This window comes from Myiozetetes cayanensis, unplaced genomic scaffold (assembly GCF_022539395.1).
Source record: "Myiozetetes cayanensis isolate MyiCay16 unplaced genomic scaffold, myiCay2020 scf3, whole genome shotgun sequence".
Classification (NCBI taxonomy): domain Eukaryota; kingdom Metazoa; phylum Chordata; class Aves; order Passeriformes; family Tyrannidae; genus Myiozetetes; species Myiozetetes cayanensis.
The window spans coordinates 29,706,873-29,767,820 of NW_026087521.1; the positions used below are offsets into that span (position 1 = coordinate 29,706,873).

At 38.1% G+C, this 60,948-nt stretch overlaps 3 protein-coding genes across 7 annotated transcripts; 1 reads left to right on the forward strand and 2 right to left on the reverse strand.

Annotated features, from left to right (window-relative positions):
• Window positions 1-12,030: 12,030 nt before the first annotated feature.
• PUS7L (pseudouridine synthase 7 like) lies at window positions 12,031-24,037 on the reverse strand. 2 transcript variants are annotated; one of them, XM_050324486.1, is made up of 8 exons: window positions 22,911-24,037; window positions 22,082-22,241; window positions 20,327-20,522; window positions 17,510-17,608; window positions 15,902-15,983; window positions 14,320-14,597; window positions 13,755-13,808; window positions 12,031-13,163 (listed from the first exon to the last, which is right to left on the reverse strand). In XM_050324486.1, the coding sequence occupies exons 1-8, from the start codon at window positions 23,803-23,805 to the stop codon at window positions 12,840-12,842; spliced, it is 2,088 nt and encodes a 695-aa protein (XP_050180443.1). In that variant the 5' UTR covers window positions 23,806-24,037; the 3' UTR covers window positions 12,031-12,839. The 2 variants fall into 2 exon arrangements, with proteins under 2 accessions (XP_050180443.1, XP_050180444.1); XM_050324487.1 differs by having other exon boundaries at window positions 22,082-22,227; window positions 22,911-23,063.
• Window positions 24,038-24,256: 219 nt separating this feature from the next.
• IRAK4 (interleukin 1 receptor associated kinase 4) lies at window positions 24,257-38,180 on the forward strand. 3 transcript variants are annotated; one of them, XM_050324488.1, is made up of 12 exons: window positions 24,257-24,269; window positions 24,726-24,895; window positions 25,976-26,121; window positions 26,444-26,641; window positions 27,393-27,553; window positions 28,186-28,250; window positions 28,486-28,600; window positions 30,649-30,758; window positions 33,747-33,930; window positions 34,795-34,857; window positions 36,397-36,555; window positions 36,666-38,180. In XM_050324488.1, the coding sequence occupies exons 1-12, from the start codon at window positions 24,267-24,269 to the stop codon at window positions 36,696-36,698; spliced, it is 1,407 nt and encodes a 468-aa protein (XP_050180445.1). In that variant the 5' UTR covers window positions 24,257-24,266; the 3' UTR covers window positions 36,699-38,180. The 3 variants fall into 3 exon arrangements, with proteins under 3 accessions (XP_050180445.1, XP_050180447.1, XP_050180446.1); XM_050324489.1 differs by lacking the exon at window positions 24,257-24,269 and adding an exon at window positions 24,445-24,459; XM_050324490.1 differs by lacking the exons at window positions 30,649-30,758; window positions 33,747-33,930.
• Window positions 38,181-40,450: 2,270 nt separating this feature from the next.
• TWF1 (twinfilin actin binding protein 1) lies at window positions 40,451-60,314 on the reverse strand. Of its 2 annotated transcripts, none has more exons than XM_050324670.1 (9): window positions 60,226-60,314; window positions 56,957-57,034; window positions 54,605-54,783; window positions 53,292-53,387; window positions 50,703-50,811; window positions 46,106-46,227; window positions 45,724-45,874; window positions 45,197-45,318; window positions 40,451-43,622 (listed from the first exon to the last, which is right to left on the reverse strand). In XM_050324670.1, exons 1-9 carry the CDS (start codon window positions 60,248-60,250, stop codon window positions 43,452-43,454), a joined length of 1,053 nt encoding a protein of 350 aa, XP_050180627.1. In that variant the 5' UTR covers window positions 60,251-60,314; the 3' UTR covers window positions 40,451-43,451. The 2 variants fall into 2 exon arrangements, with proteins under 2 accessions (XP_050180627.1, XP_050180626.1); XM_050324669.1 differs by lacking the exon at window positions 60,226-60,314 and adding an exon at window positions 59,777-59,943.
• Window positions 60,315-60,948: the final 634 nt, after the last annotated feature.

The following is a 60,948-nucleotide window of genomic DNA, read 5'->3' on the forward strand; positions in this document are numbered from 1 at the left end:
TACTAATCTTTAACCTATGCCTACTCCCTCCACTAAATAATGGGTTCACATAAAGTAAATGCCAAAGAAAAGTCACTTCTAAGGTCCTTCTGACCAGATAATGATTTTTTTTTTTATTCCTATGTGTACATTATAAGTTTTCTTTTGCATTACTTTTTCTCTTTTTAATCATCTTGGATGATAAAACACTCCATTCCCATCATTGCTGCTAACCAAGTCATCAAGTCCTAGATTAGTCACATAGATATATTTTTTATTGAAACACATTCAAATGTCAGAATAGTCATATTGTGCAGTCTGACACATCTCATTATCATCTCTATTACTCTTAATAATTAAAAAATAAAAAATAGGATCAATTTATTATCAAACGAATGCAAGGCTATTCATCACATAAGAAATACTTTGCATTAACAAACTAATTTGTCAAGCACCAGTCAATTCTGATCCTTATCTTCTGAAGCATGTATATTAAAATATGCAGCTTACAGTACCATTCACTTTTGAACCAGTTGGCCACAAGTTCCTCCTCCTTCAAAAAGCTGCAGTGTTATCTTGCAGATCTAACTGCACATGAACTAGAGAACTGACTAAACTAATCATTGACCATCAGGCTAGTAGTCAGTATTTTGTCTCTTTTCTCTCCTTTTTCTTTCTTTTTACTGGAGACTACTGTTAGTTTGACTTTCCTCTTCAAAATGATCACCTCATGCAAATCAGGGAGTTTGTGGTTTGAGCACTTCTTAATGCTAAATGGATTGAAGTTTTGTGTTGATTCTATATCCCATTTTTTCCTCATTGTGAAGAGAACAGGCTGTCTATTACCTCCAAAACACAGAATAAGAGAAGGAAACACAGGTGATAAAAGACTAGATGCTGGGCACTGAGAGATATTTAGGAGAGCTGCCAAAGGCCGCAGCAGTAATGCTTGGGAACCTGCATCTGCTAAGTCCCAGTCCAAAGCCTTCACTGCAGGATGGGCTTCAAAAAGGCTACATCAGGGCAACCTGACATTCTGCTGCAGGCTGCATTATTAACCTAATGTCAGACTTCCAGTGGTTCAACCACTTGAAATGATTCCTTTCTGGATATTTCAAAAGTCCTTTTGAATGAAGTGTGCTATATCCCCCAGAAACAGGATGCCAGTGCTATGGCTGATGTAAATGAAAAGCTGTCAATGAATATAGTTACCTGGTTTATTACTTTGAGTTTTAGCCTTTCCTTTCCATTTGTGTGAATATCTTTGATCTCAGTTAATACCTTCATTTGGAGATTTAGACAGCTGTAGTGTACATACAAGGGATGGCATTGTTTTCATAATGATGGAGGTTTCCTCACCTGCTCTTTCGTTTTATCTTACATTCAGTTAAATCAGGTGTTCTTATTTTCTTGAATCACTTTCTGCTTGACAAAACCACAATTTGGATCAAAAGGGCAAGGGCAGTGTTTTTATCTTCAGAATTCTGCATTTAGACCCCATTGCTCTTGTCACTTTAATTCAGTTATCTCTCATAATTTAAAGGACATCTAAACAGATACTGCAGGTGGCTACAAAATTACAGAACAATGGAAAAATACATAAATTCCAGAGTATTTGTTGGATTTTGTACTCAATTTGGCAGCAAATGAATGTCGCTATCATATGACTGCTTGTTTCTTTGTCTGAGATAATTACTATATACATTTAGAAAAATTAAACTGTGAACTCAGGGCCACATCATAGCAGTCAGCTCCCTCACCTTTAGAGAACAAATGTGATATGTAACACTGACACTAGTGATGATCAGATCAGGTTCTCAGACTATCTCTGAATATCAAATGCTTGTTCAATAAAAAGAAATTACTCCTTTGGGGCTACTTCTGAAAAGAGATCACATAAGCAAAAGAGTTGCACTGTTCAGATGCCTCAGGATCTGTTTCATTTTTATGTTAAGACAGTGAGGATATCAATGCTTATACAAAAGTGGATGCATCAGAAAACTCAAGGTCAAGCATTTAGTATTAGAAAATGTCACTAAATGCCATTGTGACAATTTGTCAAGAAATAACTTTAATACTATTGTTATACACTGTGTTTCCATGAGTCTGTAGTCTCATCCAAGGCACAGAGCAGCAATTAACACCAGACAAGCAGCAACACCAGAAAGTGTCTTTTGACATTCAGCACTCAGTGCCCAGCTCTAGGCTTCATGCAAGAATTCAAACCCTGCCCTGAAAAGATGTATTGATTTCCTCGTGTGCATTTCGTTATGTTATAGTACCAGCCATGCCTCACAAACAGTAAAAAATTTTTCTCAAATACTTTTGAAAATGAAAGAATCGTTTATCTCCAAATGGATGAGCAGAAATTAAAGGACACATTCTCTATTCAATTTAGGTGACAAATCTGTCCCTTACAGTTGAATTTTTAAAAAAAGGAAAGTCAAGGTATTGTTACTTCCAAATTCAGTTCATGGCTCACTACTTTGCAGATCAGAACCCATGATCTCAAAAATGCTTTCCTCTAAAATTGAGGACAAGTTTGTAAAAAGTCTGAAAGTCTGTGGCTAAATGCCTTGATAAATACTATACAGGAATTTTGTACTGGAGGCAAGGACAGAATCCAGTTCCACAGCACTCAGCTGCTGTAATTCCACATTTTACAATTCTGTATTCAATTGCCTGAAACAAAAGACCATTTTTTCTTTCTCTATGGACCCCTCCATCAAAAGTACAGATCACAAGACAAAGCCTCTTTCACTACACAATTATTAGTCTTCCTCAGAACTCTATCCATCCTTCACATTTTCCTGTGGGAAAAATAATTAATATGGGGCTGTATAGTAACAGTGACACAGAAGAAGATTGAATTGAGATTGCACAGGGAATCTGAGTTTCAATATTTTTCTTTTTACTACCGTAATATTCTTTTATTCTTATTACTACTGTAATATTCTTTTATCCAGTAATTTCCTAGGGTTTTAAGGAAAGCAGGCACAGAGCTCAAAAATTCTTTAATGTGGAATTGCAAATTATGTCCACACGTAACCTCCTTACATACATGGCAAGATTAAGAGCAGGATGAAGGCTGGGAAAGCCACGCCCGGTCTGACTACATTATTGACTGTTGTAGTTTGTCTGAGAACATCAAAACTGCTTAGAAAAAGGCAGCCTCAGGGTATCTGCTAGTAGATAGGGTTGTAAGTGTGCTTGGCTCAGAATATTCCTGACCCATATGAACTGGGTAAAAGAGAGCTTGGCTCCACTCTAAAGCATCTAGAACATCCAAACTTTCTCATCTTTCAGGCAGGCCTGATTTCTGAAATATCAGTAATGCCTCAGTTTTTAAAGGGAAGTATTCACTTTTTTTTTTTTTTGTCTTGAATTTATCTCTATTCCTCACAGGTTTCTGCCCTGGAAACTCACCCTTTATCCTGTAAATTATATCATATATAAGACCCCATAAAATAGACTTTTGCACATTTCCTGCCAACCTCAATACTAATACGTACTATAATAAACTAGTAAATTCTAGTAAATTCTGTTTAATCTATTGTGCATACTGACAGATACAAAAGAAACATCTACAGAATGGAGATATGTGATGTACTAATTGTGAACCCCACAAAGAAGCATATTAATCTCAGAGTCTGCTAATACAGATTTGATTTTATTTCAACTCTATATAACTCTGTTTTAAAATAGATAATTAAGCCATTAAAAGGGAAAAACTGCAGTAAATTGTGCTCACATTCTGATTCCTATTAGTAGTGTGATGCAAATTGCTATACCCCAGTAAAATAACCTGTCTGTAGTTGAGATAACCAGAACTCATAAATGTGGGGATCCAACGCAGAGATCTTGCCAAGAAGAGCCAACAAAGGGCAACAAAGAACCCTGGAAAAGCTCTTCTGCCTCAGATGTTCCAAGGAACCAGAGATGGATCAGAAAGATTTTCTCACATTGTGCATATGTGTCTCTATGTGTAGTCCCAACTGGAATCTGATTCATATGAATTCTATCAATCTGATCTTCTAGGAATAAGAAATGCATATCAAATTATTTTATAGTAAGCATGTGTCAATGTGCTTAGAACACAGAACACCAGGAATGTGTCACTTCACTGTTTTCACAGTTTCTCCTCCATACACATCTCTGGAAAGCAGCAATTTTTTTGACTGAACACCTTGTTTCAGAACACTTTGTGCCTACATGGGTCTCTCCGATAACCTTTGTGGTTAGACTCCATGGCATGTAAAATCAAATGCCCTTCCCACACACATATTTTTTGTGAATTTGTCTGTCTGGCTCTGATTTTACCTCAACATTCTTTCACAGACATATAATGGTCTTTCAACAAAAACCTCAGCACAATATGTTATTTTATTCTTTACTCACTTGCCACAAATATGACAGGCTGGAAATCTCCTGTTTAATGCCTAAAAGCAGTTTAAATCATAGAATCAAATTTCTTGTGATGTTTTTACCTCAGATGGACAATTATGCTAATAATAAACTGAATTATGAATTGTTCTACCTGCACAAAGTTCTGTCTGAAACCAGGAATGTTATAAGGATCAGAAAATTGCTCATATAGTACAACGGAGAACATAAAAGGGGCTAGTAAATAGCAGTGACAGCTGAAGTTCTGACAGCATAAATGCTAATCAGTTCTTTCCATGTATCCTTTCTCAGATTTATAACATTGGAAGAAAATTATGTTAAAAAGTAAACACTGTATGTGACAAAGAAAAGACCTTTGATATATATTTTTCCAATTATTTCCTGATGTTAGCTTAAGAGACTACAGCATAAAACACAGTTGTCCTACACAGTAAAGTATTTACCTTCTACATCCACATTGCTTTAATATATGAGGTAGGAGGGAGAAGTTTCCAAGGATGAAAAGTTTTCTCATTCACCTGATTCTCATTTTTCAATTCATTATAATTTTTTATATTCTGAACAGAGTGCCATTTTTTTACTGCGCTGTAGAAATAGCACTTCATCTGTTTGCTCAACTAAGCCTTAAAAGCACTAAAGACAAACCTGTTCTTTGAAGATAACAAATCACTTCACAGTTCCTGAATAGATTCAGCATCAAAAAGGCCCTCAGTGAAAAAGTATCAGCTGTAGGCCAGCTGCTTTGCCAAAGACAATATACCAGCCTTCTGCAAGCTTATTTCTCTTATCCTTCCTAAGGTCTTTGTTGTGTAAATTCAAGTATGACAAGCTCTGGACTCTGCTGGGTCTCCCCTTGCTATGTGTGACACCCTTGAGCCCATACTGGAGAGCTCTGAAAAGCTGAAGGGCTGAGCTCATCAGTAAGAAAATGAGGCAGTGACTTTCTGAATCTAAGGTCCTACTGACTGTCTGTCCTGAAGTTTGACTTTACACAGCTCTTTCCATACCAGCAAAATGGGGAAGAAATGCCAATACAGCTATGCAAGGTTGAATGGTAGTCCCCAGGGTAGGCAAGGATGGACACTGTAGGAGCATGGCAGGTCCTCTGACTGGAATGGTTAGCATTGAAAAGTCACAATTCTGGTTTAGCAGGGTACAAGTTATTTGGTGGTCCTATGATGAAGATGCTTCTCAGAATCAGAGGGAGGAACAGCTTCAAAGAGAAGGTGAAATGAAGAAGTCAGTGTTAAATAAAAGAGTAAACTACCACAAAAATGCATTATGTGGGGAGGAGAGAAGGGTATATGTTGTGATATAATGTTCTTCTCCTATTTACTGATTTAAAAGTACTAAAAACCAGCTATAAATTAACAGTAGAACACAACCTTTGGCTTTTTTTGAAAACAAGGGGCATAAAATAAAACCTTAGACCCAATTATCACACTGAGTCTGCATGGGCTGTGAGGTAGACCAAAATCATGTTTTTTCTCCATTAGATTCTCTTTTATTTTAAACTGCCCTTTAATCAGTGTGTTCCTTGGCAGCCCTACTGTACTATCTATTCCCTGAAGTATCTCAGCTGGCTCCTGCCAGTCAAGCTGACAAGGATCTCTACTCCAGCTTTTAACAGAACTGCTATTTTAGAAATTGGCTGGTTTCCTTCTCTCAAGTAAATGCAATAGTGGGTGAGTACAAGTCACACTCCAAATGGATACACTGAGCCCACACTAAGAAATATTGAGTTAAATGGGGCTATGGCAATTTACACAAACAGATACAATTGCTAATCTCTTACTATCTCCTCCCATATTATTCATTTCCCAATATAATTCTTTTTACAAGCACTGTTACCTTCTCAAACCATCTCTCTCTCTCCATTCCTGCCTTTCTCAACACCATTCCACAGAGTACCAATCTTAACAATAATCCCTTTTCATGTAGCAGTCATCCCAGCCTCCAAAATCATCTCTTCATCACACTTCTCTTAAACCAGTAGTTGAAAGCATTCACCCCAAAAGTTTCTTCTTATCTAGAAAAGGATCTTTTGCTTTTTACACACCCCAACATGTACTTCCCTAGCTTTGCTGTGAGAGGCTGAGTAAAAGGGAGGTAGAGGACTCTCAGCCTTTAAGAGAGCTTTATAATTTGATGGAGTGTATTTTTTTTTCCTCTTGGGAAAAAAAAAATAGACAAGAGTTTGATCACAGTAACATTATATCATATTTTATTCAGGGACAATAAGCATCTGATGGGCTGCTTGAGGCATTGCTATAATGTCTGAGTCTGTGTTTATGTGAAAATGTTGTGAAACAGAGAACTCCTCTTTACCTTGGACTTGCTGGTAGGACCTAAGTACTTTTACTATCTGTATCAGATGTCTAGCTGAGATTTAGGGCTTATGGGCAGCGTGAGATGGTGAACTCTGCCCTGCAGTTTTCCAGGATTTTTTAAGTAATCCAGTTTAATAATTTATCAACCATTTAGGTAACAAGCATTATTTGCAAAGTGTAAAAGAAGGTGACTTTACAAAGGAAGTGTTGGGATTAATTATATGGTCTGGTTATAGCATGTATCTAAATGTTCCTTGCAGAATGCCATGGGCAAGACCGGGCAGAGTCTGGCACAGAAAGTGTCAGGGCTGGTCAGGGCTGTAGGTGCCTGCAGGACCCAGAGAAATTCAGTGCTGAATCTGAAGCACTGTGACTCCTAGCAAAAAGACTCCATTACTCCTGCCTGAAACTCCTTTCACACAAGAAAAAACCCATGCGTTTTTAGCTGCCTCCGTGGGATAGTTGTCAGCTGGACTGTGTGTCCCAGTCAAGATGATATATGACTTGATCAAAATGCCAGGCTTTACACAGCATCTGTATCCACTAGCAGGTTAGGGCAAAGGTAGGTATTGCCTTCGCCAGCCATTTTAACCTGTTGAGGGAGGGTGGAGGGTGTGAACATTGCTACAAGGAGCAATTCCACGTGTTTGGGCATGTTTTATCAGGTCTTTAGGTGCAAACTTAAGATTAAAAAAATGCATAGCTTAACTGATATAGTTAAACCCAAACTTCTCTATTTGGATATTAGTATGCTTGGCCTGAAGCTGGAGCTCACCCTCTCACCTCTTGGTTTCATTTCCTCCTGGAGGAATCTAGATCTGACCCAATGGGCTGCAAGGCATGACCTGGGACTGAAAGAAAGGAAAGTGTTAATAGTTTCTCAGCTTGTTACCTTAAGCATCTATTATGGACAGAAGTTCTGCAAGAGAAAGGAAAGGAGGTTTATCCTCATCAGCAGGGTGTAAGAGGTCAAATCACCAGCCGACAGGCACTGGCACTGAGAGAGGAGTTAATGGAACTTTAATGAGTGAGCTGGGCTAATAATCACACATCTACCTGGCTTCTGAACTGCCTTTATGATAGGTATGTAATTTTAAGCCATCTCATTCTGAAAGATCTGAAAATTTGTACATTCTCATTGAGGATAATACTAGTTGTCAAATCTGTAGTGAATTAAAAGTAACAGGATTTTAAAGATTAGGAACATTTGTGTTTCTCCCATTCAAATGCCCAATTATCTATCATCTGTGCTGAAAAAAATCAACCAGCCATTGAACTTTAAACCCTTTTGTTAGGAATAGAATCAGAGACCTGTCTTTATTAGTATTAGCAAAGTGCTTTAAGGCTTATCAGAAAAGGATGGTAGCAATAGAAGTCCTTAGTAAAATGAGAGATGACTAACACATGAATCTTTTCCTTAAACTCAGATCAGTGCACAATGATAATCTTCTCTTCTAAATGCAGATGTACAGATATTTTGTTTATATGGATTATACCTAGGGAGCTCATACAGAACTCTCCGAATTCAGCTACTCATGTGCACAGTTCTGCAAAATAGCTGCTAGGGCTAAGAGAATGAATTACCAATAAATGCCCACTGAAATAAAAAGGATGTTTACCATACAAGCACTCTAACAGCTAACCTGACTTTTCCCTGGAAGAACATTTCTGTTATAGGAATTTAACCCATGGGCACACATAATTAGCTCTTCCACCTTAAAGTTGCTGAAAGAATTATTTGCTTAAGAAGATTAGTTAGTCCTTTTAGTGTTTGATAGAAGTACTGACAAATGAGCCTAAAATGATTATAGGTGAACTCTTTTAACACCATCTTCTGATCTTTTATTTTAAAAGAGCGTACCTTTCAATCAAAAAACCTTTTAGTCTAACCTTTTGTGTTTTTCCACATCAAGGCTCAACTTCCAATACTTCCTGTATTCAAATCTTGTATGTGATGAGGCAGTTTTCAAGACTCTTTTGAGCCACATGGAAGATGACCAGAATAGTCTCTTTAAATAGAACTTCAGTGCTACCTTATTTCTTCTGGTCATTGTAACTGCATGCAGCTTTCTGTCTGCACTGGAGCACTTTACCATGTCAGTGCTGACAGGACAACTCTTTTTGAGCTCTGCTGTACCAACTTTACTTGAGTTAAAAATAATTTTCGAGAAGGGGGGCAGGGTTTAAGGGCAGGTGGAAGATAGAAGAGGTGATACTGAAAAGCAAAGACAGGAACAAAGCTGTCTCAGATGGGTTATGGCAGGGAAATGGATTTTTTCATCAGTTTGCCTGCATACCATAAACTTGAGGTAGACTAAGCACTGTAATAGAGCAAGCATTGCACTTCACCTACAGTGACTCTGCAGCTGTTGTTCGCATGGCAGTCTATTTCCCCATATAAAAGCTAAGGATCAAATTTTGAATTACTGATACAGACTTACAGAGTAATCCCCTTTTTCAAGGTATGGAATTATCTGGATCCTTCATTGCTACAGTTTTATACAAGCATTGAAATTATGTGAATTATATTTCTATATTTCTATTTTTACTATTAATATAATTCTCAAGCTTGAGAAATTTATCATACTCAGCTGTTGGCATTAATTGAAAAATGGGTGCCATAAACAGAAATCAATTTATATTATTAATTTCTGCTCAGTAAAAATGAGTAGACCTTCCCATTCTAGTTTTAAGTCATGCTGCCATCTACAGGTTGAATAAGCACTTGCAATACTGTGCTTAGGATAACAGGGCAATCCAGGTTGGAAGGTCTCTGGTCCCTAGTTCAACTGCCTCCACAAAACAGGGTTGTCTCTGAGATCAGCCCTGGTTGCTGTTATGGTTTAAGCCCAGCTAGAAATTCAGCAGTGGAAACTGCTAGCTCACCTTCCTCTTTCTCCCCCCCACTCCAGCGGAATGGAGACGAGAATCAAAGTAAAACTTGCAGGTTGAGATAAGAACAGTTTAATAATTGAAAATAAAGTAAAAGACAGTAATAATAGTAAATTATAACAATAATGATAATAAAAAGGGAAAACCCAAGTGATGCAAAATGCAATTGCTTATCACTTGCTGTCCAATGCCAAACACCCCTTCCCAAGCCCAGATCAGTTTCCCTTCCAGGTAACTCCCACCAATTTGTATACTGGGCATGACTTTCTATGGTGTGGAACATCCCTTCAGTCAGTTTGGGTCACCTGTCTTAGCTATGTTCCCCCCTAAATTCTTTTGCATATGTCCTCACAGGCAGAGGAAGTATAAGACAAGAAAAAAGTTCTTAAGATAAACACAACTTAGAAAAAAAGCCCCAAACATCAATATGTTATCAATTCCATTCTCATTCTGAATCCAAAACACAGCACTGAACAGCTAATGAGAAGAAATTAATCCCACCCTAGCTGAAACCAGGACAGTTGCTCAGAGATTTGTCCCATTTGGTCTTAAAAACCTCCTCAGATGGAATCTGCACAGCCTCTGGGCAACCTGTTCCACTGCCTGACTGTCCTCACAGGGAAAAAGACTTTCCTTTTACCCAAACTGAATCTCATTTCAACTTTATGCTCATTGTCTCTTGTTCTCCTGTGAGGAACTGGATTTTTTAATTGCCTTAAAACATCGCTGCTGTAGCAAGCTGTGCAAAGAAGCCTCCTGCCAGGAGATTGAAGATAAAGGCTGAGGGCAGGAGAGACCATAGACTACAAACTGGTAATTTTGTGGAGGCCTGGGGGCAAGTCGTCAGGTGTGTCTCTGGGCATGTGATGCATATATAATGGAGGCCAGTGGCGAGTCTCTGGTTGTGTGATGCTCATCTCCTACAAGCCAGGCTATGTCAAAAAAGGCCCTCAGTGCACACACCCACCACTACCCCAGAGAAGGCCCCACTTTTACCAGGGGATGCGTCCAAATCACACACACCACCCTCCTCCAGCCTAAATGACTGTGCAAAACTCCAGCCTCTGACTCGTTCCTGCAAAGCCAGCATGATTGTGCAAAAACAGCACACCCCCTCACACACAGGGAACGTACCAGGAGGGTTTCTGAGGGTATATAAACCCACCAGACTTCATGTTTTGCAGGCTTCTTCCACCATCACTCCCTGATGGACCAAGACACCAGCAACAACCACCAAGTTCATAAGAGGCCTCTGGGTGGTGAACAGGAACTTTATTCTTTCCCTCTCTTTCTCTCTTTTTCTTTACACATTTTTTGGGTGATATCTTTATGCCTTTATATTGCCACATTACTATAGATAATAACTACCAAAACACCTATATACCTGTTTTCCTTTGCAAATTGTTCTAAAATAAACCCTATATCTATATATCTATATGTATCTGTAAACACCAATTATCTGGTTTAGATTTACTTTAATTCACCCCAAGGGATTTATTGGTAGAAAAACGAAAGCTACTTCTTTCTTGCAGAGTGGAACATAACACCTCCTGCCACACTATGAAGAGCCTGGTTCCATCTTCTTGCTAACCTCCTCATAGATACTGGAGAGCTGTTGTTGGTTCCCCCCCAAAACATATCTTCTCCAGGCTGAAGAAGCCCAGTTCCTTCCGCACGTCCTCAGCGGCAAGGGCTCCAGTCCTGTAATAGCTGAGAGGCCCCGTGCTGAACTTGGTCCAGTTTATTTATTTTTTTCTTGTGCTAGGAACCAAAACTGAATGTAGAGGTTAAATGTGATCCAACAAGCACTGAAAAATGAGATGTAATATCTTCCCTTGACCTACTGGTTGTGCCCCTGCTAACACATTCCAGGAGGCTCTTGGTCATTTGTGCTGCCAAGGCACAGTTGGCTCATGTTGGGCTGCCCACCAGGTTCCTGGAGCCATTCCTGCAGAGCTGCTCCCCAGCCTGGGCTGCTGCATGGGTGCTTCCTTCCCTCAGGCAGCACTTTGCATTTGTTCTTCCTGAATGTCATATGGTTCCTGCTGGCCTGTTCCTGAACAGCAGCCTGATCCTCCATAATATCCATTTGATCCCTTAATCTGGTGTCACCTGCAGAGTCGATGAAGGTGAACCCATTCCCTTGTCCAGGCTACTGCCAAAGACATTAAAGAGGATAGGGCCCAGAAGATATCCCAGTGATACTCTAGGTAGAAGATGACCTGTTAATCACTACTCCCTGAGCCTCATCATCCACTTTTTTACCCATCTGGTTGTCCACCCATCCAAACCAAAATGTCCTAACTCGGTTTCACAAATATTGTGGGACAGTGCCAAACACCTCGCTAAAGTCAAGGTAAATGACATTTTTTTTGTTCTCCCCCTTTTCACAAATCCACTCATTTTTATCACAGTTAACGGCCTCTTTTTTTATTTTTAATCAAGAAAAAAATATAAAAGTTTTTTTTCCAGAGTTGGTTCCATTAATAATTTTCATGCTAGCATAAGGCTTCACAGTAACAGGAACAGACTCTTTATCCTGTAAACAACATAACATAGTTTTGGTTTTATTATAAATGGTTTTTCAGTGATGTTAAGTACCCGCCTCATCTTGGGGAGCTTACTGGAAAAGGCACTAACTTAATACTGGAATCCTTAGCATTGATTTAAGTTGGGGCATTCATCAAATGTCTGATAAAGTAAACAGATGATTTGTCACTGTTGACTAAGGACTTTTACCTTTTAACATTAAGTGCCTACATAAAAAGAAAATACAGTATGTTTAGCGAACCTCAGTACAGCAACTTTTCAGTTTGATACCTGTAGGCTGCAAACTTCTAACATTATTGCTTGAACAGGATTTAGTATAAAACATTAAAAAACCCACTATGAAACACAAGATACATTTCTTTGCTGTGAATACTTTTCCAGGATTTAACTTTGCAAGTCAGATATCTACGCAAAGAGAAAATTCATGTTAGCTGCCCATGGTTTCTTTAAGTTCTGTTAGACTTGCCTGGTATAACATATAGCTTTACCCCAATGCTTCGCATGTATAGTTTTTTGAGTATTCCAAAGGATTTTCATGAGTTATTTTCCTAATCTGTATGAATCTGAGTCTACAAATTTTTCCTGTTCATGATTTGAACCGGTTATTCTCCCTTATGTTCTTGGCATTACACATAAAATATCAACATTGTACAATATTCCTGTAATCTTTCACGAAGTGGAATCTTAAAAGTCACATTTCATTATTTCTCTCAGACAGACCGTTGCATAACATGAAGGATCAAGGTCAAATGATATATGAAGAGAGACTTTTAAATCATTCAGATGGTTGTCCTCAATTTTGATCCCTTTTTCATCCCCTTCCAAAAAATACGACAGATTCTGAACATTCTTCAAAATGAGTCTGTAGCATCCAGGTATATTCAGCTGTAATGGAGACACTCTGAATTTGCACATTTCCAGCTCATCCTTAGAAAGTCTTTCACGGTACCACTGTCCAACTTTATTACTGGGATACTTGATACTATGTCCCACCATTGGAAGAACTACCTTCAAAGAAAAAAAACAAAACAACAAATATATCTGAAGTAACTTAACACCCATTCTCCTTTAAATACATGTAATAACAATGTTTTTAATCCTTGTGTTTTTTGGGGCCTGAACCAGTAAACCAAAGCACTGCAGGTATGTCAAACGCAATTAATGCAGAAAACATAATCAATGTATCAGGATTCCTACAACAAACAAGGAATATATTAAAATGAATTGCCTTGCTTGTTGGCAAAGATACAGCAATAAAGACATTCAGTTGCCATGTAAGACTACACAACTACACAATCTGAAACCTTAAAAAATTAGAATGCCTACTATTTTTGAAATTTTTTTAGGTCAGTAGACTGAAAACTTTTCAAAGTATTCAGCTTCATGATAAATATTGCCATACTGCAAATGACACTGTACTTATTTCCATTACAAAGTAAATTTGTTATGAGAGCGGAGTTTGTTTACATGTGTTTTCTTTATTATGTATTCTGGCAGGGAAGAAGACTACATCAGTTAAATTAATCACATTTTATTTAAAACAAAACATTTTAATGAAATAAAGAGATCAACAACTCAGAATTTTTCATACAGACTTACTTGGTATATAGAATACTTTTTAGCTGACTCTTCTGAAGCAGTGACTACATGAACCTGACAAAACATTTAAGAAGTTAATGAAAAAGCACCAACTTTTAAAAAAGTAAAAACATATACTTTGTTTTAGGAATTAAGCATTGTACTCCCAAACTTGTAAAGGACTCTAACGTTAATTGACTGCTACAAGGACAATAAACTCAGGGATGGAAAAAATCTTAAGATATGCTTAATATAAAGTAATTAGTTTACTGATACATGGCATTGCAATAGATATTTACTGATGCTAGCTACCACTAATATTCTTTGAGTCTGAAGTTAACTAAGTCAATGCAACCTTCTTTTGCATCAGCTAGATCATATTTTTCAACTTTGTCACTAATATTAAATATTTTAATGAATGAACCAAAATAAAGGCTTTAGTGTATGTCTGAGTATGCATTCAAGGGTATTAAGTTGTTTGGGGTTTTTTGGTTTTGTTTCGTTTGTGAGGGTTTTTTTGTTGTTTTGTTGGGTTTTTTGGTTTTTGGGTTTTTTTTTTACAAGAAACTACTTTGGGAAGACTCACCTTGTCATTCAGGGAAATGCTTTTATCATTTTCTTCTGAGAGGACAAGATCACCCTCAACCACCTTTAAGCCATAAATCTTCAGCCTATATGATGCTGCTTCGTTCCAAATTTTACTGCAATAAGCATGGACATAGAATATGCGCAAGGAATGAGGAATGTTGAGCCATCCTTTGGTGCAACCTTCATGATTTACACCATAGCGATTTAAAGCTCGTAGCAACATCTTCTCTCTTACTTTAAATTCTGGCAGCATCACAAGAGTGCCCTTTGCATCTTCTGGTATAAACAAAAATAACCATGTAAGTAATCCTTGATTTTGCAAATATTACCTGAGAGGAAAAAAATACACTTAAGCCTTTAGGTTATTATTTCCTTTCCTTCCACACACTATGTTAGATGAACTTCATCTAATATGCCTACCAACAGTCCTGTGAATTTTATTACTTCATGCATTGTAAATTAAAATATCAGTCATTCAGTTATTCAGTCTAGTTTGTAATTTGCCTTTTTTTTTTTAGAAACTTATTTCATCATTCCTAAGGTTTTTTTTAGATCAGGTAACAAAGTAAAAACCAAGCTATAAAGGAACGTTAAACCACTACCTTGCATCATTTGAGAACATGTATTTCACAGTGGGTAAAAACATGTCTTTATTTTAAAGGTACAAATTACATTGGCCACTGGGAAGTCTGAGCCTCAACCAAGACGAAAATATATTTAATCAGATTTGTACTACACTATAACAATGTTGTATATTTAAAATTTTATGGTTTACATATTTTCTCATTACCAGTGATTACCTGATGGAGCCTTTTGCATAGCCTTTTACCTTTTGCTTTCAGGAAAAGGCAAGCAGCTTCTTTCAGAGTCCACATCAATGTCTTTCCATGCATCATACAGCAATGTACAGAACAGAATGATCCACCTTCTATTTTCTTGTGAAATGAAACGTATCTGTGTCATTTGAAGCTATATATCATAACTGTTCTATCAATCTACAGATAGATGGGTAAGTAGGCTAATAGATGTGGGATATTTGAAAAGCAAAAATATATTTGAAGTTGAGAGCAACCCCAAATTTTTAGTTTTGGACAGAAAGTTCAGTTGAATGACAAAAGTAATAAATATGGCAAACAGAGCACTTAGCATACTTCTTTTGACATATTTTACTGATTTTAGTCCAAGACAGAAAGAAAGGAGATGTGTTAAGTGCTGAGTATTAGCTGGGTGCCACATTCCTGTATACTTCTCTTATTAGGGAGGATAAGTTTATAGTCCCAAAGCAGACAGATGGAAAGCGGCCAAAAATCCTATGATAAAATGATCTTAGTCTTTTCCAGCACTGTGATATACAGGGTTTGCTTCTATACTGTCTGGCACCTGAAGTACATTAATTTTCCACTATTTTGCACATTTAGGGCCTCATTCTCATCTAATTTTCAAGTATTATGGAGTTCCACAGAATAAAGTATAAGTGGCATAAAGCAGTGGAAAAATAAGAAGTATCTCCCTGTGCAATAAGACGTTACTCTCACAGTACTGACCCTCAATAAATATATAGACAAACAACCTGGACATACCAGTTTGAAGAAAGTATCTTTTTGCATTGTTTACAGGATCATCAGTATCTTCAGGCGTGAAGAACAACTTCACAGCTTCCACCTTTAAAGAAGAATATTAATAATTTATATTTTTTTGCAGTTAAATATAACTATTTGTCAACTATACAGACAATCATGCATCCAATTCTGTCTTAATATATTCTGCAAGGTCTCAAAATTGTATCAGTTCTTTAAGGGCAAAGTCAAATTCTCCCTTTTACAGAAAATGCCATGAGCTGCAGAACAATGTGTTGTGTTCCTTCTCAAATTAAAGGCAAGATTTAGTAATTGAGAAGACACAAGACAGTTTTTAAAGCTCTGTGAAAAATAAGTCACTATTCTTGATCATCCAGTTAAAACTTCTCCACTTTAAATTGTCATCTTTCTATCCTGAACAGGAAGGGTCCTTCTTTTCCTACTGCATGCTTCATGCATAATTTAGACTGAACATTTTCTACAGTCTCATACAGAGGGACAACAATCTTTCGGTTTTTTAACTTTTTTCTTAAAAATACCAATCCATATTAGGTTAGATGACACTGTGACAAGGAAAACACTACAGTAATCTCTGCTACTTGCAACATCAGTGGAGCCACTCAATTTGCTTGCACTTAGACCCATTTGTGACATCTGGCTCTTGTCCTCCTCCGCACTGGACTGTGAAAGAACACACTGGTACATTTTTAATATAGGTACTAGTTCCTACCTGTTTTAAATTAAAGTAACTGAGTTAAGAGTAGAGATTTAAATCATTATTACCCACGGACTGGCACCTGGCACCAACTGCCAGCATACCAGAATTCTAAATGTCAGATACCTCAACACTAACTTTCATGGACTGCCCTCTTATATTTGGAAGATAAGTTTTCCTGACTTTTCTTAGAATCAAAACAAGATTAGAAGAATAGGATACTCAGGTATCCTTTTGACTTTGTAGTGTGTGATTCGTCTTTAGACTTGTGCCAAGTACCGTATCATATACATTGAAAAGTATATTTCTCTTATCTTATGAATTATTAGGAAATAAGCTCTCCTTAGGTTACAAAGGGGTAATCACTCAGAACTGAGTTTGGGAAAGTAGCCAAGGAATAATGGAAAGCAGCAACCTCTTCTATACAGCAGCTAAATCACCATTGCATTGAAAAAGCAAATCGTATCTTAGGAACCTATGTGACTTTTTTAAGAAGTAAACAGACCCCAAACAGGATAAAGAGGTCCAGCTCAAAGTTAGGAGGCAATCAGAACCATGAATAAATTCAGTACTGAAACCCTGTATGGAACGCAACCACTTTCGTGCCAAGTGGCATGAAGACAATCGCAATCACATTCCAATCACAGACAGAAAAATCACTTCCTGAACTATTTAAATCTGCACCTGCTGTTTAAAAAAAGATTATTTGTTAAAGTATGAAGATCTTCATGCTTATGTTGTTGTCAAAACTGATCTGACAATTGCTTCCAGCACACAGATGGGTTTCTCTTACAAAAGAAATTGTTCACTGGGAAGCACAACTCCAGCCCTAGACATTGCAACAGTAATGTGAAATTGTCTTGACAATAGCTATTTAAATTACAAAACAGAAATACCATTTTTTCACTCAGTAAAGCCAATCCAATTTGATCTGTCTGAACAATTTGTCCTTGTCCAAATCGCTGAGGTCCGTAGTAATTTACAAAACCTTTTGTCTAGAATGGTAAAGAATAAATACGTTAAAAGCATGAAAATATCAGGTACCATAGTAAGACTAACACACACATCTATATTTACATCCCAAATGCATACAAACAGGGTTTTTTAATCAGAAATAATACATAACAAAAGCATTACTCATGATTCATTACAATATTTTGGTACTTAATTTAGAAACATCTAAAAAGACAATCAAGTTCTACTGTTGTCTTCACATCATTAAAACAAACTCAGGTAAGTGAAACAAAATTATTTCTATATAGTTAGTTATTATAAATAGAACTACAGGTCAAGTCTAAGTAATCGAGCTTCTTATATGCATCGTATTACGAAATTGTTACTCAGGAAAATGCAGCATAGCACGGGCAATGAACAATAAACACTGCTGGACATTTTTTCTGAAAAATACAAATTTTTTTCCATGTTATATAATTCTACTACTATTGTAATATAAAGGTCAAGCGTGAATACTTCTGCTAATTGGGACTTTAAATCTCCTGGTGAGTTCTAGGTCACACGTGAGAAGTAAATTCAGTCATGTGACACAATGAGAACACCTTTTTCTGGAAAATAGTAAGTATATATAGAGTAGACAAGAAAAAACATATGGTAATTGTTTTGGAAATGGTTATTCAGTTCAAACTATATAACCTCACTTTGGACATTCATAGGTCCCATATGCAATTTTGCTTTCATGGAAGGTGAAAAATCCATAGTTTGGATTAATACACATCCTGTTTTGTCATTCATCACCTGACCAGTAAGGCAAATCTAATAAAGCAAGACACACAATTGTAGGAATTTGTTTTCATTTTCCAAACAGTAAAACAAAACAAGTCAGATGGAGCAGAGAGAGAGAAAAGCATTATACTACTGGCTAAATGTTTTTTTCAATAATAAAATTAATTTCCAAAATACATGTAATGTATTTTGCTTACGCACACTGGGTAGTTTTCATTCACGACCTCATTCCTGGATTAATCTTCTTAAAGTAATTTGTACTATAGTTATTACTTAGAAAGATAACGCAAGAAAATTAATGCTGTAAAAAACACCTACAGTTTTTTCTTTCCATTATTTGCTTTTATTTTTCTTAGTGGCTTAAGAATGTCTGATGATGGAGTTTTCTTCAGGGACTAAGGATAACAGAATCAAAATTCACTGAATTTCAGGGGACCTTCTTTCTCTGATATGGGCATTTTATGTGTGTTCATGCCATGGAAGTTTTTCACCTAAGCCAACCGTGCATGTTCCTCACACAAACAGAGAAGGCAACCAGTTGACATATGTATTATGTATATATAAATATATATATACACACACACACATACATATGAGTAACTATATTCTTTCCCCCTTCAAATCCTGCAGTGAAACCCACCACTTTGGCTTAAGGTCTGTGCAGCAATGGCTCATATACCCATACTCATTTGCTATTGAATTTCCCATGTCTTTTGCTGCACCACTGTCGTGGTTTTAGCTAGCTCTCATAAGGCAAGTGAAGAATTTTCTCCCTTCGCCCCTGGTTATCAAGATAAGCACTTCAGAGTACAAAAGACCTAGCCCCCATGGCTGATGGCCGGACATTAGTCTCCTAGGAGACAAGGCAGATAAGGACTTGCACTCTACTTTTTTCTCTTGTCTCCTGGGCAATGAAGTGGGAGGAGTTGGGGGGGGGCTACGGTGTGGTTGGGGCTGGGGTGTGTGTGTGCCGGTGTGTGGCTGGGGCTGGGGACACAGGACAGGTCGTCATCTGAGAAGCTCGCTGCTTTCTTTTTTTGCCCTGAGCCATTCCCAGCTGCAGTTTTTGCCTGAGGTGGATTCTAACTAGTTGAAGATCATGAGTTTTCTTCCATTGGGAGAACTTTCTGTTTTATTGCTGGGTTTTTTTTATTTTATTTCTCCGCCCCCCTCCTTTCCCAGTGTGGGAAGGGAAGGGGAATCGAGGTGGTTTTTTTTTGGTTTTGGTTTTTCTCCGATATACGCTGGGGGGTGTTGTATTTTCCCCTTGCCCCAACCCACGTGGTGGCAACCAGGGATCTCACAGTGCCACCTGGTGATGGGCACTGGACATTACAAGTTCTGCTCCTCCAGTGATCCAACAGCGCCACCTGGTGACTACTATAGGACATTACAAGTTTTGCATCTCCAGTGACCCGACAGCGCCCTCTGCTGACTGTGGTTGGAACTGCACCAAAGGGTGCAAAAAATTGAACTGTTTCATTTTCCTTTTGCCGGTTTATCAGTTTTGTTCTTGAAGGTGATTATTGGTGGGTATAGGAGTATTGTTTGGTAGTTTCTGTTAACACACACATACCTTTTAATAAAGGGCTGTTATTTTCCCTTTTCCATAATTTGTTTTCCTTCAATCAGAGCCTCTTAATTTTGGATTTATAATTGCTTAGAAAGAGAAGTTTGGGTCTTTTCTCCTAACCTATCGTCAGCAAAAGACCCTTGTCTCATTTAAACTGGGACAACCACTTTGGGGTCTGCAGTCCATAACACACAATGAATTCACTTGTGGTCTCTCCTTGGAAGGTAGTTTTACTTCTGATTCCATAAGTAATGCAGGAAAGACATAAAACCACAAGAAGCATCAAAATCATGAAATATTGCCATTACTGTGCTATTACAAACATTCTTCTTAAAAGTATTCTTTTTAACACCAAAGAATTAAAACTGTTCATTATTGGCAACCATGAGGCTTTTCTTACCTGAACATTTTCCATTGCTTCAGATATTCTTTTTTTTAAATCTGCAGAAGAGTCATGACTGTGCTGTTGTAGATCTCTCACAACTATGTCAAAGTGATTGCCTTTCAGCTGACCAAGCCTGAGGTGCTGGCATGTTGAACGTATGTTGTATATTCTCATGCCCTTTTTTTCGATTTTGTTTCCAATTTCTTTCAACCTACATAAATAAGTGGGAGAAATTACAAATCCTCCTCTATAAAAGCTATCCAACTTCTAATAAATGTCTTCTTCACCTTTGTATTAGAATTAAAAAGCTCTTAAAAATAAAGTGGGATGTAAAACAGACTATCATGAGAAAACCAAAACAAATACTTTTTAAATATTTGCGTCATTTGCACTTATAGGATATTGACAGATATTGGAACGAAGCAATTCATTGAACTTTCTCAAGGTAACTATCCTGAATTTTGAATTCTTTTTAAACTGAAAACCAAGTAATTTATTTACTTTTCAGTTCTAAAATCCTTATTTTCATTAAAAAAACCAAACAACAACAAACAAAAACCCCTCCAAAACATAATCTCCCTGCACACTGATTGCCTGGATGTGCTTGTACATGCTTGTAATTGGAAACACAGCTGACAGTTCAAGTATTTGTCCTTTAAAATATGCAATCAATCCCTTTATTCTTATGTGTAAATAACAGTCATCCAAATTAAAGGAAACTTTCAGCATAAAATCTTACATTCTAAGCAGTATTTCAATAACTTCATAAATTGTTTATTTATAAAATTTATTTATTTCTTCTTTTGCAGTAGTGGTTTGAATGCATTTACCTATTTTGCTTCATCATTTAAGCACTAATGCAAAGTTTTGCTAATTATCTCTTGGACAACTGGCCCTACAGCCCAGTTTGCAGTGGAATTTTACCACTGATATACACTTATTTTAGTAATAAATCCTGAAACCATAAATTCTATTTTTCTTCTTTCCTAAAGGGTACTTTGTTGCTATGACCAAAGCCCACTAGAAAGTTAAAGCTGAGGAAAAAATAAATTATGGTTTTGACTCAGGAAATTTTTTTCTGTTACTGTGGGAAACTTAATATATGTATTTTTTTTTTAATCATTCACTTGGCTACAAAAAGTAACAAAAACGAGGAATGGAAAGGCACATCTTGTATTACTAACACATTGTTCAGAATGTATTTCCTTCCCTCAGGTTTGGTGATATCTTCTTTATTTAGCCCTGTGTTTCTTAACTGGACAACATGACAGAAGTTGATACTTAACACTCAAAGACAGCATCTGTCCAAAGTACATTTGTAATGATTTACTTTAGTTTTGTAGCACTGTAATGCATTTAAGTTGTTGTCTGGGGATCACAAGACAATACTTTGACAGTATATGGAAACCTGTTGCATCCTGTAGCATAGGCTTCTTCTCAGTTCCAGATAGTGGGTGGATCCCCTGAGCATGAATTGCAAGACTGCTGTTCAAGACAATACAGTATATTTGCTTTATGAAAAATACAGAGAAAGGCAACACTTTTCTTTGAATTTCCCACTGAGGAACTTCACTGCTAAGCTGCATATTCTGCTAAGCTGCATATAAGGCACAAAAAGCTATTTCCACTGTCCTCCAATACAGGCAAAGGGAAGACACATCAGTAAAAACATTTCAAAAGACTGCACCAGATTATTAACATATTAATTTAATAACACTTATTAACATATAAAATTATGTGCCAAACTGAATGCACCCAGATTCTAAGTACCTCTCAGGAGTCACCTTCTTCACAACCATAGGTTGGAAAGTGATAGCCTTCTTATCTTTGATGCCAGTGTAACTGAAGTCTGAAGGAAGAACATCAAGTTCTGCCGCCAACAAGCCGATTGCTTCTAGTGTTTCTAGATTTGCTTTCTGAAGGGTGAAAGCTGAAACAATCATCTCAGAATTACTGGGAATTTGCACTTCTAAATAGTACAGGCGTTCTGCCATGACAGATGGGCATGTTCTTCCCCTCAAACTGTAACAGCATGGAAACTGTAAAGAAACAGTCCTCCCACCCCACAAAAAGAAAGGAAATGGGACTTTTTCAGCACAGAGAAAAAGTAAAGACACAGTACACAAAACATAGAACAACCAGAAAACCCTTTCAAAACAGTACCCAAGTAAATGAAACACAATTCAAAAGACATGCATTGATGTATTCTAGAAACATTCTCTAAATCAGAAACCAACTGCTTGTAGGAATGAGATCATATATCAAATTTGACCTAACTTGTTCAACATCTAGATACACCTCCTAACATCACCCAGTTACTTTTAAGGGAAAGTTAACACACTAAGAACACCACAGTTAGTGCTACAACCAAAAGAACTGTCACCTTTATCACAGAACAGGTAATTTAAAATCACTCCAGTAACTTGATTCATCCATGTCATTCTCCAGTAATGTAACTACACTTACATTGATAATGATTTATTTCAGCCTAAAAAATGAGTTAATCGGGCCTATGTGTCATAGAAGAATGTTTCAGAGTTTCAGTCTTACTACAGAACACAGTAATACCTCACACCTTCACTAAAAATGTAGTATTTACCTGTATAAACATCTTGTTTTTCCTGGGAACCACCAGCAGACCTTTTTCTGGACCCACATTTTTCTCGAAACCGTACCGTTATTGACATATTAGGCTGATCATTGACATCTGTCACAGTAAAAGACTTTGTTTCTAAAAGTTTTCCGAATTTTCTATTGAGAAAGTGGTGAACTAGTTTTCTGTGCTCTTTGTTTCCATCAGGCTCAAAAGAAAACGTCGAATTTTCCAGCTTTGCATCTAAAAATTTAAAAAAGTCACTTGCTTCCTTTTCAGTCACTAACTGACAAAGTTCTCTGTAATCAGCATTTCCTTTTACAATCATTTCATTGTCTTTTGTAACAGTGACTAAAAAGGGGAATTTCTGCCTAACAGCACTGTGTAAATCAGCCCGACTTTTCTTGTCCAGCCTGGTTCCTAGCGAGAGCTCCCTAGTGCCAGCATTCGGAATTTTTTCGAAGCCCCACGCTTGCTTCAGATCGCAAGCAAACTTATCGAGCAGTTCGCTCATGGGTTTGCCGAGTAAGGACTCCAGTCTGGCTTCCTCGAGGCCGGATTTCGGCTCAGGTGATCCCTCACGCTGTTTTCTGCCGGGGGATGCAGCACAGCCGCCGCCCGCCCGACCCGGGGCGCGCTCCGGGGTGCCGAGAGCAGCTCCCCGGGGACACGGGGGAGCACCCGGGCCGGGGGCCTCCGCTCTTCGCTGCTTGGGCTGCCGCGGGCACGGCCCGCTCCGCTCCGGCGGCGCCTCGCTCGTTTCCTGAGGCAGGACAGCCCTGCTGTCCCCAGGGAAGCCCTCGGGCACCTCGATTTCTGTCACCACGAAGTCGGCGGGGGAGTTTTTGATGGTGCCGCGGAAGCCCGTGTGTTCGGTCAGGTAACTGAAGGAGGGCAGCATGGCCGGGCCTGCCCTGCCCGAGGCGGGGCCCGCCGCGCCTGCAACGGGAGCGGGTGGGAAACGGGGAGGGACGGGGCGGATAGGAACAGCTGCTACAGGAAAGGATGCTGAAAGGCTGGGAGGGAGCGAGGACAGCAGGCAGGCAGGGAGGAAGGGCGGGAGGCAGGGATGGAGGCCGGGAGGCGGGGATGGGAGCAGCGATGGTGTCAGGGATGGAGGCCGGGAGGCGGGGATGGGAGCAGCGATGGTGTCAGGGATGGAGGCCGGGAGGCGGGGATGGAGGCGGGGATGGGGGCCGGGATGGGGGCCGGGCGGGCCGCGGCTCCGCGAGCCTCCTGCAGGGCCGCCAGGAGGCGCCACGACACCCCCCGACGGGAAAAGGGGCCCAAGGCCGGTACCAACTCACGCAGGTCCGGGGGAAAAGGGAAGAAAGGAGCGAACCCCCCTCCCCGTTGCCGGACATGGTGCGCGCCAAGGGGCGGGGCATCCCGAACAACCTATGGGGAGGCGGCATGGGAGCAGAGCGCTTCCGCGTTCCCCTTCCGCGCCGGTGACGTCAGCGCCGCCGGGGCTGGCCCCGCCCTCTTAAAGGGGAAGCGGTGCCGGGCGGTCCCGGGCGGGGTGTGGGTGCCGCTGGGGGAAGCGGCGCGGGCGGTGAGGGGGCTCCAGGGGCTCCTGCTGCCGATTGCGGGGCCGAGGGGGATCCTGCCTACGGGGAATGGTGGACGGGAGCCGCGCCGCGGGGAGTGATCGCGGGCGGGCGGGAGGCGGCTGTGAAGCCGTGAGGCTGGGCCGGGCTGGGGCCGTGGCCGTGGCCGTGGCCGTGGCCGGGGCCGGGGCCGGGCGCTGCCGGGCGGGCGCGGGTGTGGGTGTGGGTGTGTCGCCCCGAGCGAGAAGTGACGGCGCCCTTGTGTCCCCAGGAGCTGAGGATGGGCGAGCCCGTGACGGCTTCCACGCTCGTCCGCTGCCTGAGCTACGGGCTCATAAGGCGGCTGGCGGACCACATCGACCCGCAGGAGGGCTGGAGGAGGCTCGCCATGGATATAACAAACCCGTCCGGTGAAGGCAGATACAGCCAGATGCACATAAGGTCTTACATAAAAGTCTTGTAACCTCGTGTGTTACCGTTTAATATAAATGCCTTGTCCATCCCGTACCGGCGTCCCCCGCGTTTTCCATCCCATTACTGTAACTTGCTGCAATTTGTGTGCTGTACAAGTAGGTACTTATATCTTACAGTGCCGTGTCCTGCGGGAACTCAAGGTAATTACTCCTAATTGTTCTGCAGCTCAGTTTTTAGACAAGGCCAAGAAAAATTGACTAAGGAAATTAACCTTAATTAGAGCCACAGACGTGTAATTTTAGCAATACAGCATTGGCTGTGTAACTGTATCCTACTAGTAAAGATTGACCTCATTGTGCCCAAGAGACTACTAGTCTGTAACTCCCAATTCACAGTTCCCAAGAAAATGTCCAACAAATGTTAGGTTTAGGCCTTGGGCTCTCCACAAGTTTAATTAAAAAGTAATGCCTGCAGTATTTTATGAACACCTTGTTGCTTGAAGGGCTTGTGGAATCCCGAAGCTGTTTCAAAGATTGTGAGGTTTTAAATCCTGTATGTATCATTTTGGGTTTCCAGTCTTTTCTAATGATGTTAGCATTAAATCTTTGTTTGTCTTTCTATAATAGTAATAAATCAGTCAGAATACTAGATCTCAATTTCTGCTTAATGCCCATCTCAAAACATTCAAAATGGAGGGCGGATGCCAAATGGACAGAAAACACTTAATTATTTCTCCACGTGATCTGGCTCTGAGTTACCCTCTGTCTCTTGCTGACATTCTCTTGTCTGTTAGTCCCATGTGCCAAAATATTATGGGACATGGGCAAAAATCCTTAAGCCATGTATACATGCTTTTACCTTAGTTTTCCCCATATTTTGCAATATTTTCCCCTGATTTTGAATGTTTTTATAGATTTAGCTGCATTTTCAGAAGATTAGTGAATTTGTACAGTACATCCAGAATTTTTTTTGATGTGGGGTTTGGTTTGGGTTTTTTGGGCGGTTTTTGGGGGATTTTTTGGGGGTAATTTGCCTTTAATCTCTTTCTCTTCTTCAGGTCACTTTTTTTTTTTTTTTTTAAATGTTGGTCTTAACTTATCTTTTAAGGAGATTTGAGGCATTTGTACAAATGGGAAAGAGTCCCACGTGTGAGTTGCTTTTTGACTGGGGAACAACAAACTGCACAGTTGCTGATCTTGTAGATCTGCTGATTAGAAATCAATTCCTAGCACCGGCAAGTCTGTTGCTTCCAGGTAACTATTACTCTTGTACATTTTTGTACTGTGTTCTCAGTTTTCTAAGGTGCTAAAGAGCTTCACAGAAACTAGAAAATCAGAAAGGATTTGGTGAAAATAACCCAAAGTGGCTATATTTTCCACTTTCTATTACTTGTAATAACAGTTAAAATAAGAATTCCAGGTTTCAGTAGGAGTACTGGACTTGACACAGGATGTCAGAATATAACCACATGATGTTTACGTGACTTCTAATTTTAAAAAATACTGGCATTAATATTACGTGGGTTTTTTTCTGGTTCCTAATGTAGTTAACACTCTTTCTAAATTCCATTTTCAGAACCTGTAAGGATGCCACAAGAAGTTACATTACCTCTTTCTTCACAGGAAACCTTCCCTATACATGAGAAACAACTACCTGTACAGGAAAAAGAAGCAGCATCTGTCAAGCCTGTTTTAGCTCAGAGTACTGAAAAGCAACATTCAGATCCTTCCTGCTTAAGTCAAAAAAACAGCAGTTCACAGTCCAGTAACACAGGTAGGCAGTTACTTTGCTAGAATTAAGTACTGTGTTTTTTTGTGATCTGTCCTTCACCCTGTGTGAAATAAATCATAGCAATGCATGAGAGTGATGACTCCATTCTATCACTGTGCATTTTTGGGAAACAGCATCTTTCACATTTCCAACAAGCCACCTAACATGATGGAAGACTTGACTGTTAGTTACATTGCAATTTATTTTGTGCCACACATAATCCTGTTGCCCTATTCCAATACTTCTTTTATAGACTGTTCAGCATCCTGTGTTTTAAAACTGGATTTTATATGTCAGAAACGACTAAGAATGCTGGAGAGAAGATGACTAAAGTAGGCATTTTAGGAGAGCATATGGTTGATCTATTCCTTCCTAAAGGTCCACTTTTGTGTTACTGCCAGAAACATGATGTAATCTAGGTATACTTTTTACATCTAAGGCAGCGTGGCTCTCTCTGTGATCTGCAGCATGTTTAATTTCTATTACCTGTATTATGACTATGAACAAAAAATAGAATCAGAAGGCTGCTACAGTGCTAGTTGTGGAGAAAATTATGCACAGCTAGTTATTTATCTGCTTTCCTTTTATTTTTCTGGTATCTTCTTCATGAATCTGGAAGTAGAGCTCCACTGTGTCAGCATTTGTGTGGTATCAAGTTTTTATTTTAATAGAACTGAAGCAGGAGACCTGTTCAGTACTCTTGTTCCTTAAGTGAAATCAGAGCTTTCTGCTAAATGTCAAATATGTCTTTCAGATTTCCATAATTTTTTGTTCCATGATTTGGAAAGCATTACAAATAATTTTGATGCCCGACCAGAATCGTCTGGAGGTAATAAACTGGGAGAAGGCGGCTTTGGCATTGTATTCAAAGGCTACATCAATGGCAGAAATGTGGCAGTCAAGAAGCTCGTTGCTGTGAGTTTCCTGGTTTTTTCGTTTTAATGAAGGTTTACTTTATAGTATAGACTTGTTTATCTTGCTTATTGTGAAAAGTGTAGAATGATATAATTCAAAAAATGTCACCATGTTAAACATTAGTTGGGTTGAGAACCTTATCCTGTAGTCCCATGAATGAGCTGACACAGTCACGTGAAACAATTCTTGCCTTCTCTGTAGCTCCCTTTGAGTGGTTCAGGCAAGTTGTCAGGAAGAGCAGAGTGCTCTCCCAGTTGTTCCTCTGCTGAAAAGGGGCACAAGGGAAGGGTTGCTAAGGAGGTTTCCATTTCAGATTCATATAGGTATTCACAAGCTAACCATTGGTTTGTGCGAGTAATTTAATTTTGTAATGAGTAAGTGCTGTTAGGGGGTAGCTACAGTGAATGGAGTTGGTGACTGTGCTGAAATTGGATCCATTTGTCCAATAATACTGTGTTCCAAGGAATTAAAAGTCATGTTGTGATACTTCATCTTTGAGCTGAGTAAGCAGGTAACTAGTTGTTACATGTAACTAATCTAAAGAAAGGTTTACAATTCCATTTTTTAAAAAATTATTAACTGTGCATTTCAATATATCCAGTAACGTTAACATCAAAAACTTCCTTTTGTAGATGGTTGATGTTAGTGTTCAGGACTTGAAGCAGCAATTTGAACAGGAAATAAACTTGATGGCAAAGTGAGTACAGTCTTATACAATCTTTATAACTTAGTGATTTTCATGGTGAGAATGTTTCTTATACAGCATGACTATGTTTGTTTTCAAGCATCACCACAGAAACTTGGCTGTGTGCAGTAGAGCTGAAACAAGTAATTGGGAGTCATGTTCCCTTCTGCTTTGTATTTTTCGTCAAATGTTCAGAGTCTTTTAGAGCATCTACAAACAGATTTTTTTTTTTTATCCTTTGCTCTAGGTGTCAGCATGAAAATCTAGTAGAATTACTTGGTTTCTCAAGTGATGGTGCTCAACCATGTCTGGTGTATGAATACATGCCCAACGGTTCATTGCTTGACAGACTTGCTTGTCTGGTAAGTATAATCATTTCTAGCCTCCAATTGTCTTACTTTGCTAAAGTGTAAGTATCTGTGGAATGTCTCTGAAACAACACTGAACTGTAATGGCCAAATGATGTTTTGCTACTTGCTTCTTGTGTTTAAGAAGAAAATATGAGAACAAGTGTTCTTCCAATAACATTTTATTAAAATGTTTTAGATAGATAAAGTCAGATCAGTATGATGATACAATGTCATGTACCAGTACCTGAAGCGGCACAGGAGCTTGGACTTGCTGTGCCTGTGTGAAGCTGAGCAAAGGGTGCTGCAATATTGTTCACAGTTCTAACATTGGCATGTTCTCTGCTAGTTCTTGAGATTCTGGATTGTGAAATTGCCCTTTGTTCATTGTCCTAGTGACAGTGGTTATAACACAATGCTCATAGTTTACTTACCTCTTTCTAAATAAATGGGAATTACATTTTTTTAAATTATTATTTTGTGTAAATGCAATGCTTTATTCTGTTTTAATCAAATGGTGTATCTTCTAGCCTTGGATTTTAATAAATAATAAGTTGCTTTTGTTAGATAAGGCAACTCTGTCTATGAAGGACAGACAGAGTGATACCAGTAGTAAGTCAGACTTAAGCTAAGTAGATCAGTGCCCGTGTTATTTTGTTGAAGGAGTTCAGAAACTCTACTTTATACTAAACAAATCATCTGCTGAACATTTTAAATTGGTGCTCCTTCAACCCCTCATGGCCCCAGATCTAAAAAATGTTGGTTTGGTGTTTTTTTTTCTGCACTGATCCCCTGGTTGTTCTGGCGTGAGCAGTTGGAAATTGGAGAAGAGCTGGATTAGGAACCTGATCAGACTAAAACAAATCCTCAGTGAAAAAAATTTTTAGTTTTCACTTTGAGACATTTCCTCTGCAGGGTTGCACAAATAGCAGGAAAGAAGTGGTGTTAGGATGAGAATGATTAGCGCTGCCTGGGGAGAGGATTTGATGTGTTTGGTATCACTGCTGCCTCAGTTTAGTTTGATTGAGTTGCACACACTGCTACATATGCAATTATTTTATTTTTTTTGAGTCAGTGCAGAAGAGACACTAAGTCTTACTTAAGGACAGTGCAAATTTATCTGTAGAAATGGACACTGCTTGACAAGGATGCATATGAAAATGTTCATCCATGTAACTTTGGCCATTATCATCCAGTGAGATTAAAAGATTGGTGATAATTGAAAGCTACAGTAGAAATAATTGAGTCCTTTACAAGGAAGAACCAGATTTATGGTGTAAATAAAAAAATCTAAATCAGAATCTATACATCAGAAAGAATCTTTTTCTGATAAGGTCAAATAGGTGAGGAATGTACTTACTGAATGTTCTTGCTGATAACTTCATTTTGTGACTTCACTGGGTGTGTTTTGAGGCACGGACTCTTGCTTATGTCATCTAGTCTGGATTTTGAGCAGGTGGGGAGGTGGTGGAATGGTGAGATATTGTAATCCTCTTCTCTTGGCCACTGACAAGATTAAGAAGTGGTTTTGAAATGTAGGTATCCTCACTTCTAAGGTCTAGTTAGTAACACAAATAAAACTTAAACTCCTGAGAAGTGGTAAATCCAAAAACACTGGAAGATTGACTTCTCATTGTTAGTAAAAGCTGCAGATTGCTTTGAACTATTTGTTTTGGGTTAAAGGTTCTGGTATCAGTGCCAGTGTGGAGTAGAAGGTGTGGTAGATACAGATTCTTTGCAGGGCAGCTGGTCTTGTAGGGTCAGAGTCGAATATTAACCAAGAACATTTTTTGCAACTGGTGAATTAATCTACGGCAAAATGCAGGGAAAGAACAGGATGTGACAAATGCATGTATATCTGCCCAAGTCAATTAAGAAAGGTATGTAGTAGTATTTTTAATGATTTACTTGAAAACAACAAATCATAGCAAGAAGTCCGTTTTGGATTGTGGGGGTTTTGTAAGTTTTGTTTTGGTTTATGTGACCACAAACACACACACATATATATACATACATATAGCATTTTCACCTTTTTTACTTGCCTTTCTCTCTTCTTAATCAAGAATGACACTCCACCAATTTCGTGGAATACAAGATGTAAAATTGTTCAAGGTACAGCAAATGGCATCAACTTTTTGCATGAAAATAATCATATTCACAGAGATATTAAAAGGTAAAAAGCTGCATACTATTGCTGGCTGCATTTTTACTTTTTTTTTTCTTCTTTTCTTTTCTTTTCTTTTCTTTTTCTTCCCTGTTAATGTAACTTCTAGAGAGAACAAACTTCAAAAAACATTGCTTCAGTCAAGGGTACAATCTTTTCTGCAAGTGACATCCATCATCATAATCTTGTCTGTGCCTCAAGGACATGACCAGTACAGACTTCTAAAGATAATTATGAGGTCATTAGAACCATAGAGTTGTTTAGGGTGGAAAAGACCTTGAAGATCATGAGTTCAGCCATTAACACAGCACTGATATGTTCACCACTACACAAAGTCCCTAAGTGCCACATCTACATGTCTTTTAAATACCTCCAGGGATGGTGATTCAACCACTTTCCTGGGCAGCCTGTCCCAATGCTTGACTGCCCTTTTGTTGAAGAAATTTTTCCTAATATCCAGTGTAAATCTCCCATGGCACAACTTGAGGCCATTTCCTCTTGTCCAAATACTTGTTGCTTGGCAGAAGAGAACGACCCCCACTGCGCTCAACTTCCTGTCAGGTAGCTGTAGAGTGATAAGGTCTTCCCTGAGCCTCCTTTTCTCCAGGTTAAACAACCCCATCTCCCTTAGCCACTGGACAGCTTTCCAGCCATGAGATTTTGTACTGTAGTTATAATTTGTGTTATAAATGTAATTTGTATAATGTAATGTAAATTGTAGTTCATATCGTAATCTGTCACTATCAGATGGTTATTCGAGCGCTGCAGGAACATGCAGAAAGTTCTGCTCGTTCACAGCTGCTGCTAATGAAAAAGCTGCTATTAGGAAACAATGAATTTTTAAACAGGGAATTTTTCAGATGAAAACCCACCCTTTTTTTTTTTTCTTTTCCTATAATATTTTTTCAGTATCTCCTTTGATTTAATCCTTTTTTTAATGAAGATAGTAAAATTACTTCAGTCAGGTTTATGAAATTCAGGGTTCTTCGACAATAATGTTAACTGTTTGTTATGCTAGAATTTTTTTCTAGGGGTATCAGAGCTCAGAAAAGGGAGGGTTTTGTTGTAGGGTTTGGTTGTGTTTTCTGGTGGTTTTTTTTGGTTGGGTTTTTTGGGGAGTTTTTTTGGGGGTGAGGGGGTTATTGTCTACTTGTTTGTTTCCCCTTTCTTGCTACAGTTTACAGTACTGTTTTTGGTTTTTTTTTTTAAAGTAGTCCAAGTCTTTGAAGAAAAGCCCCAATGCCTTACTCCTTTTGAGGGTTAAGAAGCAGTAGTTGACTGATTGGTTGTGTTTCAATAGCTTTTTGGCTTCTGGCACCTCTGCTAAATATAGGCAACTTCAATTCTGTGACCTTTCAGCTTGTAAGGAACAAGCCTTTTCTTCAGCTGCTTCATGTATGTGCTTGCTGCTTTGACAGTTTACGTTTCTTCTTTCTTCCCTGCTTAAGCCTTTGGAGAAGTGTAATGACTGGAAGGGGTGCTCTTTTTTACCCTACGTTACTTCTGCCCTTCTAACTGCTGTGAGTTAATCTTATTACAGAATTGGGGTTTGTTTTGTTTTTTGTTTGGATTCCATTTTGCAACTTGTAGTGTGAATAGTTCAATAACTTTGATTGGTGTTATTAGTAGTGCTGCCACTTCCAGGTAAAACTTAGATGAAGAGACATCTAAGAAGATTAACTTCAGTCTTTATTTTGCTGTGACATGTGGAGACTATTCATAACCACACAGGCACTAGAACAGCTTCTCTAGCCTAGTGTTCTCACAGCTGTTCATAGGTTTTTTTGTCTTGGTTATGCCAAAGGAATAGTTCATTTCTCTTTTGAAGCTTGACAGTTGCAGTAGAACTTGCTTCTGTTGTGCTCTTTGTGATGTATCCAAAAAATGACCACTCTCTGGACTTGACTCAAGTTGAAAAGAAGCTCAGATTTCTTCCTTTTAGAAGCTGAGCTTTAAATATGAAACCAATTGGTAGATGATGCCTTGACTAGAGTTTGGCCTTTTGTAGTGATCTTATATTATTTACAGCAGTTCTAACAAGTGCTAGAACTAACTAACCAACGAACTAACACTGTTCTGACTTACAGCTGTGTTGATTTTGTTAAGGTTTGGTGAGCAAGGGGAAGTTAGAAATATAAGTTTCTAGTAAGTGTTATTTGTTGAATGTAAGTACATACAACAGCTTACTCTACTAAGTTGTTATATGTGTATATAAGTGGTTTTCTTACAGTTCCATTAAGGGAATCAGAAGGGGATCAGAAAATGAGGATTACAGAAATATTAAGTGACTTTAAAATGGTTCCAAGTGCTAGAGTAGATTTATGCTGTAATTCATCCTACTGGGTATTTTATGAAAGCGTTAAGGTCTCTGAGGTGAGCCTCGTTTGTCAGGGTTGGTTTTTTTTTACGGAAAGTAAAAGCTGGAGATCAAGTGGAAACACAACACATATATTATTCTAGCAGTAATAAGTGTTCTGGTTTTCTTCCAAGACAAGAATAAGAGTATTAGTATTCCTCTGGCACATGAATTTGTAATGGTTGACATAGTATTAGATAATAGGTATAAAAAACTGCTTTTGTTAGTTCTGCAGAGATTTAGACTGTAAGAATCATGCTGTGATCCAGTACAAGTTGATCAGAGCTAAGTATTCTCTACTGTCCTTCTTAAAGCCAAAATATAAGTGCAACTTAATTGGTCTCTTACAAGAAAGTGGGTTTTTTATGTGTGAATGCATGCTCACACAATAAAAAACACAGATGGATCTTGGCCGTCAGTTCTTGCTTTATTTAGAGCAATCCATTTTGAAATCGAGCAATTTCTAACAAAACTAACTCATACATTATTTGTTATATGAATAATGTATAAATAGCTTTCAAGGCAGTCAAAATAGCAGTTTTCATTTGGTTACTAAAAAGATACTAGTCTGTTACAAAACCTAATTATTATTCTAGTTTGAAAAATTATTTTTTCTTTTTTAACCCTCCCTTCTCCCCCAGTGCAAATATCTTATTAACTGATACATACATACCCAAAATTTCTGACTTTGGCCTTGCAAGAGCATCTGTAACATTCACACAGACAATCATGACTGAAAGAATTGTTGGAACAGCAGCCTATATGGCACCTGAAGCTCTGAGAGGAGAGATAACGCCTAAATCTGATATCTTCAGTTTTGGAGTAGTAAGTAGAATGTGGAAAGCAGTATATGAATTTTTTTGTAAATTATAATAAATACGTTTTGTAAAAAGCATATAAAATCAAGAATATCCAAAATTAAATAATCTACTCTGGGCTATACTTTTGCTTTTTCCCAGTAGATGTTTTCTTAAGATAGTGTTTCTAAACTTTGATTGTTTTAAAATCATTTGAATATGTTGATTTTTCTTTGTGAAAGACCAGAGTAAAATAATATTCTAAGTTCTAGCTAAATGTAGTTTGAAGTGATGTGGAACATGTTTCTGCTTGTGTAGTATTGCACGGAAGTGTAACCCAGGCTGAAAAAGAAAATCAAGAAAATGGTTCAAAATTAATGTATTTCACTGTATTTCAGCACCAAAAGTACAATGTCCATGTGGGATTTGCCTTAGACTTTAATACAAAAAAGACATGAGCTTAATATTTGGAAGAATAATGAATCCATTACATGAGTTAACGAATATCCATAAGATAATGAATCCAATAGATTCAAGACCCTAATGAGTCTTGACCACTTCCTTCATGGCATTTAGTTTCATGGGAGGATAGGCCAGACAGTGTGTCTGAATATTTTGTAAATCCTTTCACCTTGCTTTGAAGGAACACCATATAGGGTGAGAAAAAATTTGTTAAAATTCGTAAGCCATACTGCTAATAACAGTTTTTGAAAATAAAGGGAGGAACAACAGCAACATCAATCAGTTATATAGGTGATTATATCTTTGGACAAACACAGATCCTGGGTGTGTTTGTTTGAAAGTCTGGGGGTCATGATACTTCTTGCAAATGGTGCACGTATTAAGGATTATTCTGTGCTTCATTTTCTCTTTGGCTTTTCTTTCCTCCTAGGTCTTACTGGAAATAATAACGGGTCTTCCTCCAGTAGATGAAAACCGAGAGCCACAGTTACTGGTATGTTCTTTTTGCCTTCTCCTCCCCTCCCCCTGCTCCAGAATCACTTTATGTTCTGAGACAATCAAATTAGTCATCAAAATATATAGTTGTGAAAACAGCACTTATGTCAATAAACTGTTTGTCTTAGAGGTGAGTCTGAAACTTTTATCTCTTGGCTGGTAGATTGTTCACCCCTCAAGGTTGTCATCTTCCAATCTGATACTGGAATTCTTTGGTTTGGTACTGGTTCTTGTTGTAATACCATTGTGCTTTATCAGCATACTCCTAGATACCCTGATAATTCCTCATTCCCTGGAACATTTTGAACTATTCATCTCAGTTGTTTCTTTACGCTTTACTAATAATTTACAGATACCTTGTGTTTTTAACCCTATTTAGTGACGTTTGAAATGTAAGGGCTTTTTTGCAGAATGTGGGTGGATTGAATTTCCTCTTCTTTTTTACTACTTAGGAAATTAATGTCTCAGCTTACTCTTTTGAATTAAAAATCTTACAAAGCTCTTCATAATTTAGTTATTCATATAGTTTAAAATCAAGTTCTGAACTCTTTAATCCAAGGCTTTCCTAAAATACTTTTTACTAATTTATTTACTAAGAATGAAATAGCATCAAGGTCTGGATTCGTTTTGTTCCATACTGTTTGATAGCAGATCACTTTCTTCCACAGCTTTAGGAATACCTGTGTATTTTTAATAGATTTTTTTTTTTTTCCCTTCTAAGCTATATCTTTTGGAGTAGCATAATAGTTATCCTGTTGAGCATGTAAAGACCTTGGAGAACTCTGGTTTTTTTGAAGCAGGCTTTTTCAGAGATAGGATCTAAAAAGGAATATGAAGTATGATTTGACTTGTACAGTTTATTTTTGTAATGTACTTTTGGCAGCATAATGAGAATGGCCAATGTAAGATCATATGGCATCCGTGGCTTTGAAAATTTTGAGGTAGTTGAATGTTGGTTAGCAATTTCAGACTGACCCTTAGAGGAAGGCAGAAGACCGCCCTCTACTCATTGCCTCTTATTTCTCACTGTTCAAGGAAGCGTAAATGAAGTATCTGTTACTACAGATACCACCTTTCAAGTGTGTTGGAACTGGAGACTTCTGGACTAAACCTGTGAGATTTAAAATTTGATTTCAGTATAGAAGTTTTCTTTTAGCCACTGAGACTAGAAGAAGAAGGCACTTATAAAATGAGGCTTTATTAAAAAAAAAAAGCTTTTTTTTTTAAAAGGGGGCTTTATAAAAGGGACAAAAAAAGAGAAATTATACCAACTTAAGCTTGTATATTTTGTGAGTAAACATAAATACTCTATGTTGATCATGCTTCGCTTAAAAAGGAGCCAGCACTAGGAAACAACTTTGAAGTGGGAGAAAATTAAAGCTGTATAATGCAGCTCAAAGAAAATTACTTTATGATGTTGTGTTAATGAAAATAATGTATAATAAAATAATTGATAAATAAAAAATTATAGTTCATTTTTATAGGCTGTTCAGATCCTTACAATGTTATCTGCTCTTGGTTCAAACTCTCTTTTTAGTTAAGTATAAAAGATGAAATTGAGGATGAGGAAGCAACTATTGAGGATTATGTTGATGAAAAGATGAGTGACTGGGATGTACCTTCAGTTCATAAAATGTATTCAATTGCTGATCGGTGTCTGAATGACAAAAAAAACAGAAGGCCAGACATTAAGATGGTATGTAGTCTTTCAGATAAATAAAGATTTTTGAGTGTGTGTGTGTGTGTGTGTGTCCTCACCTGTGGTTATAGTATCAGTTGTTTATATTTCTGTCTGTTCTCTTGCAGGTCCAACAGCATCTCCAAGAGATTAAAACTTGATACATGTTTCTTCTGATACACAAATGTTTTTGTAATGGAATAGACACCAGTAGCAAATATTTAATTAGCAATTAATGTGGCCTTATCAGCTTTTCTGCTTTCCAGAACATTCTGGACGTATGTAATGTGCTGTTGGCCTGTCCTGTTAACTGAGCAGCCCTTTCACATATCCTTAGCCACTGGGCCCTTAACATGAGAACTTCTGTGTTAACAAATTGCATCATCTTCTCCACAGCTTTTTAAATGCGCTTCCATATTGGAATCTATTTGATTCTTTTTATTTCCAAGTTGCAAGTATGTCTGCTGCAAAGGCATATGACCATAACAGGGCAGAATATTTTTTTTTTCTGCAAACTGCTTTCTTGATCAGGTGTACTAGACATTCTTCTATTGAAGAAAAAGCCATATAATAGCTCTAAAGGGGACTTAATGTTGTCTGTTTGGAAAAAGACAATAGCATTTAGAACAAACTTCTATTTAGGATTTTAATTTGAGAGTTCAGATTAGCGTGAATGGTCTGGTAGTGTTAGTGAATGTGGCTGTATTTCAAAAAGTCTTCTTGGCATTAGTATTTAGTCAAATAAATGCTGCAAGACATTTTCTAGGTTGTTTTTTGATTTCATGGATTCCTGAGCAAAATAATTATCTTGCTGTATTTGCACTTGCAAATGCTTTCTTACAGTGAACTCTGTGATGACAAACCATTCCATTTTTATTCATAGGAAGACTCTTAGCTACTTTGACTATTTTCAGAGAGGATTGAGTATTTTAGTACTTTATGAGAGGATTCCCTATGGATTATAAAAATATATAAATTATTTTTATTTTTATATATATAAAAATTATATTATTTCTTTTGTTAAAGTGGTTGGAATTATGCTGTTAAGACCAACTCTGCATTTTCCTTTGTCAAATAATTAAGCTATTTTTAATATACAAATGTATGTATATTATTAAATATTAAAATACACTTCTAAAAATATAACATGGAATGCTTTTTAAAATAGGAACATGGATAGATCAAAGCAGACTAAAAATGGAATGAAAGTGACTAGTAAGATTCCAGATACTTTGGACCAACTATGAAAATGCTACCATTGAAATGAAATATATTATTTTATATAAACCCATTTTGCACCTCATGAACTTTCTCGACAGCTGTGGGATATGAAAATAGTCTGGCCTACAATTAAATTTCAAATTTCATGATTATCAAAGATGTGACTGTATTCAGGGATATATATCTCTTTGTAGAAAGCATTTGATTTCTAATGTATTTATATAATGAGATTTTCTGGCTATTAACTCATTTTGTATTGCCTTTTCAAACTGATAGTTTAATGTAGAGAAAGGGATCCACCTAAACTGCTTCTAGCATTATTGAGTATAAATTGTAAAAAGCTGTTAACATAAATAAAAACTCTGCATTATCACTGGAGATGATTCTTTCTGCTGTATTAAAACTTTGAGCCTTGGAAATAATCATCATGTTCTGTTGCTTGCATTTCTGTTAATAACATTATGCTAACCTCACTGAATGGAATAAAGCTGTACAGCTCTGAACCAGGGCTTGTGGAGAAAAAAGCTGCTATAAAGCTAAATCACTATGAAATCTGCTGAAGACATCTCCAGCTGTTATGTGAAGGTTTCTTATTAGATCACATCTGCTTTTACTATTGCCTGGAGCTCAAATACCTCTGTAATGTTGTCCTGAGGTGTGTTTGCTGTAGTAACTCCCCAGTCAGCTCTGTTCACCTCTGGTGTGGTAGAACATTTTTGTTCATGCACCAACTATGATTCTTAAATATTAGGGAAATCTCAGCTACAAGCACGTGAGTTCCTGTTCTGTCATACTAGACAATGACTATTTGCAGTGCTGCTCTCAGCAGCAAGGTTTTGGCAGTAGTTTTCCGTCCTTCACTGAAAATAAAGCATGTTAGCTACCATTTCATACAATTAAAAAAAAAAAAGTTTTGAACTTGTTTAATATTCTAGTGAGGAATGAAAATGTGAGGTGTTAATTAGGTAAAACTAGTTAATTTATATGGCAACATTTTTTTTTTTTAATACTCATAGGGCAAGGAGAAGGAACTTCCTTTTCCCACCCCAGTTGTTTGTTTTTTTTTTTTTTTGGTCTTCATACAGTAAAGTCAGCACCTATAGACACTTACAGGAGTGGTTGACTTTTGTTTCCTTTTTATCCCCTACAAAAACATTAAATTATCCTAGAATTCATAACTCTTTGTGTTTACTGTAGTGAAGCTTTCTAGGACACAGATCAGTAACTTGACTCATTCGAGCTCTTTGTGAGTAATGGGATGATCTGGTTTCATAGAACTGGAGGTGAGAGAAGTTGGGTACAGTTCCTGGTGGGTGAAGACAGCTCCACGTGGGAGGTGTTCTTGGGAGAGAGAGAGGGCTAATACAGCTGGCCTATATCCTTTCTCAGTGGGGAAAGTGCCATGGAGGACATTGGAGGATCACTGTCCTCGGTGAAAGAGTCAACCTTTTGCACGTTAAGGATCTGGAGAACAGTAACACAAAAAGAGTCACCCCTAGAAGAACATAAAAATGAATGACAAAAAGCAAGAGTGATTTCTTGGAATTCCAGGTAAGACTTTAGAAAACAGTAGCAAGATGAAAGCAAATGCTAAGGATCCAAAGAAAGTTGCCTTTTTTAAGTAGAACCTAGTAGGAAGGGCAACAGTTCTCCCCTTAGTTACAGTAGGAGGTAACAATGGCTGTTGTGAGCCAGACCAGAGTTGTCTGCACAGCCCTGGGGCCAGACCGTGAGCCTTTAGTGGCTGCTGAGGAACGAAAGCAAGAACAGGATAGGTGGGTAAAGGTACTGCATTGGAATGTGATGGCTTTATACGATTTGCAGCTCATTAACTTTGAAAAGGAGGCAAGGTCTTTGTTAGTTATTAAGACTATTACATTTTCTTTGATCAGTTTGTCCAGTTACCTTTTGAGCCAACACACCTTTTACCATTCACAGTGCTTCATATTTGGCTGGGCCAGCTGGGAGTTTCTTTTACCACCCACTGACCAAAAGGCAAATAAAGCTGCTTCTGTTTCTCCTGGTCACATAGAGGTCTAGCCTATTCCTTCATCTTGCCTTGTACCTGCTCCTCTTACAGCTCTGGTTCTATGTAGGATTTTGCATTAAAATTATTCTCTGAAATCCTAGTTCAGCACTTCTTTAAATGTTCTTCTTTCAATTGCAAAATTGCTGTATCACAGATTTCCCCATGGAGATGTGTTGGCAGGATAGTTAAAAGTCAAACCACTAGATGTTCTTTTCAGCTTGAACTTTCAGGACAATAGGAGGTCTTCAAATTATTTTCAGTTTAGACAAAAAAAAAATTAATGGAACAACGTAATTTGAGCAGTTTCATTACAGTAGCTCATGCTGAGCAAGTAACAACAGATAGAACCGTTAAATCACCACTAAACTACTTCAGCATTTTAAAAAGAACTTCTTGAAGGGGCTTATTGAAAGCATGAAAACCTCAAATGATGAAGACACTTAAATACTGCTGTGGAGCCCTCTGTGCTGCTTCCATAAGGCAACAGGAAAGTAGCTGTTTCTAATATGGTGATTTTTCTCCAACAGCAGGAATTCTTTCTCACCTCCTTTCTTACACCTTGCAATCACTTTCTAGTCACATGGGAACTGCCTTTGCACATTCCAATGTTAGAATACAGATCTTTGTTAAAGACAGCCTGAAATGATTCAGACAACACCAAGATAAAGCATCAATCTTTATTTATAAAGCAAATTACAAAATAGATACGGTAAACTTAGTTAATTTTAGCATCTGAAGGTGGTTCTCAATACACAGACACTGTAAATCAAGAATTTCCTTTATCACTGTTTAGCTGAGCAATAGAGCAATTATGACCTTGATTAGTTTAACCTTTGATAGGAGTGTTTTAAAAGATCAAAATCTCATGACCTTGCAACATAAACATTTTAAAAATAATTGCCTGTTGTATTAATTAACTGTTTAACAGCTTGTGAGTTAACTGCAAGCAGCGGCATTGCTTTTGGGGTTTCTGAAGGCCAACAACAATTTGAACAGACACTTTCAATTATTTAATGACCAGAGACACTTGAAGGAATAACACTGGTTAATGCCCACATTTTATGCTGGCTCTGAACATTCATTAAAAGTAATGGAGGCAACTATGCAGGAGTAAACTTGATAGATCTTAGGAAAAGATCAGGTGCTTCTTATTGCTCTGTCAGGAAAATAGGCCTGGAGAGGAAGCCAGCAGTGCAAGAATTCATACAATTCTCTTTTCGGGGAGGGGGAAACATGCTCAGGACATGACTGTGCTGGTTGGTTAGGGGTTTGTACACCCACATAGAACATTCTCAAGTAAAATAACTTAGAATGTCTGGTTTGGGCTGAACTCTAAAGCAGCTCATCATAAAGGCTGTTGCATAATCACTTAACCAGCTCTCATGATCCTCCAGATTAAGTTTTCCACCTTCTATTCTCATCTACCTAGGGCAGGATTAGGAAAAAAAAAAACAAACCAAAAAAAAACCCAAACAAAAGCCCCCCACAACATGCACATAACTGTATAGGGTCAAACTGATCATTATTTAAAACATCTAGTATTAAAAAGTTGAACTTCTTTACTGGCTAAAGAAAGTGTAAAGATGTATGTGCACTCTTGCTATGTCTGGCACATGGGCAGGAATACCGAACTCTAACAAAAAACCCTCTAGCAGTAATTTTTACCTGTTTCAATCAAAGGTTTTCCTTAAAACTAAACCAAACAGAAAAAACTCAAAGTGTTAGGTGTGCTACAAAGATTCAGAGTTCAACTAAAACCACATTTAATTACAGTGTACAGTGAGCTGCACACAGTAACCATACTTAAAAGACAATGACACTTCCCTGACATATAGTACATAGAAGAAACACTTCAAAGACCAGCTCCTTACCCTAGAGGGAGAAGGCAAGAGGCAGGAAAAAAACACGATGGCTAAGGGCAAGCAGGAGATTAGCTGAGGACCTACTGAACTGGACTGATGTAGTGTGTAAGATTAAATGGAAAAAGCTGAAATGTCAAATTTCTACTGCATATAAAAAAACCACAGTAAAACCAACTATTGCAATCTTCACATTATATAGTGCAATCTCAGATGTCAATAACAAGCTAGAATCTTCAAACAAAATAATAGATAAACCAAATTTTATCAAGAACTAGTAGTGTCAAAGCATTGTTTCCCTAAAAACCTAGGTTAAAAACTGCATTTCACCAGCTAAACACATGATTCATTCAGTTCTATAAAGTGTATATCTAGCAGCTATGATAATATGCACTGAACCAAGACTGGTAACTTCCATGTAGCTTTAAAAAACCCCAAACTGACACAACTCAAAAACCACAGAGCTCACATACAAGACACTAAAAAGCAAGTCCTCACTGGAGAATATAATCTATCACTAGTATTTGCCTCATCACACAATTTAAAATATTAAAGTTCATCCAATACTTGATTTCCACATCTAATTCTGCCTTAGTCCACTTATTAAAATAATCTATTTTTCCTCTTCCTATTAAACACATTACTTACAATTCAATCAAGTTTAGACTATTCTGGCTGATTTTAGTATTCTGGAGAAGGGAAGCGGGGAGGGGAAAAAACAGACAAAATCCTAACCAGGTGCTTGCTGCCAGCAGTTATTCAAGACCTAGTTGGATTTCAGTTACTAATAAAGTTCAAACATTTAGGAAAAGTAATTTTCAGAATACCTTGAAAGTTAAAATTGTAGTTGATACTGCAAACACATGTAAGATCTCAATGATAACTCACCATTAAGAAGCAAGTCTATTTCAATTTTTACTGAATTTACACATTTTTAGATCTGAGTGCACAGATAATTAATTATTAGATACTTTAGGTATATTGCTTTGAAAGCAGCTTCATAATCTACTGAGTATACTAACTCATGCACTTTTAATCACCTTTTACTTGGTCATTCGGTACCTAATATGTAAGGCTTCAGAGTGATAACTAAGACTGGGAAAACTATGGTGGTTTTTACATCAGATTTCCTTAAAAGACAATTCCATTAAATTAGTTATAAACTTGAGATGACCAAGCTTTTGGGTAGGAAAATATCCAGCTATTCCTGAATACTTTAATTAATTTAACGAAAACTGATTTTTATCTTTTCCATTACAAGAAAAAAACCGAACAAAACCAAACCAAACAACAACAAAACCCAACAATGCATCCTGTCAAAATCAGAGGAAAACCTTCTATTGTACTATTTTCCATAAGTGCTATATGGGAAAATAAAGATTTAATTGGGACAATGCTATATCGTCTTCATCTCTTCTCACATGGAAAGTCTTCCATGTTTCAATAGGCTATGCATAAGAAAATGGCTGCAACTTGCCCATAGAATAAATGGGTTTCATAGTCTTATGTCTGTAAAGTTTATGATCACTTGTACTACTATTAAATAATGGATTCTAAATTATAATAAACGGGTACTAGCTTAATTTCACTTTTCTAGCTCTAAAATAAGTAGCTCTTCTACATGTCATAAAACATGGTCAACAAATATAATCATGTAACAATATAAAAAGTGTTGAGGTCAGAAAAGAGAAGAGTAAAAAGAGCCTTTTTTTCCACTAGAATCTATGAATGGAATGATTTCAGTTCATTACGAAAAGACAGAATTTAGTTTCCTACTGTAATTTAACAAATATAAACAACAGTTTCTAATCACTAGGTGTTTCGGTCTCTGCTGGACCTCTGATCAGTCTTCGTATTCCCCTCTTCCCCGCAGGACCTTTTGGTTTAGCAAAACTCTGTTTGTAAGCATGTTGTTTTGGATGAACCTCTTCATAAAGAAAGTCAGCAGTTAACTCATCACCATTATCAATTTCAATCTGGCAGGAAAAAAAGCCAACATTTATCATATTCATATTAAAGTCAAACTTAAAAAACATTTTGAAATTTTGCTGGAATTAAATACTATTTAAAAACCATATGTGCAATAATGTTCAAAGTCATAGCATGGAAGCTTCTCCAGCTTGTGCCTAATGCCCTGAGAAATCCTGGATAGTTATTCTGAGAATCCCCTTGATTCTTACCAGAATTAAGTGTGACTTAATTTTTTTCCTGAAATATAAGTACAACTACACAGTACATCTGCCAAGAAACTGTTTTTGTCTCAAGCTTTAGCACAGTACACCTGTTAACACTAACTAGGAGAACACATTCCATGTAAAACTAGTGCTTGTTTACTCATTTAAAGTATTTACACATTTTAAGAATTAAATTTTTTCACTATAACATGCTTTAAACACAAATTGTAAAAGCAATGTGTATACATATTGTTGTCTCTTGAGAAAGAGGGGGAGGAGTGTAAACAAGCTTATATTATTAGCTGGCTACTGCCACTCAGCAAGTATTCAAGGCAGGGAGAAGCTAAAATAAGTTTAATGAACGAAATAGAGGGGGGGTGTTTTAATTTTCAAAATTTAGACATATGAACCCGAATAGAAAGAAAATAGTGTCCTCAAGCCAAACCCCACTGTTTTGAATTGCAAGAATTTAGAATTCAGAGAAATGCTTGGGCCCTACTCTGCTGAGCATTCAACACTTCATGCCCTGCCAACCATAACACTTGGCAGACTTGCCAGCCACAGTTTTGCTGTTAGGAGTACATGCCTCAGAAATTTTTGTCTACAGGAATTTTCAGGAGTCACATGGTGGATTTATTTTGTTGTAGAAAGGAAATTCCTGAGAAATAATTACATATAAAAACACATAGCAATAATCTATGTAATTGATGTTATCTCAGTAAAAATGGTTAATATTAACTCTGCTATTTTTTAGATAAACATCATCTCCACAAAAACCAAGCTCCCCCACAAATGTTAAGACAGTAACTGTAGGTCACAATTGGACCATTTCTGTAGTCTCTGCTATGGAGGCGAGAAGCAACTTTTTGCATAGCAGTACCATCTATAAAGTGTGAAAAGATCAGCTTACTTGCAAATCCTTGTTTGCCTCATCAAGGACTCCTAAAATAGCAGTTCTAATTTCCAGAACTGCAGCTTGAAATTATTTAAAAAATCCTTACATAACCTTGGCTTTAAGGGAATTTAGTTTTCAACAATAGCAATGTGTCGTGGTCCAAAATATGACTCGGCTTTGAGTAAGAAATCATGTTAGTTCTATATAGTCCTTCAAAATACATTCAAATACTTCCTTGATGCACGAGGATATATTTGTTAAAGATGTGAAAGTGCAGAAATTATGAAACAGGGAAAAGCTTCCATGACTTAACTTTGTATCTGGAGCTTCATCAACGATTATTTCTTGTTCAGGATAAACTTTAATCGTTACAGAACACTTTTCATTGTTTAGAGAAGGTCGTGACAGAGACAGTTAGAGTTTTACATGAAGAATAGAAAAGAGGGATGGAGAAAATACCTATACACCCCAATGCACTTACCTTTCTAATTATCTGCATCCACAACTGTGTTTCTACAATTTCTAACAGTGGACTTTTGCAACTAGAGTAGAGCATTCGTTCTCGTATACTACAGGTGTACCCTGGCATAGAGTAGATGAAAACTGCAAGAAAAAAAACCAAACCACAAATCAAACCATAACTACATTCCATCAAAGCTTTATCCTAAAATCATTTACAGCAGAGAGGCATTGAAAATCAGCTATGTAGTCTGAAAGGGAAAAATGTAACGCCATTCTGGATCTTTTTTGCTTCAGCAAATGTTTAATTTCAAATGGCTGGTATCTTTACGTTTTGACATTTATAGGTGTTCATAATCAAAAGGGATAGCTCACTACTTTGCAAACATAAGGACTCTCCTTCACATGACAGTTTCACAACCAAATGACTCTGAAATTTATGATCATGCTGACAGATTATTTCTATGACACATCTTTCTCTCTGCCTCAAAACTCCTAAAGTATTTGAAACAAGGCAATGAAATTTCATATTGAAAAATTTTCTCATACTTATGGATTCCAAATAGTCTCCTTCATGTGTATGCTTATACAGGAAAAAGTGGTAACGTGCAGCATCCTTTGGAACTCTTTTTGGCAAGTCCTTAAGTTCAGTATCAAGTGTGTTGGCCAAAATAATAGTTTCATTTTTCATATCAATTTGCTGTTAACAAAGCAAACATGAATACAGTTAATATGCAGAAAGTAAACCAGAGAACATAACAGGATGACAAAAAATTTATTTAATCTGATTTTATATATTTATATATATATATTTATATATATTAATCTAATGAGATTAATTTATCAGTATACTGCAGCAACACACGTTTAGTGTGCAGGTAATTTATTTTATAGTCATTATTAAAAAAGAGTTAAAATATTTTATACTTGCCAGCTGTACATAATTGAGTTTCTTATTTTTCAATTTCTCCAAAGCCTGAATAGCTTCTTTAGCAATGGGGAATGCCACTCCTTGCAATGTTTGGTGCTTGGTATCTACACCAACGTCTGCCTGTACCTGGAACACAAGTCAACTGAGATGTTAACAGAAACCTTTGCAAGCACTCATTTGGTTTCGTACAATGACTGGCAATGCATTGCATATGGTTACACACAGAGTTAGCAACAGCTATTCCAAGAGTAAACCACCCCAAAAAATCATCCCCATATACAAGAGATTTGCATTTTTTAATTTATAGGTCATGTTTGTTTGCTAACCTGAAAAGTTTCATATCTCTGAAATGGCTCTGCTTAGCAGAGCAACAGAATCACCAGAGGGAAAACTGGTTCAAGTGTCAGTGAAGAAGCCCTAAGTTAAATTCTGGTATAAAGATACAATAATCCAGGAGGAAAAATCTTGATTTTCATATGCTGTGTTTTACTTTTGAACTTACAATATTGCTTGTAAACTGTGTTGTATAGTGAAGAATTTTAGATCAAAACATAGACGATTTCTAGGGACTCAAAATTTTTGGAGCAATAGAGAAAATATATCTTATAAGACAAACTGATCTTCTTGAAAGAAAAGACCAACTATTCCCCCTCCTGTTTCAACACACTCCCCCAAAAAGCCTATACCAAACCAAAGCAAACAAAACAAACAAAATCTTAATTTCTTAAGGATTAGACCTTCTAGAAGGTCTAACATAAACAAAAACAAATTCAGCACAAGCTAAACAATTTTCATAATCCAGTTACATTACTCACAAATTATTTGAGAGAAAAGGAGTTACTTTAAAGCCATTTTTCAAGAATTTATATGTTTATCTTAACATTCACGTAGTTTCTCGTAAAATGATCTCTGGCCTTCAATTTTCTCCAATCTTAATTTATTGTCTAAGTACTAGCTTTTGAATATATTAACTTTCTTTTATAATTTCACAAATACATTAAACATTGATTATGAAGGAGCAAAAGTCAGAAAAGTGTACCAAAGAGAAAGTGTGGGTCTTAGATCTATCAACTAGATCTATCAACATATTCAACTTTAATTAAAAAGAGATGCTAATGAAATATGAAACAAACTGGTAAGAAAAATATAAAACAAAGATACTTGTGGCAACACTAGATTATACTCCAGATTTTGAAGAACAACTTGTCAGCAACAAGGAAAGAGGAAAAGAAAGCAGGTGGAGAGCTTACTTTTTTACAAAGACTGATAAATTTATGAAGAAAGTTATAGAAAAAAATATTTGCAAAATATATCGGCATAAAACCCTGACCAGTAAACGTAAAATAGGCATTACAAAAATAATAAACTGTAATAAAATACAATACTATAGAAACCACATTAAAATACAAGTAGGGAAAAAAATCCTCCGAACTTAAAAATGAACTGAGAAGTGTGAGAGACAGGCAAGGGAAGAGAGTAACCCAATATAACTCCAGATACAAGAAAACAAACAAAACCTACTAGTCCATACTGATACATATTTCAGACCTTTAAAGCAAAACAAAACCACCTAAGTCAATTATGTATATTTAAATTCACACTGTAAGATTTAGTGATGGCTGCTGAGTGGTGGATAAAATGCCAGATGAAATTTCCTGTGAATAAATGTAAAGTAATGTATGCAGAAGGAAAAAACCCTCTGGTTTTTTTACCTCTATGGTAATGGAATTGAGCTAGCTACTACCACAGAAGCCAGACCTTGCAGGTCATTCTGAATATCTCTGAAAATAATCCCAAGCAAAACAAAAAACAATCCCAAACACTCCCAACCCACAAATGAAATGTTATGAATTGTTAGAAAAAGAGAACAGAACACATCATTACGCACTGTAGATATCAGTAACATGCCTGCATCTTGAATACCACATGCAGTTCTGGCTTCCCCATCCCTTCATCTCATAAATTACATAGCAGAACTGGAAAAACTGCAGAGAAAAGCAAAAGGATCAGAAGTATGGAGTGCCTTGTTGAGGAGGAGGAACTACCTGGATTAGGACTCTTCAGCCTGGAAGAGATAACTAATAAGGAATACGACAGAGGTCCATGGATATAGAATCATAGGACAGTTTGGGTTGAAGGGACCTTTAGAGGTGATCTAGTCTAACACCCCTGCAGTGAGCAGCAACATCTTCAAACAAAACAGACTGCTCAGAGCCCTGTCCAGCCTGACCTTGAATGTTTCCAGGGATGGGACATCTACCACCTCTCTGGACAACCTGAGCTAGTGCCTCACAACACTCACTGTAAAAAAATTCTTGCTCATATCTAATGTGAACCTACACTCTTTTAGTTTAAAACCACTAGCCCTTGTTCAGTCGCAACAGGCCCTGCTAAAAAAATCTGTGCCCTTTTTTTATAAGCCTCATTTAAGTGCTCAGTAAGATTTCCGTGAAGCCTTCTCTTCTCCAGGCTGAACAACCTCAACTCTCTTAGCCTTTTGTTGTAGCAGAGATGTTCCAGCCCTCTGATCATTTTTGTGGCCCACTCCAACAGAGTCATGTCTTTACTGTGCTGGGGACCCCAGAGCTGGATGCAGTGTTCCAGGTGGGATCTCACCAGAACAGAGTAGAGGGGGAGGATCGCCTCCCTTGACCTGCTGATCACACTACTTCTGGTGCAGCACAGGATACAGCTGGCTTTCTGGGATACAGCTGGCTTTATCCAAAGGGAAGAGGAAACTGAGGATTGACCTGAAGACTTTTCTTTGCCTTCCCCACACAATCTGCAGGGTTACCAGAATATATTAGTACATAGCAATCAATGGTTTTTTATTTACATAGTACTTCATCAAGCTGTGGAATATGCTGCCATAGGATCTGTAGCTAACAAAAACTTTAGGTGGATTTAGAGAAATGACTAGTCTAGATGATGGATGAAAAACCTGTTAAGAACAATTACATAGTAACACATCATCTTTTGTGCAAAAAAGATCCCTCCCTGCAAATGTTGAGGCAAAAATGAGTATTCAAGGTAATTATCATAGCCTTCTTGCCCTGCTCTTACATGCTTGCTAGATTTCTACTGTTGTTCACTCAAGGACTCGACAACAGGCTAGGTGATCCTTTGATCTGACACAGTAAAATATTTCTTAGATTAATTACGAAAGAATATACATATGGAAAACTTTTTAAAATCAGAAAGCGTTTGGTTTTCTAAGTCTAATTACAGGCTTTGTAATAGTGGAAACAATAAAGAGAAAAATAAGTAAATTATTGTATTGTAAGACGTTTCAAACAAAGCCAAAATGGCAGCAATCTTTATGTGTTTATCAGTTTATGTGTCTCTGAAAAGCACAGCTATTGCTGCTAAAGTTTCATAATAACAAATGAAGTTTTAGTCTGCATGAATCAGCTGTTAACCACATTGTAGGTAGTGCATAAGAGATAATACTAATACCAGAGGTGATCACCGATCCCACAAAAGTTTTACATTCATTAATTTTTTTTAAAAAAGCTGATCAAGTAAAATGCAGTATTTGATGATGGTGAATGCATTTCTACATTGATTTAATTAAAATCAGACATGAAAAATAACAAAAGATACCACTGGGAAAAAAAGTCAATAAACAGCAAAGCTGCAGCAAAAGCACAGTAGAGTGAAAACATAAGAGAAGATACACAGCTGCATTTAACATGATGGTCTCCCAGGATCCAGCTGCAGAAATAAATCATACTTCAAATACATGTACCACAGCTGTAAAATACATATTTCAAAAACAAATAAGATCAGCAAATGACCTATTTTAATATGCATCTGAACACAAACAGTGATCAAGTGAATGAAAGATGTGAGAAAGATGTGGTTAAAGGTATTTATTAGAGGTTTTTCTAAAAAATGTTCATGGCATAAGCAAATCAGTCTCTTAAAAACACTTGGTTTGGATTTCTCTTTTCTTTTTATTGGAATTCACTTCCTCTAAGTCTTATCACCAGATAAGTGCACTGGTGCTGGAAGCTAAGTATCTTTTCTCCAGGAATAAGGTTGCTGAAATACTCCTGGCAATTGCAATAGTTGCTATTTTGTGTTTTGTTTACAATTTCTGCCACCATGGGAAATATATGTGGACAATTACAGAATGGTTGAGGTTGGACGACCTCTCCAGAGGTCATCTTGTCCAACCAGCCTGCTCAATCAGGGCCACCTACAGCCAGCTGCCCAGTTCTCTGTCCAAACAGCTTTTGAGTATCTCCAAGATGGAGATTCCATAGCTTTCCAGGGCAACCTGTGCCAGTACTCTGTCACCCTTCCCAAGGAAGCACATCCAGTGATATTAAAAGCCAAAGTACAACAATTAAGCTCTGCAGTTGCCAAGCCTCTGATTCAGACACAAGGCCTTTCAAACTCAGCAAGATCATGCCACTCCAACTCATCACCATCCCGCAGTTTCAACTCCTTGAGAAATAAATTCATATTCTCATCCACTCACACTTCCTAAAACTTTCCATTTTCTGTTCTGTTTTACCCTAGAAAGACACTTTCCTACAACACATTTGGAACTCTGCACCCTGTTTCCCACCCATGCTTGAAGATGTTCTAGGTACCTCGTTAATCTTAATTTGTCGAAGTTCCTCTTCTGCTGCAGTCAAAGGTGCAGGGGACGATTGTGATATCAAATATTTTTTATATCCACTCAGTGAAACATCATCCTGAAAGCACAATATCAATATTGATCATTTTTTTAATAATAGAAGTTTTCTTCAGAGATTTTGTATGCAGCATTACAAAAAGCAGTTATTTTCCATACATTTACAATCATTTTTTTTAAAACAGAATACAAGTGTAAGTGCATTTGCAAATTCAGCTCATCTTCCTGTACAAGAGAGTCCACTGGGCTGTTCTTGTTTTACAATGGGCAGCATTTCCACAAGCTGTCCTTAATTACCTTCCTAATTAAAGCATTAGCACTAATGAAGACTGTGTCCATGAAATTCTTCAGCCATATTGGACAAAACCTCAGAGAATTGCCACAATTTTAATAAATAATAAAACAACGTATTTCTAATAAAATTTACATGCTCAGATTGGCAGCTTATTGCTAGTTTTCTACCTGTGAAATGGGAGACAGAAATGCTACCTTACGTTAGGGAGGAAGCACCTGATACTTACCTGATCGTTTAGGATGCAACATCACAGGAGCCTTTAATTCTGATAATCACTTATGTTCTTACTCAGTGATAGTTGTGTCCCTCTACAAAGAGGTTGATATCACAGGCAAATATTGTTTTGTTTTTATTATTAAGGTGGCCACTCAGAAAAGGGAAGGACTTCATAGGAATGTGATTTTATAATAAGTTCTGATGAGAAAGAGAGCTTCCCCTTCTGAAAGAGACAGACTTTCCCAAATACAATTTCCAGAGCCAATATTCCATCATGCCTTGTTTCAGAAGCCCAGAGGTACTGAGATACATGTGAATTAGCAGGTGGGACCATAACCAGGTTCCATCAGGATTAAGGAGCTGGTTGCAAATAAACCATCCTTATGTGAAACAAAATAAAGGCAAAGTAACACGCTGGATGGTGATGATCAAGATCCTGAGTGAACCTACAAGACTTGAATACCTTGAAGAAACTGTGATTTTCACATGATTGTACATTAAAGACCAGCTACAATTAAGAAGTTTATAAAACACTGAAACCAACAATTTAGAGATATATAAGCTGCAATATAATGAGCTTGGAAAAAGTGAGTTACATCAACACCATCCTCTATGTGCCCCAGGCCTATTTTGAAATAACAGCAAGACAAATGTAATGCTCCTTTTTTACAACTGAGATGGAAACTCAGACTTGTAGGGATAGACACAGATTCTACATATTGCATAAAGTGCTAATGGTTTGGTCCAGGTGGTGGTGAGAGATTAGTTGACCTGAACAAGCAAGAAAAAAATAACATGATCTCTACCAGTAAACCCTCTTAGCAACTCAGTTATCTACTTCCCTAGAATACGCCCTCTCCAGAGAGGTTTGTTCGCATGGTTGTTAGGATAATGAAGCCTCCATGACAGGTTAATGCTAAATATAACAAACTACTCAGTGAGCAGCAGAATTATTAGCCTCATGTCCACAACAACAGCCCATCTCTCTTTCACAGCTTTTTTCCCACTACAATATCCTCTATTCTTCCCCAAACCTCCAGCTCCTTCCATTCCTTCAGTACCAGCTGCCTGTGTCAATAGTGGCAGTGCTTTGGTTCAGATTTTTTCAGATGAACTGATTAACAGGTCAGACAGAAAATAACTGATGCAGTCTTTGCTGAAAAAGGAACTGAGTAATTGTAATTTGAATCTCTACATAATCATCAGTTCATATGAAAACTATGGGAATTCTTTATCTCTGAGAATTCTAACTTGTATTTCTTTTAAAACTGGCAATGGATTAAGAAGTCAAAACTGTCTGATATCTGCCTGACAAACAGGTATCACAACCATGTAAAACTTGTTTCTCACAGACGCTAAGGTAATAGTCCCGTATTTCCCTACCTGTACAGCACTTGCAGCCTTTGCAACATCCTTTAGACACTTGTTAGATTTCATACATGCACCTTCCAATTATCTTACCAGAAGTGAGCAGTCAACTCTCAGTATTTTCATTGAACAAATCAGTAGCTACTAAAAGTCTGTTTCCTGAAGTTAAGATGGCAGTCTTGCATGTGAGATACATTCTGTGGCCAAATCCTAAAGAACTGACAACTTTATAGCCTTAGATTAAGAAAAAAAAAATTTCTTTTCAGGAGTTAACAGTTTACAGATCATTGTTCTATCCTATCCAGAGCCACATATTTAAAGTGTCTTGTGCATACAACTGACCTGGAAGTTAGTGTTACAGCTTTTAGAGGACTCACATACATGCAGTGAGATTAAGAGATGTGCCTATTATTCTTAGATTATGTAGTTTTCATAACTGACTATTTGAATCAAGGGCTTCTTAGCCTGAAGATATTACCTATACTTAGTGAGTTGTCCAAATAAGATCAAATACACTTGAACATTGGAATAATATACATAGCTTTTAAGTCTTTTTCCTTAATCAAAAAAGAGCAGAACCCCCCCCAAATTCATACCAGTAACATCAGCTAGTATATTTAGTATTTAAACTCAGAGTCCTGACTTTAAAAAGAAAAACATACCTGTACCGTTCCAAATACTTCATCCTTAATATGACCACCTCCAAATTCTTTCTTAAGTGTTGCTCGGGTTGCTGCATATAACATTTTTTGACGAACCTAGCATATAATAAAACAATGGGGGTTTGATTTGAGTTCTTTCTTGTTCTTTGGTGTGCAAAGAGAAACTAACATGTTGGTGTACCAAGTCCATTAACTAATATCTTTCTTGAACAAGTATTTTAAATGTTGGAACTGCACTATAATTTTGTAGAGCTCTGGATTATGATACTTACACATGCTATTAAATTCACCAGGTCATAATACTATGCATTATTATCACAGTAATTGCAAAACTGAATTGCAGCTTTAGTTAGAGCATGAGGTTTTTTTTAAATGGAAAAAAAGTCAACATAATCTTTACTAATTTTAAATGGGAAAACCCACAATTGTATAGATCTTTTGTGACTGGTCTGTGTACTAATGGATACTACAGACAGCAAAAGAGCAGACTGTAAATTACTCATTATTATTATTTTTGATTTGATAGTGACTCCAGATACTGATGGTTCAACTACAGAGTGGAAAAGTTATGTTTGCTCCCTATCAAGCTGTGTGTAACATAGTCACTTATTCCTCTCTCAATCAGAGATTATTGACATCCTCTCAATAATACTTCACCTTTTCGACAATCTTTTCTATGCACTTCAACTTTCAGTGTCTTACTATTTCCTAACTACTAGTGAAAGCAGTAGGAATATCGGAATAGTTTTACCTTCTATTTACTTTCTAGTTTTCACATTCCCAGAACCTGTACACAGTATCTTAGTTTCTCCGAAAAATTCTTAATTCTAAGGAGTTCCTCTCAGTTTCCTCCCATGCTCTTGAACTACCGACTAAGGAGCAGTGTATTTGTGGCATGCCACAGATCCACAAGTGCCAGCTGGGCAGCCAGCAAGCCAAACAGAATAAACAGCTTGAGCTCACACTATAATCTTTCTCTCTATGATAACACCCATTCAGATTTCTGTCCTATATCCTTCTATAAATTTTTATAAAATACTGACAGTAAGACAGACAAACAGGGCAAAAAAATTGTACTGAGTCCTCTAATCAGGCTAAAAACACATTGGATCACATGCACTCCATGTAGACCTACTGATTTGCTCTTCAATCAGCTTCAAGAAACATTTTCCCACTTTTCTTGTGGAAATGTAGGGGCAAGGTTGGGGAATGCTTCATTCCTTTAATCCTTTTGCTTCATATCTAGGATTCAGATCAAATGGGACTGTTGAAAAATCATCAACAACATGAAGCCTCTGATGTCTGCTACTTACAGGAGAGTGATCAGGTGACCATGCAATGAAGATCCATTCATATCCTTGAGCATTCTGAGAATCTAATCTGTATAATATATAACAGGGTTGCTTGTCTTCAAGAAGGGGAAGGACAAAGCAATCATAATCCTTTTCCCATGATCCAACCGGCCGTCTAGAGGATCCCACAACAAGCTGCTCTACAACCAATAACCAAAGCTACAGGTTAGCAACAATACAGCTAATATTTTCAAAATTAATAACTAAAATAAGCAGTTAATTGGACACTTTCATAATTATGTCCACAAGAATGGGAGTCAACAACAGTCAGTGTGAAAGCAAGTGAATTCCTACAAAAGCTGTGTATGTTCAAACCCTAACTCACTTTACCCAAAATACAAATAGTTGAGAAGTAATGTGGTGGTTGTCATCAAGTTCTTTGATCTGAGGCAATACTACTGATATTAATTTTTTTTATCATAACATACACAGAAGAGAAATAAGAACTGTCTTCTGCCAATTATTTATTTTTAAATTGGAATGCTTAAGTAGAAATAAGATGAGAGTAACCTTTCAAATTTTATAATAATAATTATTGATGCTCATGCTACAAAATATTAGTGTTCACACTCGTAAGGAGTCAATAACTCAGTTACACAGTGAAAAGAGTTTGGAATGAATATGCTTGCATTAATCACTTTAACTTGACTATGTAAGCAGATAAACCTCTTTCTAATACAGCTTCATAGCTATGGTCTTTAACTGACTGAAGTTGTTTATCATGTATAATTGGCTTGTCTGTATAGAATACTTCAAATGGTATTTAATTATGTGAACAGCTGTAACAACAAGATTTTCCTCTTATTTATGCATCATATCTCAGCTTCCAAAGGAAAGTATTAGTATACTATCTTACAAAACTTCCCAATAAATACTAGCCCCTACAATTGAATAAAAATACCTTGTTTAAATGGGATCCTACATCAGTTTGAGGACCATCATAGTAGCTAGTATACAAGTTATCTTTTCAGAGTCTAGGACTTAAACTTCTAAAACTTCAGACAAAAGTGCAACAGTATACAAATGCCTCTACAGCAACATTTCAAGCAAGGGACCCCTTCTACAGTAACTCATAGAACATGAACAGCTCAGAGCAAGGGTGTTTGGCCTTTCCCTGAATATGAAGTTGTACGCCTAAACCAGAGTATTCAGAATGTACTTACCAATTCTGAACTTTAGGTGGATTTATACCCACCTGGATTTAAGACACAATCAGGGGAACTCTGCTGCCCTGCAGCAAACCTCCTCTCTTATTAACTCAGATTAGCAGAACTCTATTTGCCTATTATCTGTTGACTAAGGGCAAGGACTAAGGACTATAATCTGTTGCTGAAAGCTCTTACAGACAGATGAGGCAACTGTCCTTTTTCCAGTATTCTGGGAGTTTTACAGGTTTCTTTTCGAACTGCAGAAAATAGTACCAAAGACAAGATTTTGCTTCTATATAAAGATGAAATGGATATAAATAAATAAATAAATATATATATGTAAACATACATACAGAAAGAAAAAAAATAGGGAAGTTTTCTATTTGTATCTTATTTCTAGGCTTCATTTCATATTATAAAGTAGCATATACACAAAAGCATATTGTTTTTCCTTGCTTAATGGGGTCTTATATAACCAATCTGCATTTCTATTAAAGAAAAAAAGTAATTATGTATTCTGTTTTTCAGTGTTTGAGACTTGATCCCTTGCCAAGAAGTTCAAAGATCAAACTCAAGTTCTGACAGAAATTATGTAATTTTCTATTTATACATATACGTGAGTTTTAATTTCGAAAATGTATGTAAAGTTACACATTTTTAAAGATATTTTCTACGTAGTTAGAATAACTACTTAAATATCTGCTTTCTAAATAGGACTTTCTACATGCAGCTGATCCCAGTATAAAAGGCAAATAAAATTTATAGTTCATCTAAGATGACTAGCTATTGTGTAAGGCTAACTTTCTGTCTAATGAAAGTAAGCAGACTGACAAAACACGACACAGGTGTAGAAATTTTCTTTCCCTCTACTCTTTTTTTACTAAGAGATAAAAGTAAGCCCATCTATATTATCCATATGATAAATGGATCCAAGCAGTTATTGGTAAAATATCATATTTGGGAGAAAAATTCAAATGCAAAAATACAGTAGTAGTGAAAAGCTTAGCATCCCTAAAACTTAAATTTTACCTTCCGTATAGGAAAGACCTTAGTAAAATTAAGTTCGGCAAAGTTTTGTTTTTAAAACAATTGTACATGTAGGTCATTAAAACAATTAGGAAAATATCTAAAAGAACAAGGGAAAAAAGATTAAAATTTTACTAACCATTGTCAATGACTATTTTTAAAAGCCTATATTGTCCATTTCTTGCACCAACAAAGATGTCTTTAACACTTCCACTAGCTGAAAAAGAGAACATAAAAGTAATCAAATTAACACATTTCACTTCCCTAGGACAAAGAACATTCATGAGGGTAAGAACAACACTGGAAAAAACGGACAACTGGCCCTTTGCTAGAAAATTGGACTGAAAAAGGAACATGGGAGTGATGCTTCTCCTATTCTGCATACTGCTCCAGCCACCAGCATGCCACAGAAAGATGAAAGGCAACATTACAAAACACCTCTGCTTTCTAGCATACCATATGATTCTCAACATTGTGAAAATTAAAGGTGACATACCATCAATCTCAGGTTTCAGAGTTAACACAGCAACACAATAAAAATGTAATGCATCTCAAATTACAATAGCTTCATGAAGTCTGGAGGCTTAGTACAAACTTTCAGACAGAAACTTTACGCCTGCCAGGAAAATGTTAGGGTTTGCCTGGCAAAAGTGACGGTCTTTCCTGAGGACACCTTTCCAAAGAGTACCAGTGAAAGCTTCCACTCATTGCTCATCTTTCATACCACCTTTTTTCCTTCTAAGCTTGATGACATTGCTCAAGCTCTCCAACCTGTTGCAACAGGATAGGTTTATAATGAACTTACAAAGAAGTAACTAAAATATTTTTGAATGTCTGTAAATCACATAGACAAAACACCATAAACATAACAGACGCAGTTTCCTAAGCACACTGAAGAACTGTACTTGAGTTGCGTGAAGATCATTCTTATCTCAACTGCTCTGCTAAATAATCTGAGTGCAAATCAGTTTAATTATACCATGGGTAGGATTTATTGAAGAACATTTATTGCAAGATGGTCCTTTAAGTAATCCCACCGCATAGAGCATTGTACCAGCAAAACAAACATCAAACCAGGAAACAAATGAAATTGATTATTTATAGTCAGGTTGAACAGATGGTATCCAACAACATTAGTGCCCATACTCAAAATATTTTACATTTATGTCCATCCCAGTGATGCCAGGCCCATTCTGAGAGTCCAAAATGGCATGGGACAGATATATGATGTTAAGCAAACTGAACTGCATCAGGTTACCAGTTCAACCCCAGTTTCATCGCAGTTAGTATCTTCCCACTAACCAGTGCACTAACCAGTGCAGACCCTCCCAGTAACTTGCTCCTAGCTTTTCTAATCATCTCTGCTGGTCCTCACCATTCCATTGAGCAAGCAAACCTTGCACCACTTTCTAGACCTTTTGGTTCCCCCAGGACTTTTGTCCTCTTTTTGTCTATTATCTTTTTGTTCCTTATTCTCTCATTTCAACTCTGCACACCAAAACAAGACCAAAATACAGCAGTCCCTACACCAATTTCAGAACTCTGACAGCTCCTCAAAAAAAAAAAAAAAACATTTTGAGACACCTGCGAAACCATCTTACTATCAAGTTATCTATGGCTTTTTCCTCATAAAGGTTTTTAAATTCATAACAGAATATTATTTTCTACTTAAACTTTTTGCACAGCAGAAGCCTAGAGAATCAAATTTTGGATTTATTTCACAAACATTTTACAGGGAATATTATTTTAAAATTATTTAGAAGATTGCAAACATATTCTGTTGTATTTTCCCACAGCTTAATGCATTCTGCAACTTCCTACGCTATTTATCTGAACTGGCCTGTTTGAAAGTCCAGTTCTTTTAGCAACTGCCTAGTACATATCACTGTGCCCATGACTTCATTTCTGCTTCCAGAAAAGAGCAGCCCATGCTGCCAAATCTTGTAATTGTTTATGAGTGACAGTAGCCTGTTTGTAGCTAAAGCCAGCAACGGCACAAATAGAGCTATTCCTCTTCCAAATTGCAGAAGCTGATGCTTTGCTGCAAACAGGACTCCTGATTAGTGCCTGCTGAGGCAGGATCCACTCAGGAAAACTGCAGAGTTCTCTACAACTCTCCTCAGAGGACAAATGATTCTCAAAGACATGAAGGAGAGCAGCAGATGAGGTTTAACCCTCTTTTTGCTCATGATAAGCAACAGAATATTCTTCTGCTCCTCCCTCCAGCATTTCCAGAACAAGTGAATGAAGAGCCACTAACTAACACTTATCTCCAGACTGGAAAAAAAAAAAAAAAAAACAAACTATTCCAGATGCACCTCTAGCCTGAGAAGGGTTGAAAAACTCAAACCAAGAAGCTGCAAAAAAAGACCAAAGAGGTCTTGGTATGCAGAGGAAGGAAAAGAAGACAAGCAGAAGGGTGCAGACTACATAACAGCCAATGGACAAAAAAGGGCATAGGAGAACAACTAAGAGCTGTCGTGGCTGGGACAAAAGTCACCTTCAACAATAAATATGGGAGAGCAGGCAAAGTACATGGTAATAGTCACTGAACACACAGATTGCAGAAATCGAGACAGTAAAACCCGACCCCTCCATAATCCTGCAGTATAATCCCTGCTTAGCAATTGTGTGATTCGGGGGACCTGCTAATACTGTGAAACAATACGCTGTCTTCTAATTGCTCTTCGCTTACTCCAAGGCCTGGAAACACCGGGAGAAAAGGTTGCCACGCACTTTTTCCCTTTGTGGCCTCCAGAAACGGGCTTTATAGTGGGCTCCCCTGCTCCAGGGTTCCTGCTTCTCCTCGGGGCTCCTGGAGGGACCCGACAGCGACCCCCGGCATTGCCCGTGCTGTCCAACCCAGCCCAAACCCGTGGCGGCGACCCCGAGCAGGCGGCAGCCCCCGGCTCGACGCTCACCCCGCCGCAGCAGGAAAACCTGCACCGGGGGAAGTTACCTGAGGCTAGGGTGGCCCTCCCCGCCATTCATGGGGCTCTGCAAAGAACACTTTCCAAGGGGAAGGACAGGGGCAGTTCGCCGTGCAGATAAACCCCGCGGGCTTCGCCTGACTGGGGACGGAGCTCTGGGCTCGACCCCGAGGGGCGGCGGCCGCCGGGGCCGAAACCAGCAGCAGTTCCCCCCGTCCGCTCGCCCCCTCCCTCGCTCCATCCCGCGGCGCAAAGAACAGGCTCCTCCGGCAGCAAACAAAGGACGCAGAGGTGGGAGAAACCGCACCGGGAACGGCCCGTTAACCGCCCGCCGCGGCCGCCGCGCCCCGACCCCCGGGGAAGAGCGCTCCGCCCGCCTCCCGCCTGGCTGGCGGGGGACAGGGGAGACGGGGGCCGGCTGTCATGAGGAGCAGCGGGCAGCGCGGAGCGGAGGCGGCGGAGAGAGCCGCGCGGGTACCTTGGATGCCGGTCTGGTGGGACATGTCGCACCGCCGCCCCGGGACACCGCACCCGCCGCCGCCTCCCGCCCGCCCGGCACGGCCCGGCCCGGCCCGGCCAGGCGCACGTGACGCTCCGCCGCCACTCAGCGGCCGGCAGGGAGCGCGGCGCCTTCCGGGCCCCGCCGGCCCGGCCGGCACGGGGGCTGCGAGCACCGCGCTGCCCGCCCTGCCCGGCCCTGCCCGGCCCTGCTGCGGGAACCCCCTGCTGCGGGACCCCCCGCCCCGAGAACCCTCTTTGCCCCGGGAACCCTCCCTGCCCCGGGAACCCCCTTTGCCCCGGGAACCCTCCCTGCTCCGGGAAACCCCCTGTCTCGGAAACCCTCCCTGCCGCGGGGACCCCCCTGCCGCGGGAAAACCCCCGGCCCGCTCTTCCTGCCAGCTCCTCTCGGTGCTTTAGAACGGGGACGGGGAGCAGCCCTCCCTTCTCCTGCTGCCTTTCCTCTCCCTCTCCTCTCCTGTCACCCTCTTCATCTGCTGTCCCGGAGCCTGCGGGACATGGGCATCATCGGCGCAGCGCCTGCAGTCATCCTGCCTGGCAGGAGGGGGCATATGCCCCTCCCCACCCGGATTGACCGAAATACTCAAAAATAACTGAGATGAATTTAGTTAATCTGTAGGAGTTTGTGGTGGAGACCTCTTTCTCTTGCTCTGCGCAGCAGGGAAGGAGCCATCAGGTGTGA

Coding starts and splice junctions, on each gene's coding strand:
- PUS7L (XM_050324486.1), bottom strand. CDS start 23,805: ATGCTGCCCTCCTTCAGTTACCTGACCGAACACACGGGCTTCCGCGGC. Junction 17,609..20,326: donor AAGCAATGGAAAATGTTCAG/GTAAGAAAAGCC, acceptor TTACCATTCTAG/ACAAAAGGTTTTGTAAATTA. Junction 14,598..15,901: donor AAGATACTTTCTTCAAACTG/GTATGTCCAGGT, acceptor TGTTTATACCAG/AAGATGCAAAGGGCACTCTT.
- IRAK4 (XM_050324488.1), top strand. Junction 33,931..34,794: donor ATATCTTCAGTTTTGGAGTA/GTAAGTAGAATG, acceptor CTTTCCTCCTAG/GTCTTACTGGAAATAATAAC. Junction 34,858..36,396: donor ACCGAGAGCCACAGTTACTG/GTATGTTCTTTT, acceptor CTCTCTTTTTAG/TTAAGTATAAAAGATGAAAT.
- TWF1 (XM_050324669.1), bottom strand. CDS start 59,804: ATGGCGGGGAGGGCCACCCTAGCCTCAG. Junction 57,035..59,776: donor GAGGGCCACCCTAGCCTCAG/GTAACTTCCCCC, acceptor TCTCTTTTTCAG/CTAGTGGAAGTGTTAAAGAC. Junction 45,875..46,105: donor AACTCAATTATGTACAGCTG/GCAAGTATAAAA, acceptor CTTTGTTAACAG/CAAATTGATATGAAAAATGA.